Source organism: Lytechinus pictus, chromosome 9 (genome assembly GCF_037042905.1).
Source record: "Lytechinus pictus isolate F3 Inbred chromosome 9, Lp3.0, whole genome shotgun sequence".
Lineage (NCBI taxonomy): Eukaryota > Metazoa > Echinodermata > Echinoidea > Temnopleuroida > Toxopneustidae > Lytechinus > Lytechinus pictus.
In genome coordinates, this window is record NC_087253.1 from 2,181,481 (window position 1) to 2,253,569 (window position 72,089).

General features: G+C 36.2%; 3 protein-coding genes across 3 annotated transcripts in view; 1 reads left to right on the forward strand and 2 right to left on the reverse strand.

The window, feature by feature from the left end:
* Window positions 1-20,200: 20,200 nt before the first annotated feature.
* LOC129268021 (toll-like receptor 7) lies at window positions 20,201-21,388 on the forward strand. The gene has a single exon (XM_054905613.2). It carries the CDS (start codon window positions 20,201-20,203, stop codon window positions 21,386-21,388), a length of 1,188 nt encoding a protein of 395 aa, XP_054761588.2.
* Window positions 21,389-42,302: 20,914 nt separating this feature from the next.
* On the reverse strand, window positions 42,303-59,555 carry LOC129268910 (uncharacterized). The gene is made up of 9 exons (XM_064104464.1): window positions 59,457-59,555; window positions 58,632-58,824; window positions 54,157-54,220; window positions 49,985-50,037; window positions 49,505-49,633; window positions 48,849-49,039; window positions 48,113-48,190; window positions 45,469-45,688; window positions 42,303-44,707 (listed from the first exon to the last, which is right to left on the reverse strand). Exons 2-9 carry the CDS (start codon window positions 58,804-58,806, stop codon window positions 44,661-44,663), a joined length of 957 nt encoding a protein of 318 aa, XP_063960534.1. The 5' UTR covers window positions 58,807-58,824; window positions 59,457-59,555; the 3' UTR covers window positions 42,303-44,660.
* Window positions 59,556-66,119: 6,564 nt separating this feature from the next.
* Window positions 66,120-72,089, reverse strand: part of LOC129268911 (uncharacterized) — a 19,893-nt gene continuing 13,923 nt past the window's right edge. Inside the window, exons 7-8 of the mRNA XM_064104465.1 lie at window positions 70,311-70,527; window positions 66,120-69,612 (exon numbers count right to left, since the gene is read on the reverse strand). Coding sequence (XP_063960535.1) covers window positions 69,566-69,612; window positions 70,311-70,527 — 264 coding nt within the window. The 3' untranslated portion in view covers window positions 66,120-69,565. The remainder of the gene's footprint in view (window positions 69,613-70,310; window positions 70,528-72,089) is intronic.

Below are 72,089 nucleotides of genomic sequence, written 5' to 3' on the forward strand. Positions count from 1 at the left end.
TTTTATTACATTAGATTTGATAAAATTAAGAGCGGTATGCGTGTTTGATTTTTCTGTATTGATTTTTTTTCTTTTCAAATTGTCCTTCAAAGCTACAGTCACACCCACCATCATCTCAACAGACTCCGAATCGACCGATCCTTTGTCATGCCATTAGAAATAACGTAATAGCTTTGATCGGTCTGGAGTCGGTTTTGTTGGTGGGACTGTGGAATAACTATTGAGACCGGTTGTAATCCTAACTTCAAACAAAACACCTTTTCAGAGTATAGTTTGAATGTCACACCTTTTCCCTTTCTTCTACCGGGATTCGATTGTGACGTCACGCCCCTGACTTATCAAAGTTGTTTGATATAAAGATTTTAAACTGTTTCTTCTTTAGTCCGCCGCGGCTATGTTTTGAGATTTAAAAGTGAAGCCCAAAATGGCAAGTGAACGTGGATTGATTCGAGTCCCGTTCCACTCTAAAAACACTGCATGAATAACATTTTTACCCATTATTGGGTAGAAAGGAAACATGCATGTTTTCTGGGTATTTTTTGTTACCCCATTTGATATATTTGGCTAAATGCATGTTTTAAGGGTAAATTTCAACGCAACATTGCTTAATATTTACAAAATATTTGGTATCTTTGTACCAACCAACATGCATGTTCTCATTTTACCCAATATTGGGTAAACCCCCTTTTTTTAGAGCGTCTGTAGCGGTGTGAAGGTGTTTGATTCGAATCAAAACCAAATCGTTGGAAGCATCAAGAACTTTAGTGTAAATTGGTGCACAGGTAGAAGACCATGCCGATTTACTTTTCGTGTTAGTTCAACATGTTCAACACCTATGGGTGTTATGACAACATATTTGGTTTTTACTTTAATACTCCTCTTTGTTGTTATGTTTAATCTCTCGGGTGGAATTTTTACAGGTGCGGTCTTTTAGGGACACCAACTGATATCGGTTTTAAAATCCCAGTTTTTACATAGCAAGATATGCCCTAAGATAAGGAAAATGCATCACCCTGATTAGATATTCTTGCCTCCCCTCCCCGACCCCCCCCCCCCCCAAAAAAAAATCCACAAACGGGTCAAGGGCGACTTACCAAAATGATGGACAACTCGCCCCCTTATACAACCACATCACACGATAAAACCTATTGAATGGCGAGAATTTGGGTCATTTCATAATTGAATCGTGTCGATTATTACTGCTGATACCTTGGAACAGATAACATATTATTAGGTCAGCATCAAATGGCTAAAAAGTGGCTTAAAATGGCTCAACTGGTAACTAGCGTATAACTAGCAAATTTCTATTTTTTTTAAAGTATATGTCCTGACAATATTCCATATGAAAGTTACCCAGAAAATATCAACGGTAACATTCTCAAATGACGTGCTCAATATGTATGCCACTAAAGTAGACAAATTTTATCTGATAAATCAGGCGTAGATCTCGTGAGCATGGTGAGGTGAGCTTGTGTTAGCTTTCTTTATTTTGGGGGTGAAAAGACTTGGACCCTCTGGTATAACTAGTCCAGGATACGCCCCTGCTTGAATGTAAATCTTACCCGAACGTTTTGGTAAAACTTTAAGAATAAACGATTTAGAAAAAATGGTTACAGACGAAATGGAATGGGGCAAAATGGGCATCCATCAGCAGATCAGACAAGTTTAACGCGGAACAGCATACGTATACATGGTAAAGCTGGAAATGGAATTTGTCAGTGATCTTTTCGACAAATAATGATCATCAACCTATCTACTCAGACAAAGTTCGCCCACTGTGGGCTGAAACAGAAGCAATGTTATAGACCCCAGGGTGTGAAATAGCTCGTTGACTCGAAATTGAAAGTGATCCTCATCTCGAGTCAATTCGTCATGTTTGCTCATTGATCAGCGTTGACCAAGCCCATTGAATGAATCACATTTTTCGCGCTCTGCAAATTACCTACACTGGTGAATAAATCGTTCGAATGAGTGTGACGAGGAACACCTCAAATTTATATCGTGAACAAAGCTGCTTTACTGTACATACATCAGTTTAATAATTCGTGCATAATACATAATTAATATAAAAAAAACATGTGTAATGGTGTGATCAAGTGCCCTGTTTATGTAAGAACAGTGTTCCGAAGAACAATTTTCCAAGATGAAATGAATAATCATCACAAAGTATCAACGCTGTTTAAAAAAATTATATAACGATATTTACTTTAAGAACTTTACAGTAGTTTAACAGTTTAAATACCAATGCTTAAATTGTTAAGAATTAAATAGTAAAAGTAAAACTTTGTTGTTTAAGATTTAAACACTTGTTTAAACCATTTAAACAACTTCTGAAAGGTTCATGGTAAACAGCGTTGCATAAAAAATGTTAAACAGCGTTTTTACTGTGCAAGGATGAGGTGCTAACTTGTATCTGAAAAATGTTGGATAAGAATCAATTGAAGGAAAGGGATTAACTGGGCGTTGTGGCGTGCGCCTGTAATCCAAGCTATGCGGGGAAGTTACAAATTGATGCAGAGGTTCGAGGTTCGAGCCCTGGTCACGTCTTTCGGATGGTGACGTTAAAGGTCGGTCCCAGACGTAAATAATCATATCTGATTGATACACGTCTGACAAAACTCAAATACACACACCCGTCACTAAATTTTCGTTACAATGTAATACTAGATTATTATCATCATTATTATTATTGAACCACTTATACCGAAGCCGGTTTTAAACAAGTGCCCGGTTTAAAATGAATGATGATGGTAATTCCGCCACATTTATACGATCGATTTGTGCGTGTTTGTTTACATAATTGGCCTTCATGTTCGTTTTTCTCTTTCAGATTTTAGACTTTACTTTCAATTTCTTGCACTTTTTTGTCGCTCGCGAACTCAACTAATCCGATGCATCATTCAATACACCTGTCCTTCCATTGACGCAATCGACCATCAAATATCCCCTCAATTAGCCCCTCCCCTATTCTTCTGCACCCGACCCCTACTGGGGAAGAGGATTTAACTAATCCCTCTAAAACCCTTGACCACTTAACTGAAACTGATAGGGGATAATACCCGATAGACATAACCCATTTTAAAATGGAGCTAATACCCCCATCTCACTAGATGGCGATTCCACTGCGATCGTCAAAAATCGACAAACCGTGGTATAACGTAGCTTGATCGTGCCTTGATCTTTTCAATCTTCTCCGTCGTACCTTGATCTTTTCTGAAGCGGCAAGGATCGCCACCATCTTCCTGGTCGCCACAAAATTTTGAACATGTTCAAAACTTACGTAGCAAGATCGCGGAGGTGCTAAAGGGCACGTTGCTAAAGCCCCTTTCACAATTGACGTACGACCACTTGCGACCTTTTGGTCGTGCGACAGGCTGCAACAGGCATCAATCGCCAGTCATCTCATAATATCGCACATAGGCTTTCACAGTTGCAACAGCTGTCGTACAACAAAAACAACCAGTAAAACCCGTTGCACGAGTAAGTCGATTATGATCCTATTGTGCTCGTGCGATCACATGCGAGTGTTGCACGAGGGATTGCGAGGGGAACGGTCGCACACAACGGTAGTGCAATGTTGTAAGCCGTTGCGATCGGTCTTGCAACAGTCTTATGGCACATCATATTATCGCACCCAGTCGCAAGACAGGTCTCTGTACATGTAGGTCGCTAGCACATGTGCAAGTGTTGTACGACCTCCAGTCGAGTAAATGCGACTACTTAGTTGTGCCACCTCTCGCACCAAGTCGTGCAACGTTGAACAACACTCCCACGATGATCGCCCGACCGATGGTACGGCCCCGGATACGAGCTGATGCGAGTGAATCGGTCGTATTTGATCGCGTTCGGATTTTGAACATGTTCAAAGTTCAGATGTGACCAGTCACGACCACCTCGAGTTCGTGCGACCGTCTACAACGACTGCGAGTGCTCGCAAGTCACCAAGAGATCGATCGTGCAACAGCAGAAAAAAAACTGTTGCAGGCGGTCGTAAACTGGTCGGATGTCAATTGTGAAAGGGGCTGTACGGTCGCATACATGCGAATGCAACGGTAGTGGAATGTTGTAAGCCGTAATTTCGATCGGTCTTGCAACAGTCTTATATTATCGCAACCAGTCGCAAGACTGGTCTCTGTAGGTATCTAGCGCATGTGCAAGTGTTGTACGACCTCCAGTCGACTAAATGCGACTATACGTAGTTGTGTCACCTCTCGCACCAAGTCGTACAACGTTGAACAACACTCACACGATGATCGCCCGACCGATGGTACGACCTGATGCGAGTAAACCAATCGTATTTGATCGCGTTTGGATTTTGAACATGTTCAGATTCAGATGCGACCAGTCACGACCACCTCCGACCACCTCAAATTCGTGCGTTCGTCTACAACCACTGCGAGTGCTCGCAAGACACCAAGAGATCGATCGTGCAACAACAAGAAAAATCTGTTGCAGGCGGTCGTAAACAGGTCGTACGTCAATTGTGAAAGGGGCTTAAAGTATATATTTTTGCATCACAGGTTCAAAGGAATTTTTTGTCACTTGTGGGTATGATTCGAGGCGGAAGGGGTTTAGTTTCTAAATGGGTACGCGTGAGGTTAGGTAATGCATGGTTGAAGGTGTTTTCACGGCTTTTTAGGATCAATGATATAGTCTGAGTCTCTTCAAAATAAGTTTGTGTAGATCAGTTAGGTACTACCGTATGAAGATACAGAATCCACATTGAGCATGTTGAAGGCCGGGACTGAATTCTTCAGTGCCGTCCAGGGGGCCCATTTTCATAAAGAGTTACAACTATAGTAAATAGGAAGTTATGGCAACTAACATTAAAACCTTGATCAAATCAAATCAAAACAGGGGTGTCGCCCCGGACTCTGGAAAAACGACATTAATAATATTTGCAATTTTTCGTCAGCTCCGAATCTTAGGACGATCTGCTGTCCCGGTTCACCAATTTCCGACAATGACCTTCAAGCTGTTTATAATGATCAGAGGAGCATTGAAATAGAGTATCAACGGCCCGGACAGCGCCTGCGTATAGTGGTTGCAAAACTCGCTTACTTTAAGCCCCTTTCACAATTGACGTACGACCTGTTTACGACCGCCTGCAACAGTTTTTTCTTGTTGTTGCACGATCGATCTCTTGGTGTCTTGCGAGCACTCGCAGTGGTTGTAGACGAACGCACGAATTTGAGGTGGTCGGAGGTGGTCGTGACTGGTCGCATCTGAATTTGAACATGTTCAAAATCCAAACGCGATCAAATACGATTGATTTACTCGCATCAGGTCGTACCATCGGTCGGGCGATCATCGTGTGAGTGTTGTTCAACGTTGTACGACTTGGTGCGAGAGGTGACACAACTACGTATAGTCGCATTTAGTCGACTGGAGGTCGTACAACACTTGCACGTGCGCTAGATACCTACAGAGACCAGTCTTGCGACTGGTTGCGATAATATAAGACTGTTGCAAGACCGATCGAAATTACGGCTTACAACATTCCACTACCATTGCATTCGCATGTATGCGACCGTACAGCCCCTTTCACAATTAACATCCGACCAGTTTACGACCGCCTGCAACAGTTTTTTCCTGCTGTTGCACGATCGATCTCTTGGTGACTTGCGAGCACTCGCAGTCGTTGTAGACGGTCGCACGAACTCGAGGTGGTCGTGACTGGTCACATCTGAACTTTGAACATGTTCAAAATCCGAACGCGATCAAATACGACCGATTCACTCGCATCAGCTCGTATCCGGGGTCGTACCATCGGTCGGGCGATCATGGTGGGAGTGTTGTTCAACGTTGCACGACTTGGTGCGAGAGGTGGCACAACTAAGTAGTCGCATTTACTCGACTGGAGGTCGTACAACACTTGCACATGTGCTAGCGACCTACATGTACAGAGACCTGTCTTGCGACTGGGTGCGATAATATGATGGGCCATAAGACTGTTGCAAGACCGATCGCAACGGCTTACAACATTGCACTACCGTTGTGTGCGACCGTTCCCCTCGCAATCTTTCGTGCAACACTCGCATGTGATCGCACGAGCACAATAGGATCATAAGCGACTTACTCGTGCAACGGGTTTTACTGGTTGTTTTTGTTGTACGACAGCTGTTGCAACTGTGAAAGCCTCTGTGCGATATTATGAGATGACTGGCGATTGATGCCTGTTGCAGCCTGTTGCACGACCAAAAGGTCTCAAGTGGTCGTACGTCAATTGTGAAAGGGGCTTTATGTTTGAATGCGAAATCATGAGTGAATGTTATTCATTGGTAGGCATGAACATAAATAATGCCAAGTTACACAAGTTACACCAGCGAAACAAACTAAGGCCGACGTATTACAATCTGCTATCGGTCGGATCATGGACCTATTACGAATGAAGTCGCCTTTATTGGTGTGACTGACTAAACCATAACCATGATAATTATATATTGCTGTTTGCGGTTATTCAATCCACTGTGGTAGTGGGGGATTGATGAGTAATTGATCACTGTCACTTTATATTTGTATGATGGGAAAACACCTATATTGGTCACCAATGATCGGATAAGATCATATTCCCTTATCAGATGCAAGTCACACCAACGCCTCCCAGTCACACCAACATATACGATCCAAATCGGTCGATTGAACGTCATTGGTTACAACGTACTATCTTTTGTCAGTCTGGAGACAATGTTCAGGGCCCCGTCTTTATAACAAAGAGTTACAATTGATCCAATCAATCATAACTCTATGGAAATCCATCAGTGTCATAGTTTATTCTACAGGAAATTTGTAAAACGTCCTTTGTAAACAAAGGAGAACACACCAATTTGTCAAGAAATCAATGAATTTATGGTTATGCATTCATATCTAGATTTTTTTTTTGGAACAAACATGCATTTTATATGTTGACTTTGCTGGCTTACCATAGTTGCAATTGATTGGATCAATCGCAACTCTTTGTAAGACGGGGCCCTGGTGTGACTGTAGCATATCCCTACTGGGAAGAACACAGTTTCCCATAGCGTGTTCCACAGTGTGTGCACAGTGTGGAACGTAATATAAAATCAATTTCACACTGTTAAATTTGAGTATTCCAACAGCATGAATCAAATATTCAAAAAGTCGAGCATCTGAACACGCTGTGAACAGTCACACTGTCGTGGTGTCCACAGTATGAACATATCTTCACACTGTTGAATTTCAGCATTTTAGCAGTGTGACTAATATTTTCACCTAGTCCACTATGTGAACACACTGTGATCACACTGTGTGACTCTGTGTTATTTCCAGCAAAGGGACAAGGACAATACAGAACAAATGCTTGAATACATAATTCATAGGTTATTGGGCAAAAGAGTGTTTAGATTACTAGGCCTGTACTTTTCAGGTAAAAATGTCTTTACTCTTGACTCCGAGGGTTAAATATCGTCAAAGGGAACGAAAAACCAATCAATCTTAATTGTTTGCAGGAAAACTCAGAATTCACAAAACGACCGCTTGAAATATATCAATGGAAGCAATCAATCAACACGATTTTAAGAAGAGAGATAGAGGAAGAGAGACAAGCAGAAAGAGAAAAGGACGGGGGGGGGGGAGAATGGGGGGGGGTCTGGAGGGGTGGAAGAATGTGAATGGATTAGGTTTTTGATCAAAAAAATAATTTTGTTTTAAAATAAAATAGGTTAATCAACTTTTTCAAACTAAGTATATTTTTTTAAGCAAGATATATTCACCTGTTCACGAACTCATATCCATATGCCCATGGTCATAAAGTGGTCGAATCGTTTCATATTTATGGACGTATCCAAATTAATGACATCCGTGAAATAATTTCATCATAAACGAAATAGTTGTCCTACTTTTGCCAATTCCCTTTTTACAAATTTCCAATACTATTATTTGTACTCAACGAAATCGTAAATTTATCTAGTTCACCTGTCCAACCAACCATACAAAAAACAAATGTATATATTTTATTTCGTGCCTAGCTATCCATTCACAGTCGATTCGAAATGTTAAATAAATAGGAGAGTGACAAACTTTCCACATTGTAAATACTCCCCAGACTTGAGATGCGACAAGGTCACCGACTAAAGGTCAAGTTTCAAAATACTTAAAAAATAAACAATTCGTGTCATTTTATGATGCAAAACCGGGAGTGACAAACGGATTAGGAATGTTAATGCGATACAAAAATGTTCACTTAAGTTTCTAGTTCTGATCGAATATTCTTGCTTCATTTCCATTCCCGAAATAATTGAAGGTCTATATCATCTTATTCAAGAACTCTCTAAATGCAAAAGAGCTAATCTAGTCCCTAAACACACTGCTCGTGGAGTGATACCCTGAGTGATACTAGGGACCAATCATTTTAGAGTAAACTGTATATCCTTACTTTAGAGTGTATTATGACTCCTTTTGGAGTGACAAACTGCAAGAAGAGGCACATGCTTTTTTGCACAATAGAGAGAAGAAAATACTGTATATAAATCAGTTACACTGAAAATGGGTGGACCTACGATTTCAACCAGGTATACAAGATCATGAAGATGCGACTCTGAAATTTCAGAATCTCGCAAGGGGGGGGGTAAAATACGTAATATTGAGGCGAAAGAGGGAGGAGACATGCGAATGCACAAAACATGATAAGAATGGGCCTGTATTTTCATGACGAATAGATTTCCAAAAGGTACCCACTCAAGTTCAGTAACTTTATAACTTTGATAACAATCATATTATAAACTTGGTAAATGTGTATAATGCTAAAATACAGACATGACTGAGAGATTATAATGTAGTGAATAGTTGAAATGCAGATATTCTCTCACAAATGTTTTTGACCACCATATAGGGTTGGTTAACACAATTATGGACATAATCTTACCAACTGTTGTTTAAAGAATATCTCCATTCATTTAACAAGCAAATTTCTTTTAACCAACTGTTGGTAGGTTCATATTAATCAACTTGATATTCATTTTCTGGGGTTGTTTACATGATTCTCTTCTTAATCTGTATTTTTTCACGTCATAATTAGAGCCAATAGTTTGTAAAATAACCACAAACGAAGGCCGTAATGCTGCCATTATCATGAATATATTCATACCATCCATGCATGCAAACGTGTAAAATCATGATGCTGTCCTACGCAATGTGTAAATATTGATATATTGCTCCATGACTAGCGTTATTGCTTAAACATTTTGTCTGGGGATTGCCATTGTTTTTCTCCCAAAGTTACTTAAAATCACGGCCTAGGGAATTGGAAGATATGATTGACGGATGACCCGCTGTATATATGAATTTATTTGCAAATACAAGGGTGTTATCACACACAAAAGGAGTTATTGTAATGTATTTGACGGGATTTAAACTTAGCTGAAAAGCTCGGACCCGTGATATTTACCGATCTATATACCCAGCATGCCCAGTCATGCCAGTAGCGTATTCAACCCACTTTAAGGAGAGACGGGGAAAGCATGGGCGGGACGAGGGGGGGGGGGGGGTAACATGGGGTAACAGGTCCATGGTAAACGTAAGAGAGAAGATGAAAAAGGAATAACAGCAAAACAAATCAAAGTTTAATGTGATAGGTAACCAAAGACGCACACTCTTAAAATGTCGAGCAACATACTGTCCACTCAACATTATTGGTAAGAAAATGTATCAAATTCTGGGTACTTTTCAACCAATACTGTGTAGTTTTCACCCAAAGCACACATTATTGGTTTAAAACTACCCAGAATAAGATAACGTTTTAACCAATTGTTGTGTGGACAATATGTTGGCCAACATTTTTAGTAGTGAGATTTAATTCTTTCGTTTGATTATACTAAGAAAATATTTTTTTTTAATCTCAAGAATCCACCACTTATTCTCAAATAAACAATACTAGGCAACTATTAAACTAACGAGTGAAATAGCTTCACTATTGATTCGAGAGCTCTCGACATTCCTGTCGCAAGTAATGTCCATTTGCAGATTCTTATCTTTTTTCATATCTGACGCTTCATAAAATTGTGGAATATTCGACTGCCGCGACCCGCCGATGTCAAGTGGTTACCTAAAATCAACACTTTATCTTGACAACATAATTAACTGATATCACAGTCAATAAAACCCGGAAAACGGAGAAGCGATAACCTAAAAATGGAATATCGCGCTGGAGATAAGGATCAATGATCCCTAGTTGAGGGAAAAATTATGATAAAAATCAGCATTTATTTTTCTTCAGAGATACACAGGAGACTGAATTACAAACCAATACGTCAGTGATTTTACTGAATCGAGTTACAAGCTGCTGAAATCTTTGCAAGTGATTGGTGGAAAACAGATTTGTCAGTAAAAATCACAGACAAGACAGTTCATGAAACGATCCCCCACTCAAAACAGGATACTTGTTCAGCTTGGCGCGGAAATACACCCATGACGTCGCCATGGAAACCAGCAACGGGTAGCCTCGGATCCAGGCAAGGCCAGTTAAAATAATATAGACCAATATTTATGAATATAATTTTCAAACTTTAAATTCAATTTTATTTCAAACGAACAAGAAAAATTATACAAAATAATATTATTACAAAGGCCTAATAGTTAAATTCGATTAAACATGAATTAAAATAATCATCTAAATAATATTTGAAGAGACCTTTTTCTTTCAATCGTTAAGTTATTTTAAGACAGGTATACATGTCTTTCCTTCTTCCTTTCTTTTTCTTTCTTTCTTTCTTTCTTTCTTTCTTTATTTCTCCTCTCTCTCCCCCTCTCTGTTTTTCATTCTTTCTTTCTTTCTTTCTTTCTTTCTTTCTTTCTTTCTTTCTTTCTTTCTTTCTTTCTTTCTTTCTTTCTTTCTTTCTTTCTTTCTTTCTTTCTTTCTTTCTTTCTTTCTTTCTTTCTTTCTTTCTTTCTTTCTTTCTTTCTTTCTTTCTTTCTTTCTTTCTTTCTTTCTTTCTTTCTTTCTTTCTTTCTTACTTACTTACTTACTTCTTTTATGTTTTTGGAAATCCTCCCCTCCGTATCAAATCATGAACCCACAATCCTTGCTAATGCCGTAAGGAAGAAATAAACGTTTAAAGGTCAAGTCCATCTCAGAAAAATCTTGATTTGAATCAATATAGAAAAATCAGGCAAGCATAATGCTGAAAAATTCATCAAAATCGGATGTAAAATAAGAAAGTTATGACATTTAAAGGTTTCGCTCATTTTTCATATAGTTATCTGCACAATTTAGTCACATGCAAATGAGAGAATCGATGATGTCCCTAACTTACTATTTCTTTCGTTTTTTATTGTTTGAATTATACAATATTTCAATTTTTACAGATTTGACAATAAGGACCAATTTGACTGAACCATATTAATGTTAAACAATGGTAATTCCACATGTTAAGGGCGAAATAAAACTGTTTTACAGGACAATGAGGAGAAAATTATAATATTTCATATTTCATACAATAAAATACAAAAGAAATAGTGAGTGAGTGATGTCATCAGTTACTTCATTTGCACACCGACCGGGATGTGCATTGTGAAATTAAGCGAAACTTAAAAATGTTATAACTTTCTTATATTTTACATCCGATATTGATGAAATTAATGTTCAGTGTTGTGCTTGTTGGATTTTTCTCTTTTTATTCAAATCAACTTTTGTTGGGGTGGACTTGTCCTTTAAGTCTGCATCTAGATAAAAATGATCAACAGGTAGAAAATGATTGATGGGATAGATATATCAAATAAAATAACAATAACTGCAATGGCCTAAATTGTTGACTTCTCGCAAATAGAGCATTTTACAATTCTTTCGTGAACAGGGGCAACATCAAACATGCCAAAATGTTTATAGGTGGTCAGTTTACATTCACAGGCGGAAATATTGAGTGGTTGCTTTCCTTTTTTGAAGGGTTTCTGATATTTTTTTGTAACGTTTTGAACAAATTTTCTTCGATACTTCACCTGAGATGTTCACACCCGCCCCTTACGCAATATTAGTTGGTCGATTTTGCGTGTAAACTAGCCTATCGAAAGGAGGACGGGAGGGGGGGGGGTGTATTCGTCCACTATTGAAACATGGATGTACTTTATAGTATAATAAAAAAAAAAATGAAAATGGGTTTCTACACTGGGATCCGTGCTGATGGGCAATTTCCTCAGCCCCCACATTTATTTTCCATACAACGTGTACATTATACAATTACCTTTAAAGTGACCATCTGATTGTGATTTTTTGCATGGTCGGCCCCACCCATTTTGGACTTAGCCCCCTTCCCCTAAACCCCACACTTTTAAAACCGATTCGACTCCCCTCACCATTTACACTTCATACAATTTAATCCAACGGTCATGACGGTTTTTTTTCCTACTCAGCATTAAAATCCGTTCCATTATCTACTATGAATTATGATGATAATGACTTATCATAACGAGCTCCCAGAGAAGGCAGAACACACAATTACAGACTATTTATCAAGATTAATTTCAATAACATCAACAATGTAAACAACATGAAAACCAACATTTCTTAATCCTACCGTGTCTCTAACAATCCAACTTCGTTTCGTGACGAAATTGCCCCAAACCAAATATCTATCATCATTTTTATTCCTTCATATTATTTTTAGATTTTTAGAAGTCGAAAGTTCAAAAATATACATTCGTATAGGATTTTGATTTATTCCCTATGCAGCTTAATCACCTTGTATTGATGAGCGCAGAAAGAATACCCTTAACCATCTATCACAATTATCAGCATCCTCCCGTAAACAACATTTTCGTACATTCCATTGAGGAACATCATGATAATAATAAATCACATTCCGTAGAGTTTAAAAACTCCTGATATTGCGCCTCAAGGTAAAATACATTGATAAATATAGGGTGGATGGTATATGTATTTAGTGAAAAATCGGGTTAAACTTGACAGCCTCCATCCAGAGTCCCAGAAAAAAAAACCGTCTTGGCGGGATTGGCGGGAGTTTTAAGGAAATTGAATATGTAGGAGATTTGAAGGGCAAACCCCGAAGCTTTTGAAGAAAACACTTTGGATCCATGTCGGATTTCGGGTTCACATTCCGTCTAAAGCTAGATTGATTGGTAATGCTATTGCGACTGGTTATTTGCTTTGAAAGGCTCTGTAATTGTATGTGTCTTGTGGAAGCTATTCATACGATGACAAGAAGAAATAAAGAGGGGCGGGGGAGACAGCACTAGGATCTGGTGAGGGGTCGAGGTTGGTTGACGAATGGACAATTTTTATTTATTTCATTTATGAATTCGGTGAGAGAAAAAAACATATGAGTATACACAAGTAACGTGTCATAAAACATTGTCACAAGTTCAAATCAATATTTTGAAACTGCTATCGATTTCTGACACTAGTAATTCATTTTCAAATAAGTACCAAGTCGTCATTTAGACACTGTGAGAGGGTCAAGGAGAGAGAGCGCGAAGAAATGTAAGCCCCTTTCCACGACCAGTATTCCCGAGTGTTGCAAGGTGGTAGAAATTCGGAAGAAACAATTTGGAGAGAAAAGACAATGAAAACTAGACGAGAGAAACATGACGGATAGATAGATAATTAGATAGACAAATATATAGATGGATGGATAGATAGATAGATAGATATACAGGTAGGTATAGAACTAGAGAAAGAGATGGAGAATAATAGGAGGCTAGAGAATAAAGGGAGAGGGAGGGGTGAGAGAGAGGGGGAGAGGAGAAAAGTATGGGGGGGCGATGATCCTACATCTCTGATAAGGGATCGCTAAGCTAAAGCTGTAAAATATCCAAACGATAAAAATCGATATCGCCAACTTATTGTAAATGTGAAACACATAACACGTGTTACAGAGTAAATGAACAGGAATAATTAACATAAATATGCCTACTATGTACCCTACACAATTTTATAAAATTTATCTAAAAAACACCAGTAAGCATGTGATAATCATTTTAGGAGCATCATCATCTTGGATGTTCAACTTTGTACAGCATCAGTAACATGCTTTATGATGAAATCGTCAATCGCAAAATAATGACTATTTTCAAAGCTGGGTAGCCCTCAACCAGCGCTGAATATACCAGATAAATGAGACCTCGCGGGGGGGGGGGGGGGGAGGGGGACTCCCCATTATATTGAGATCTATGCATCCATTTCACTTACAACCACATGTCCAGAGCTGTATTATACATTATAGTTGGAAACAAAATCGAATTTGAAATTGGATATGTATCAAACTTTCGAAAGAGAATTTCAGCTTACCTCGTTCACCAGTGATATTTTGTACAGAATCAAGTCCGAGGAGAAATTCCTTCCGTTTGTAAACTCTCGAAATATTCCGTATATTACCAACACTACTCGTTATAAAGGTAGATTCCTTATGGGCAAAGATGGAAAGGTAAACACCTTCATTGTCTTGATAAATCCAAAAATATGATATATCACTATCAGCTCTAAAGAAATCAAAATGCAACGGCATGCGAGGCGAAAAACGAAGATGCAGCCGTCCTGAACCAAAATTTTGCTGAAATGGTATTCATGCCCGACTATTGCAATTGTGCGTAAGTGCTCAGCGCGCCAGGACATTTTTTTTTCAGTCGTTGCGCACGTCGAGCCTTTTAATTCTGGCGCGAGGCTAAGCGTAACGAATGTTCTGCTCCACTAATAAATGAATGCGGGGGCTCTATCAATATTATCAATTAGCAATGATTAGGATAACGGCAAATGATACGGATGATGAATTTACTTTTAGTTTGAGCGATGAAATGAGATTCCGCATATGAAAATAAACTCATAAAAATTACAGACCATGATAAAGATAAAATCTCCGATTTTTAACATATTATTCCAAATTTGCATTCGGTGCTTTATTTCATATCATGCATTAATGTCTGAAACAGTTTAATTCTTTATCTCTTATCATCTTATCTGTAATCATGTGGCGGAAATTGTGTGCAAAATGTAGGAGCATACTAATCCACTCACACTTTAAATGTTAAATATCTATGTTTATTTAAGATTTTACCATTCGGAAAGTGATTCCATAAAACGTAAAGAAATGGGTGATTTAAAGAAAAATGACCCTCCTCAAAAAAGAAAGAATATAATAAAAAGCAAATGAATAAATAAAATAAAAAATAGATAAAACATGGATAAAAAAAAAACTGGGAAGCTATCAGCCAATCAAACGTAGTATGACAATAATTACAATTTCTTGGACCAGATAAATTTCAAATGTTACAACTGCTTCTGTCGTCCTCCACAATTACGAAGATTGGAAAAGAAAGAACAAACAAACAAGCAAACAAAATAAGCAAATTTTCTATTAATAGCATTCACAAAGTAGTTAAAAAGTTGATTTGACGAAGATAATTCGAACTTTCAGAATAAGGGGGTTTAGATTCAGGTCCTCCAGATCCTTTCGTGGTCAGATATTCCTCTTCTCCCGATGTATTTACTTTTCACGAAAAGGCGGGATAATTTTCACCTTTCTTTTCTCCTCCGACTGGAAGCAAAGTTCGGCTTTGTGTTGACTTGAGGACAGACGTGTGAAAATGCTTTTAGCGAGTAAGATGGGGTGTCGAGACTGGCAAATAGCATGTATAATGGGGGCTAAACGGTCTCTAAGATGATGCGTATTAAGGGTCCACAAAAGCAAAATATGGCCTACCCCCCCCCCAAAAAAAAAAATAATAATAATAAAGGTACCCATGTGAAATAAGGAAAATTACGTATGTCTGTAATATTTGAAAGCGCTTGAAATAGTGTTCATAAATGGCACTGTGAGATGTATTTTGTCTATCCTTATATCACTTAGTTGATAGTTTCAAAGAAAGAGTGTGTGCGAGTTTGGGTGTGTTTGGGTGTGTGGGTGTGTGTGTGCGTTCTTCTATCAAATGACACCCAAACATATATCTATTCACGCTTGGCTGAACATTCATTTTGTTCACAGTGTCATAAATGGCTTTGCGAGTTAACGGTCTGAATTCTAACCCAATCAAAATACTGTTGTTGTTTGCATTCTGAATTATTCAAATAGTTATCATCATAAGAGTTTGTTTTTTCTCTTGACAAAGAATTATTGATGGAATTACACCTTCTCTCTTGTCCTTAACAAAAAATTCCGACAAGCAAATGTAAAGTATTAAAAACAAGAAGAAAAAAAACCCACATTCTCCTTTCCCCTCGATTTTTGATTATTTTCTAGATGAATAAATGAGGTAAAATGTAACAACATTTTCCTGTTTATCGTGGATATTTTTGTTTGGACACGCAAGCAAAAAATGAAGGTCATCACTACAATCATTCCTTTTTACACATTTCACATTTCCCCTGATTAACAAACATATACACGCTCAAACGCGCTATTTGGTCTGTCAACGCAGTAAGTGCATAATATGACACAATGACACGTTTTTATCTTTAATTCACTTCATCGTATTTTTGACATCACATACTTTTTTTTAACGTTGCATGCAAATCGTAGAAATATCCCCAACATAATATATTTTGAAGAAAAAAATACTGTGCAGTTAAATGTGCAGGGTTTGTAATGTTAAAATTATAATTTGTATTTTTTTTTTTTTTAAACAATATTATTCGGAAAGGGAAAACATGTATTGAATAAAATAAATCAAGAGTCACAAATTCTCTCTAAAATAGGAAATATGGATTTAGCATGCAGGTTAGTTGTCATGAGAGAAGAGTTAACTTTAAGTATTATTACGTGCTATGAAGTTAATAATTAACATATTACCCTAGCCCAACATGTCCAATGATTTCTCAAATTTGCTCGAATTTTCAACTTAGTAGTCCAGCTAGTAGTGAAAGAAAGACGACTGGAGATCCTTGGTCACAATCTTAGGATGCCATAAAGAAGACACCTTAATAGAGCTCTAGAGAGGACTCCCGATGAGGGAAGGAAAAGAAGAGGATGGCAACTCACTGCCTGGAGAAGAACGGTAGGTAACCAAAGACCTCCAGGAAATGAGGCTTACCCGCATGGCAAGAGGCGAAGGCTTCAGCAGAAGACCGCCAAAGTTGGAAATGTTCTGTGGCCCAATGCTCCACAATGAACATGAGGAGCTAAGTCTAAGTAAGTAAGTAAGTCCTGCTTAGGCTTATTGTTTTTAAATATACTTATCTTTTCATATCCCACAGAGATCGATCCTTTTAGAATCCAAACTACAGCATATCACATTTCTTGCCCTTTAATATTTCCGCGTACCTTTCCATTCTCGGTTCCACTGAATATAAAAGCTCCTTCAGGTTTAGCTTTTTATCAATAATACTCGCGACATAGTGAAATGCAAATCAGTTGTGACAAATACCAAGTTAGTTCTCATTCACGGGATGATACAGTACTTTCATCAGTTTACTGTCTGCTTTCAGGTTATTTTCACCAAAGTTGACCAATCTTCACCTACAGTTGAAGCAATTCAGGTGAGAGAGTTTTAATTAATTTCCCTCAATGTTTGTTTGTTGGCCTTTTTTCCCCTTAATTTCGAGGACTTTTTTCTTAGGTTAACCGATGCTAGTATTTTTTGTTTTTTCAGATATCAAGTGAAATCTATCGAGTAGGTCTATAGTTCCCTGAAGCCTACCCAGCCCCCCCCCCCCCGTTTCCGCGCCACTGAAATTCGTCATTACCGTGCTGAATCCTGCGTCAAAATTGAGGAGGCTGTTTCATTATCTTTGTTGCAATGGGCACTGCTTTGATATAGCTCAATTCTATATTCTAAAATATAATTTTGGCCGATTTTCCAAATTTCTTACGTTTTGTTATACGTATGAAGTAGCTCCATGAAGAAAACGAAATCGAGATACTTTATATATAATTTTCAAAAATATAGACATAGGCCCGTATTTTGAAGTCAGGTTTAACTTAGACCATGGTCTCGCTCTGTGCTAAAATTATGGGATGCCAAAAGTGTCAACATTTTTATTAAGTTGTATGTTTCTTATGTATGTGCTCTTTCCTGATTCATCGATGGTGAAGACATTTATCTATTTATACTTCCTAGACAATTATGAATGATTTGAGAGCCAAATGAGCTGAAATATGATATCTCTACCGTTAGTGACTTATGTGACAATTGGATATCCATACTTAAACCACAACTTTAAACCAGAGTTAAAGTTAAACCCGAGTTCAGACAACGGGCCATGGGGAATAAGGACTGAGGAAGAAAAGAAACATTGTAATTATGAGATTCACAGATATAATATATAAATGATGACAGTAATATTATTATATTATTTTCATTGTTGTTGTTATTATTAATATTAGTAAAATTTGTAATAGTAGTAGTGGTGTAACTGCAGGGATGATTGATGATGCCGGTAATATTACATAAAAGGGCCCCTGGCAAGCTTTCTGAATTTATGGTAATTGATGGGGCTACTCTTTTGAAATAAAACTAAATGAATAAAAAAATGATGATAATAAATGATTAAATCAATCAATCAATAAATGTATTAAAAAATCCTAGTTTAGCAACGTCAGTAATGAATCTGCTCTGCCAACGGGTTGTGCCCAACGTAGAATTATGACCGATGGCGCCGAGCACTAAGCCTATGCATGCTGCTAAAAAAAGTCGTGAAATTACATTTTTATATTACTTTGGTTGCTTGCTTACAAGCATTCATGCATTCTTAGCAATCACGTAAAATAATCACAACCATTTACCGTTTACCTTTATTTTACAGACGTTTTTCATGATGGCTTTGGACCGCCGAATGCTTCTCGTCGCCATTAACCAATTGATACTCCTGCTATTACAACAAGCACCGTATGCGGATGGCAATGCATTGCCTTACAAAGAGAAGGAGGGTTCTGCTCCCACATGTGATTTTGATGTTGTTTCAAAGACTGCAGATTGCGAAGGACTTAGGTTAACTACTGTCCCACAAAATCTCCCAGACGGAGTTGATTTCCTACTGCTTAGAAGGAATAGAATCACTGAGCTTTTCAATTGTTCCTTTGAAAGATACCTTCATATCACCAAACTAGACCTATCCTATAACGCAATACGCAAAGTGCATCCTTCCACTTTCCATCCCCTGAAATTATTAACTGAACTTATCATATCCTATAACAAAGGTCTACTACTTCCACATGAAGGTCTACTAAGATGGGCTACAGAACTAACTTTACTTCATATGTCTTATTTAGGATTGAAATCAGTCCCAGCTGACATTCTCAGGTGGAACTCAAAGCTAAAATATGTGCGGTTCTGCGACAATGAGTTGAGTATCATCAATATAAGCCTGTGTGGGAAAATTGACTTCTTTAATTTGTCAGGTAACAGAATGAACCACCTCAACCACGATACGTTCCGTCTTACTTGCAAAAATGAGACTGTGGAAATGAATTCACTTCAAATTGACAATCTGATTCTCTCTGAAAATCCCATCGTTTCTGTAGATCCTGATTTCATTGCGTCGCTTCATGTCCGATCATTAAATGTAGGGCAATCACGTATCCCAACACAAACGCTCAAAGATATTTTTCAAGGCGTCTCCCGTTCGAACATAAAAGAACTCATCGTTGTAAATGTACTCAATGGCTCGATTTCAAGTGAGTTATTCAATTCTCTGCGCAATTACACGATTACCAATCTTAATTTAGCTGATAATTCTATTGAACTATATTCTGATATCTTTTCGAGTTTAACAAATGTCACTCTTCTTGATCTCAAATGGAATCTGAATAACATGATTGAGCCAAACTTTTTTCACGGTATGGGCAAATTGCTAAATTTGTACTTGAGTCATAATGAAATAAAAACGATCAACTTTAATAGTGATATTTGGGAAAATGACCTGGTTGAATATTTAGACTTAAGCTACAATTCGCTGATAAAAATAAAAAATTCAACATTCCAGGGATTACGAAATTTAAGGTATTTAGGTTTGGATGCAAATTATGACCTCGTGTCTTTAGAACCTGCATCTTTCGTGGAAATGAAAAGACTTGAAACTTTAAAACTGACCGGTACTCATATAATGAAAGTGAAGTTGGTTACGCCCTTTCTCCTTAGTCTCTTAATGAACGACGTGCGATATTTTATGTTAAGGCCGGGATCATCATTTAACCAATCAAGGAATCTTATAAATTTGGAAATATCCAACTCAATTTTCTTGTCCGTTTTATGGGATCACACATTAAATGTGTCTTTATTTGATGGCTTGTTTAACCTCACAATGTTAAGACTAGATGGAAATCAAATGTTTCGTGACCAGCTACAAAATCCGATATTTCGATCTCTCTCAAGTCTGCAGATTTTGTCTCTTCGAAGTTCAAGTATCCCAAGTATTCCTTCTAAAGCCTTCTCAGAGTTAGAATCTCTCAAGGATCTAGACTTAAGTGGAAACTATATTAAGAAACTCCAACCTGATTCACTTAAGGGCTTATGGAAATTGAAAACCGTGGATCTATCTGCAAATAATTTAGTATATCTTGATAAAGATATGTTTTCAAATAACCCAAACTTATCTCGCCTTATCTTGTCACAAAATCAATTAACATTTTTTACTCAAAGTACATTTGACCCTATAAGATCTTCGCTTTTGTATATTGATATATCCCAAAACCAAATTACATGTAACTGTGATTTAAGTTGGCTTGTCCGTTGGGTTGTTGGTACGCCTACAATTACTCTTCTTCAAGAGAAGGCAACGTTTTGTGGTGTAGCATCGTTAGAACCATTCAGAGATAAACCTTTCCTGGACTTCGATCCGACTGAACGGTGTGGCTTCAATGTCGACATCATCTGTCTGCCTTCAATTGCTGTCATTTCCTTGGTGGCAACTGTTATGTTAGTATATCATTTTCGATGGCAGTTACGACGCTGGCTCTTTCTTCTTAAACTAGCTGTTCTAGGTTATATGGAGGTGCGAGACCCTCGGGACCATAACGATTACGAGTACGATTTGAATGTAATTTTCCACGAAGACGACGAAGAATGGGTCCAGGAACATCTTCGAGTAGCCATAGAGGAACGGCTTCCGCAGTTCCAGAGGAAGGTATACGGAGATGCCGATCTTGTCGCAGGTATGTATTACTTAGAGGCGGTCGACTATGTGGTTACCCGGAGTTTCAAGACGGTCGTAGTACTCAGTAGGGCCGCTATCAAGGATCGTTGGTTCATGCTCAAGTTCAGAACGGCTATTGACCACGTGACGGATACCCAGACTGAGTTTGTCCTGGTGTTATTCCTGGAAGACATCCCTGGCGAAGAGCTCCCTTTCCTAGTAAGGTTGTGCCTTAGTGATGGTAGACCATACCTACACTGGCCTGACGACATTAGAGGACGGGAATATTTCTTTGATGAATTGTTAGCAAAGTTGACTGTTAATCTGAAGACAAATGATTTGATACCCAATGAATGATATTGAAAGACCAACTTTAGTGTGGTGCTTCAAGAATTCCTGATAGAGGTTCCAATTTGAGCCCAAGAGCATGAAGGGGTTGGTACAACAGAAGCACCGCAAAGGGGTGTTAGTGAGAGGAATGGTGTACATTAATGCACCTTTATGGGTGCAATTAAGCACCCCCAAAGATGCAAAGTTGAACCAATGAAGGTTCAAAATAATATAAATCTTAAAAACGTTAACTATCTTGCACCCTAAAAGATGGGATGCTGTAACTTTCATGGTGCAAGCGAGCATTTCTGGGTGCAAGCGATAGCCAAAAAGTGCATTTGTGAACCCCTTTCCATATTAAGGTTAATGTATTCCACCACATGACCATAAAAGGCGATGTCAGTGTTTCTTCAAGGGTGTAAACTGTAAACTTCATTTCTTAGTACGTAAACCTCTTAAGCTTGTGCGCGCTCCCTTTTAAATTAATGTTCAATTACATACAACCATAATAATACATTTACTAAAAGGTCACCCCAGAAAAATGTTGATTCGAATAAGTAGATAAAAAAATCAAAACTAGCATAACGCTAAAAATGTCATAAAAATCGGATGTAAAATAAGAAAATTATGACATTTTAAAGTTTCGCTTATTTTCATAAAACATTGATATGCACAATTCAGTGACATGCAAATGAGACAGTCAATGATCTCCTTCAGTCACTATTTTTTTTTTTTAATGGTTTGAACTATACAATATATATATCTTTTTTTACATATTTGACAATAAGGTCAAACTTGACTGAACCATATAGTATTAATGCTAATTCCACAGGTTCGAGGAGGAGTTAATCTTTATTTCACTTGACAATGAAGACAAAACTAGAATATTTCGTATTTCATATAATAAGATACAAAAGAAATAGTGAGTGGATGTCGTCATCAGTCTCCTCACGTGCGTACCAAACAGGATGTGCATATAACTGTACAGTGCGTCCCACAAACACAAAAAAACGAAACCGAGGTTTAGCGATGATTTATCATAATTTAATCACAAAAAAAATAAACAAATGACCTATCACTGTAAAGCTTAGAATGTCTTCTTTTAGCTGGTACAAAAAACAAGATTTTTCATCCACGCATGAGTGAGTAAAAACAATTTGAAGAAATAATAGCAAAAGTCATATGGCGGGTGGTATCAAAACTTTAAAAGGAAAATCACATGCCCAAAAACTTCAATATCTGCTCTTTAAATTGATCGCTAAATCGCAGAAAATGGTCAAGAAATAACAAAGTTATGTTTCTTCAAAGCAATGCTTGTATTTCCATAATTTCATGAAACATACTAGTTTTCACCGGTTTCCCACCGACAAAAGATTTCCTGCATGGCTGATCGTCAACATGGTTAAAGGTCAAGTCCACCCCAGAAAAATGTTGATTTGAATAAATAGAGAAAAATCAAACTAGTACAACACTGAAAAATTTCATCAAAATCAGATGTAAAATAAGAAAGTTATGACATTTTAAAGTTTCGATTATTTTTCACAAAACAGTGATATGCACAACTGAGTGACATGCAAATGAGATAGTCGATGATGTCTCTCACTCACTATTTCTTTTGTTTTTTATTGTTTGAATTATACAATATTTCATTTTTTACAAATTTGACAATAAGGACCAACTTGACTGAACCATATAGTATTAAACAATACTAATTCCACATGTTCAGGGAGGAATGTATCGTTGTTTCACTTGGCAATGAGGAGAAAATTAGAATATTTCATATTTCATATAATAAAATACAAAAGAAATAGTGAGTGGATGACGTCATCAGTCTCCTCATTTGCATACAGACCAGGATGTGCATATAACTGTTTTGTAAAATTAAGCGAAACTTTAAAATGTCATAACTTTCTTATTTTACATCCGATTTTGATGAAATTTTCAGCGTTATGTTTGTTGGATTTTTATGTTTGTATTCAAATAAACTTTTTGTTGGAGTGGACTTGTCCTTAAAAAAGTGTCGAGTAAGTCTAACACATGTAAAAGCTATTCTGTAAAACCTCTTCATTTTATGAAACTATTGGAATTCAAGATTTATTTCAAATAAACAGAACTTTGTTATTTCTTGACCGTTTTCTGTAATTGAGGTATCAAATTAAAGAGCAGATATTGAACTTTTTAAAAATCTGATTTTCTCTTTGAAACTCAGATACCACCCGCCAAGTGACTCTTTGGTTTCCTTTCTTCAAATTGTTTTTGCTCACTCGTGCATGAATAAGGAATAATCTTAATTATTTCAAACGAAAGAGAAGACCCTAAGCTTTACAATGATAGGTCATTTGTCTATTGTATTTGCGATTAAGGAATGATAAATCATCAATAAATCTCGGTTTCGTTTTTTGTGGGACGCACTGTATTGTTAAATTAAGCAAGATTTTAACGTTTTGTTGGGGTGGACTTGTCCTTTAGATGTGCATATATATATTTCTTAATATGATGTGAGTGATTAGGTTTAACTTCATTATCATGCATAGTATTTTCTTTAAAGTGTCTTATTGCATTAAAATATTGGTTTCACTTCCTCATAGTTGCTGCATGATGAATGCGCATTAAGCAGGTGTTAAGAAGTGGTTTGCAACACTAACAAAATAACATTGTGAAGGTTAACCTGGTTATCGGTTGAACTGCTTGAGCATATGATTACATATTATCATTGTATAATAAATGAATATATATATATATATATAATATATATATATATATATATATAATATATATATATATATATATATAATATATATATATATATATACTTCGGGAATTATATCCTTGTATAGAGTGCTCGATGTCCTTCACATGAAGAGCTTTGAATAATAAACACAAGTTCACAAGGTTGACTGGAGTTTCATCAAATTTGATGAACCTCCAGTCAACCTTGTGAACTTGTGTTTATTATATATATATATATGTATATATATGTAATTTATGATATCCATGTATAGCCAGGCGCCTTAGACCACTCGGCCACGGCACCTCCACCACACACATCCACCCTCTCTCTCTCTCACACACACACACACGCAATTACACATCTTCATGTAAAAACACGGCTAATTAATGATATAAGATTTGTACAGTGCGTCCCTCAAAAACGAGATTTATCGATGATTTATCACAACTTAATCACAAGTACAATAGACAAGTGACCTACCATTTTAAAGCTTAGAATCTCCGCTTTCATCTGAAATTACTTAGATTTTTCTTCATTCACGCATGAGTGAGCAAAAACAATTTGTAGAAAGGATACCAAAAACTCATTTGGCGGGGGTATCTGAATTTCAAAAAGAAAATCACATTCCTAAAAAGTTCAATATCTGCTCTTTTATTTGAACCCTTAATCACAGAAAGTGATCAAGAAGTAAAAAAAGTTATGTTCCCTCGTAACAAGGCTTCTATTTCCATAATTTCATTAAATAAACGCGTTTTCACCGGTTTCCCCATAGAAGCTATCGCACGGTCAACAAAGCCTTAATGCATGGCTGATCGTCAACAAAACAGAGTGTCGAGTGACTAGGAACGCTAGCCTGTAAAACCTCTTCATTTTATGAAATTATTGAAATTCAAGCTTTATTTCAAATAAGCAGAACTTTGTTATTTCTTGACCATTTTCTGTAACTGAGGTATCAAATTAAAGAGCAGATATTTAATTTTGTAAATATGGGTTTCTTTTTTGAAACCCAGATACAGCCCGCCAAGTGACTTTTTGGTACCCCCTCTTCAAATCGTTTTTGCTCACTCATGCGTGAATGAGAAATAATCTATTGTATTTGTGATAAAGTTATGATAAATCATTGATAAATCTCGGTTTCGTTTTTTTCTGGGACGCACTGTATAGCGCACGTAATCACCTTGCTAGGTGCTCAAGGCGCTCCTATATTACCCTGGCTTAGCTAGTCTACTGATTCCGGTGCGCACAGCTTCTGAGGAATTACTTCCGGTACCCATTTACCTCACCTGGGTTGAGTGTTGCACGATGTGGGTGAATTTCTTGCTAAAGGAAAACACGCAATGGCTTTGAATCGAACCTACGTCCTTCAGATTGAAAGACGAGAGTCTTAACCACTAGACCACGACGCCCCCACGCATCCAATTGCAACTAATCATAATATGTGAATTCATTATGAAAATGCACTTTTATCTCTGTACGCTTCATGCTAGAAAAAATATTATAAATGTAGTCACGATAATACTGGCCATGACGTCAATGATGATGATAGTACCAAGTTGATATTTACAGTGATGATCATTATAAACATCATCAGCACTAATCGTTATCATGACAATTCTAACTTATCATTCATTTGATGAGATAGAGCCTTAGAGAAGTCTTGTCTAAACCATCAAAACTTGGGAAAATTTGCATACTATATCAGGAATCGATCGCAAGGCCAAGGGGCAAGGGAAAGAATAATTGACTTTATCGGCCTCTAAAGAAAGTGTGTAACAATCATTATAAAAAATAAAACAAAGCTATTCTTTATATCCCTGGCAAAATATTTATTTGTTAATGTAAAATCAAGAATAGGCTTTTGGTAACATGCTGTGTATTTTATCATGAAAGTCATCTGTTATTCTCGCTGCACACTACAACGATTCGACTACGATGCGATTTTGAAACAAATCGAATTTTGCAGTAAATATGAAAGTTCCAAGAAGATAAACTGTTATTTTTTTTAGTGGTGACGTCATTAAGATTTTGAATTGTTTTAAATCCTACATAGAGGCTCGAAATACATGTAGACTGGAATATTGATTTCATACCACTATTCGGAACTTTGCTCGTTTGTTGAAATCTTTGTATAAAATGATATTACAACATCTATGAAAATCGGATCGCAAAGGATTTTGTATGAGTGCGCCAGGCTTGTTTTACAATGGTTTTACAGTTCATTATGTGTCACTCTCCAAACAAAAGATTTTAAAGATATACATGTATATCATATTATGTCTTGTAGTAATTTCGACCTTGTTATGTTATGTTTATCATATTATGTACAATTGTGAAACGGAAATCAATAAATCAAATAAATCAAATTCATTTTATGCCATCAAGGTGGATTGCAAACTATATACGCTTGACAGACTTATTAGTCCAGGAAAGAAGAGGCATAACCTTGTTTTTTTTATATATATATATGTATATACAATATTTTTTGATGGTTTCTTGTCAATTCGAGGGTGCTGATTACGAATCTGAATGATGCCACTCGTGTAACCTTGAGCATTTTCCGCAAAGTGGCAAAATCCAATATGTCCGCCAAAATATGCAAATTACCCATAAAAATCATAAAATTATCCGCACATTGGCTATGAAATTCATGAAATTGTGTGGCAGGAGTGAAATACTCTGTCAAAAAATAATGTTTGACAAATTATTTATTTTCCTGATATTCAAAATGGCCGCCATAGGCCCCTGTATACTCTATTATGTACAATATGAATAGGGAAAACTAATTTTCACAAAAATGAGCACTAAACTGCAAAAAATCGCGATGTATGAACGAAGTAATATATGCAAATCATCATTACTAACGAGATATATAATTTATTATGTCATATATGGGATCATTGCTGTATTTTGATATCTACGCATTTGCGTAAAATGCTCAAGGTTACACGAGTGGCATCATCCAGATTCGTAATCAGCACCCTCGAATTGACAAGAAACCATCAAAACATATTGTATATATAAAAAAACAAGGTTTGGTCAAGTTTCTATGGGGCCTACAGGCGAATGTATGGATGAGGAGTCCACCAAGTATATTGGGTGCAAAATACGATTTGTATTTACACCCTTTCAATGAATAATATATGATTCAAGGAAATATACCAACCTATAGGGTTGCTTTTTGTATATCAGCTTTCATACATCAAGATGCGTGACATTCAAATTAGATTATTTGATTTTGTATTCAACAGTTTTGGTTTCAGTTACAGAGCGTCCCGGAAAGAACGAAGCCAAGAAGCTTTTTTTTTAAATGTCTTTTAAACATGTTCAAGTGCTTCTCCTGGATAAAAAGTAACATGACCTGTGTCTCATAACACAAAGGTTAGCGATTGATTGTACGCTTGATTTTACGATGAATCGTATAGTGTAGTCAATGCAATCAATCGTAAAGAAAAACGTTCTATGGTGATTGCTAAGGTTTGTGTCTTAATGGATATCTTGGCGTATCTAATGGTAAAATACATATCTTAATGAACATGATGAATTACCTGTTGGTAGATATCGAAGCTTATTTGCATATAAAATGCTGGTCTTGTTCCAGATTAGTGACCCTAGAAAAAATATTCGTAAAAAAAAAGAGGGGGAGGGGGTGTATAAGATAAATATATAGACATACCGATTCTCACGCATTACGCGTGAGATTCCCCATTAGGAACTCTTACTCATCCCCTCAAATCACTTTCACACGCATCATACAAGAATGTCTATGATCTCAATGGATAATGGAAATATTAGCATGGCTGATTTTTTTAACTTGTCATCTCTGAAGATAGGGAGAGGGTGGGAGAGAGACAGGGTGGAGTGGTTATAGAAATAGAAGTCGAGATAGAAATGGTCATCAAAATATTATCTAAATTCACCACGACCTGAGAACTTGGGTAACTTCTTATTTTAATGCCCTTTTTTGCAAGAGATGGTGGAGATAAACGCCCTCGCAGTCACAATAATCATTCACATGAAATCATAGTTCCAACCACGCAATCACCGAATAGGGAATTCAAAATCGAAGATGCCAGTTTTCGGTTACTCAATTCCGATTAATCTTTCTTTTGATAGTCACTTATGGTTATGTCACGTACTGATTTTGGGGGGGTCTACTATCATTATTGGGAGCAGAAAACCATATATTTTAAAACTGCTCTCTCTTTACAGGTAGGACCGGAATTTGATAATATAAACACCTCAGTATCTCATTAAGTGCGTTCAAAATACAATGCGTTCACATAAACCTGGATTCTTTTTTAAAGAAAGGGATTTGTGAATATTAACGGCGTCCTATAGTCCTTGAAAACATAATTTCCCACGAATGATTAATTGAACAAAATAACATAGTGTAAAAATTATCGACCGTGAGCAACTTGATGATGATATTTTGTTCTTCAATTAATAATTGAAATCGATACACGAAAGTGACCAATCCATGGTCCTTCTTAATCTTTGATAATTATTAGCAAATCGGTAGGATTGAAGAGAGTTGTGAGATCGAATAAAATATTCGGATAGATTTTGACATAACCTCCAGAGAATGACATCACATTTCAGGCTTTTCATTTCCTTTCCTTTTTCTCCTTCTTCGATATACCGTTAGGAGGGCCAATGGCATCTTGCCCCCCTCCCCCCCCCCCCCCCCCCCATCCGTACGCCAAATCAATCGTCAAACGATTTCTTTGATAATTTTTTTCGTCAGTCCACTGCATACCATACAGATCCACTGGTCAAGATTCTTTGAAACGATAATACAATATCAATAACAATGTGGTTTTTTTGCAATCTTCACAGTCTAGAAAGTGGTCACACATCCAAAATAGGAAATGCCCCTTAGGTGGACAAGAAATTCCATTTATATGACAAATTCACTTTCAAATTTAGACCATCATCAAACCAAAAGTGCTGATTGACATGTTGTCGTCCCTGCGACCGTCTATTTCAATTTTAGAGTGTTTGACCAGACGACCGAAAAGAAAGTATTTCAGTAAACGGTTGCATGGCCTCTTATATCATCTGCTAAGCATAATGGTAATGTCAAGATATTTTTTTAAACAATCATTACTAATTCTTTATAGTATAGTATAGACTTGAAATGAATTGAATTTATCTTCATATTTCACAAAATAAGTAAAAAAATAAATACTACATTTGAATATAAAGAATACTATAGATAATGCCAATGACAGTAAGTAAAAGTGAAATATGAAAGAACCTGCATAAAAAAGCAGAGCTTGTAATGTCTGCAGGTTCCTAAAAAATAATCATGAAATTTTAGCGATCAAGGAGATTGGACACTTACAAAAAAAAATCAGACTTCTGAAGTGGTAATGGTGGTAGAAAAATTGAGATTTATTTGTTATAATGATTACCTGAGTCGGGAAATCCTGAAAATGTTATTTTGTTTGTGATTTGTTTTCAATCGCACTGCAATTTGTTTTGTTGTATGTTATGCAGGACCCCTTATCTTTTGGGTATGAAATGACTTTCCCTACAAAAGGGGAGGGGTCCGTCGTAAAAGGGCGGGGCGGTTGAGGGCAATTTCCTTAACATGTTGGTAGGTACAAAAACAGATTAAAAAGGCGCTATATAAATGTTGCATATTATTATTATTATTAAATGAAATAGAAGGTGTTGTAGGCCTACCCCTATGCCTATCCGCGAACAGGTAGATTGATACTCAGAATAGTGAATAAATAATGAAATCTGTTTCATTTAAAAGAAATATAAATATGTTTTTCCATCTATCAGCATGTTCAGGAATATTACTCTCGACCGCCCTGCCATTTTACGACCGACCCCTCCCCCTTTTTTTAAGTGAAAGTCATTTCATACCGGGAAAGTTCAATGTTGTACAGTCAGGAAAACATGCCGGGGGCCAGGTAGTTCGGAATAGGACAAGGGTAAGTGGAAAGCCTGGATAATTCAGAAAACCATGGTTAAACCACAGCATTGTGGCCTACAAAGGAATCGAAATATTTTGTGACGTCACTGGAATGAATTTAAAAGGTAGTTCAGTATCCCCTTCCCTTTATAGTTTTACATATATGAGACGGAAAACTGTATTTTGTGCGCTTCAAAAGATAAACTTGTGTATTGAACTGCCCACATGCGGGGATGGGCGATGTTAAATGTTGCGCCCAAACATGCCAAATTTGATCATTGTATTTCTAACGAAAATAAATGGATGATAATATTTTTCGTGAGTGTACACTGAAGTAACCCCCTTCTACTCTCTTTTCTTTGGATTGTAGCGGATAGAGAGAGAGAGAGAGGGGGGGGGGGGGAGAGAGAATGGTGGAATGGAGAGAGAATTTCACAATAGACAAAGAAATGCGAGCAAATACAACTAAAAACGTCATACATTAATCTTTATGTACTCCAATATACCAATGTCTAAAATAGATTTAAGACCTTTTGAAAAAGGTAAGTCAATTTGCTTCTTAAAGCTCTCTGTAAATACACTCCAGAAGATCGGAATAGGATGATGTTTATTTCGTTGCTTGTACGAGCTATCGTAATCCTAGGGGTATACTCCGCCCTGATATTGCACTCCTTATTTATCGATTGCAATCGATAATAGTTGAGTTGGGAGGGTCGAATGCAAACTTTTTAACGGGACATTCGAATTCTACTACAATTTGTTTGTTTGTTTTTTAATTGAACTTATTCACTTCATTTCATATCTTCACTTTTTCAACATACAAATAAAAATACAAGATATAATTACAATAAAAATTACATGAATCAATATACAAATCAATCAAACTCACACTTTCAAATTAGAAGTAACAATACAAACAATATACAAACGTCCTTTGTAATAAATGATAATGATTGACTTGATTTTTTAAAATCTCATTTCATTTTATTCTGTGTCAGAATCCTCCTCCTAACTCTCTCTCCCTCTGTCTGTTGTCTTTCCTATTTCTAGTCCTTTCTTAGTCCCATCTCTCTTGCTTTCTTTGTTACATTTTTCTTTTTCCTCTTTTTTGTTTGCTTGTCTCTTTTTTTTTAATTTCGCTTTTTTCTTTGTGTATTTTTACTTTTTTTTCTTTCTTTCTTTCCTTCTTTCTTGTTCTTTCTTTCTTTCTTTCTTTCTTTTTTTTTTCTTTATTTCTTTCTTTCTTTCTTTCTTTATTTCTTTATTTCTTTATTTTTTTAATCTTTCTTTACTTCTTTTTTTTTTTTTTTTTTTTTTTTTCTTTCTTTTTTTCTTTCTGTCTTTTTTTTTTTTTTTTTTTTCTTTCTTTCTTTCTTTATTTCTTCTCTTTCTTTCTTTCTTTCTTTCTTTCTTTCTTTCTTTCTTTCTTTCTTTCTTTTTTTTCTTTCTTTCTCCTGTTCTCTCTTTCTTTTTTTTCTTTCTTTCTTTCACCACACTGGTATCCCTACACACGTCATATGTGCCGTTGAGCTCAGTACTACTTTCAGCTCATCCACCTTCCCGGCTTTACCACTACTCTATATGAAATACTCAATACACACCCAGGTTCGACAACGTAAAAAGCAAACTTTCATTGATAAAATTAACTGGACTCTCAATCTTGTCAAGTGTGTTCTTTATTTACATTTAGTTTACAATCCTTATTATAGTAATCCCAGCTTGAACACTCCTTCTCATGTTTGTATTGGACTAAGAAAAGTAAACTCGGAGGTTGCAAACTTTTGGAATACACACTGCCAAAAAAGCAGCCCATTCGTTTTTTTTCTTTATTTAATTTTGTTCATACTTGTACACATTCCCAGAACTTGCTTTGACTTTCTGTAGTCCCAAATCGGGGAACAGTTTGCCAGCTTATTTCACGATCTATGAATTATTCAAAAGATACCTAAAATACGTCTATTTTTGTTGTAGAGTAAACTTGGAGAGCACTTTAATTTAACCCTTACCCTATACAGCTACACATGAATGTAAATAAATATTATCATATCTGAATAGTAAAATTCAATGAGCTAAATGCTGAAAATTTCACCACAATCTAATAACAAATAACGAATGCATTGTAAAATTAAGCAATACTTTGTAAAACCAGTTAATGTATATGTACATAATATGCAATAGAGAGTTGATGACATAATACCCCCAATGTCCTTTTCTTATATCATTACATAAAATGATGGTTATTTCATATTGTCATACAAAGAATTGTGTGTATGATACATCTCCCTTGCCATAACGTAAAACCTGGCTATATGCGATTCATGGCGACCCGACTTTCAAAGAATTTGTAATAACATTCGATATGAACATTCCAACCAATAAAATCTTACCGGAACGAGTTCAGAATAGAAGGTGTGGAGGAGCCGTGGTGTAGTGGTTCTGACTCTCGCCTTGTAAACAGAGGGTCAGGTGTTCGAATCCCACCGCGGTCTGGCGTCCTTTGGCAAGGCGTACCCGGTAGGATGTGAAAGTCATTGTAGCTTGTCCAGTACTGTGTGCGCCTCATCGGTGACTGACTGGAATACTCCCCAGGGAGTGAAGGATGTGCACACATTGTGTGCGGGAATGACTGATTGAATCCGATGACCGGGGTAATAATATATATGTAAAGCGCTTAGACACGTCGTTCCGATGTATTAAGCGCTATATAAAAAACGGATTATTATTATTATAGAAGCAGGACTACTGCAATCGAAATTCAGTCAATTTCGTGCCTCTCTGAATGAATAAAAACCAATTAAATCCCAAATCGTAATGACGTCATCATCGGCTGCGACTTAAAGCCGATTTGGACTTTACTAGAGCTTGCCGCAAAAACATTATGTCACACTTTAATAACATAATTTTAATTTTTGGAACTTTCATATTTAATGCGAAGTGTAAATTCTTGTAAAATGGTTATATACATTAAATCGGAAGTCAATCCACTTTTTTCATTTTCTATCATTTAATACTGCCTGTGTCCCTGTTTCGATTAATTAAAGTAAACCAACTTGTTCTTTGAATACCTTGTACCCGCTGACCAAACTACTAATTCGGCTATACTTAGATTCTTAATTGTCCAATCGTAGTATTTATTAAGGGCGGTATTGACAATTGACCAGCCCTTATTTCATGACGTAGTTTTAGTTTAAACAGATCCAACTTCAATGATGTTAAATAGATTCAATAGTGGTCAAAAGAGAAAGATGTACTTTTTAAGGACCCGGTGTGTACATAAGCTGGTTTGACGTCATACAGTATCCCGATGATCTGAAAAAAGGTAGGATGAATTCCATCTTCAATGAAATTGAATGGTTAAAAGAGCAATCGACAATTTCTGCTAGATCATTAACAACGGTAACAAAACAACTAATTCAAATTAAAAACAGACACATAATTTACAATAATGCTTGTAGATAGATATGTAATACTTTATTTGGAAGTATAATTTAGGCGTGTAAGGAATAACTTTACACCCCCCCCCCACCTTCCCCCTCCGTTGAGTCAAAAGAAACCTTTGACTCTGGAATTCTACCTCTTTCACATAATGTTCAGTTCTTTTTTAAATTAAACAATAGTGATAGCTTAATAAATACTGAAAGCGCTTACTTGCAAAAGAGATGGCTGCATGTTTTTTTTTTTTTTTTCAATTACAGGTACGTAAAGGTTTCCTTTTTTCAAGTTTCTCAGCTACCAGTGCAAACATGATTAATTTTAGAGTAGGGTTTTGATTAGACTTATTGACAGAATTACCATGAGAACTGCAATAAAAAAATCAATAAAATGTTGAACAGGCATATTTACCCGATTCAGGGTGAGGCGGGGGGGGGGGGGTATCGTCATAACAAGATGGACACCATACTCATACACTGACTTTCAAAATGGACCCTAAACGAATAATGAACCTTGGATCTCGGAAGAGTACATTAGACAAGTATTTTATAATAATTACCCTAGCGTAAACAATGCCTCAACTATTCATTCTCATGATATGAACACTTATCTTTTAAAGTTTAGCAATATTTAGTGAAAATAGCTGTATGCAATTTCTCATGAATATTCATGAGGTGGGCTATTCCCCCACGCTATTACGTGAAATCATAATTACTTCATATTTTCATAAATGTGTGTTTGATATGCTTGAATAATAAGTAATAAAATAATTTGCAGCAATGAAATTTTAATGCAGTTCTTGGACTAGAGGACAATATTTGAATAAACAAAATCCCATGTAATAAAATGAAAAAAAGTGGGGATATGACATCATCAGTTTTCTCATGGAATATTCATGAAGACAGGCATCGAATTGTTTCACCGAAATAATCTTACAAATGTCTTAACTGTTATTATTTTCCTGATTTTTTAATGAAATGTTCAGGGTTTTATATGAGTGATTTTTCGTTATCTCTTCAAACCATATTATTTTCAGCCTGGTGTACGACCCCCCCCCTAAAAAAAAAAAAAAAAACCCACCGCAATATGCCAAATTAGTACCCTTCCCCTTTCAAATCACAGCGGAGAGGACTTGATCTAGATTACCCGAGTTCAGCGAACCTATGAAGACAGTCTGGTGCCTGAGATCACTTGCCTCAAATCATTATAGCAAACATTCATATCAAACCAACTCATTCTTCATACCTGTCAGATCATGAAGGTTTTTTTTAATCAAATAGTAGCGTCAGATGATCGATGTTGGGACTTAGATTAGTTCAACTCTTAGGGTCGATTTATTTTCTGATTTTGATTGTGACCGTTAAGTACCGATCCGCCCATTTCCCCCTTTTCTCAATTTTTAAAGATCATAATTCTATAGCCTCGCCTTTCTGGTCGGTGTTGGAAACCACCACCTAGTCTGCAAGCACAGACTCACATTTGACAATTTAACCAACCATACCATGTCTAGATTGAAGACTAGACCGCAAGATCTGGATTGTGTTGGTAGAGCCAGCCACAGTACATAGTGAATCTAGTCTCATATACTTCAGACTCTGCATTATGCTGCACTATGCGTATTGCTAAAACCAAGGGTCTGTGCCAGCAGACTAACCACGACCTCTCTTTATAATTCATATGAATAGGCATGACCCACTAAACCAAAAACATGATAGGCATATAACTTTATATTGCATGTGGTAATCATTACTAAGCCTAGGTGTATCTGAATTTTAAAAAGTATGTACTGATTTCATTATTTTAAGGCAAATTTATCCCATAACACACCACGCGAATATACACAGAGAATATTATACAGGAGTTGATAGTAGCTATTAACAGTACAAAAAAGATGAGAAACGAAGTAAATGATTGAATTTGATCTAATACTAATTTTTTTTTTTTTTAATTGATACTTATATGGTTGTTTGATATTTTTTTCTATAGCAAATCAACATGAAATCTGCTAAACAAAAAAAATCAACATAAATAAGTCAAAACATGCACAGTATTTCGGTATAATCTGTATTTCAATTCAAAAGAACATCAGGTTGGATACAATTTTCCTGAATTATTTTTCAAAGACCACACAAGTCAAAAAATACCTTCCACCATGCGTTTTCATTAACTCCTCTACTTTTGAAAATAAACAGGCACCCGAAGAAGTGTTCCTGTATAAGCTCACTTTGTGATTTAAAGGATTCAAATTCTACTTTATTTCTGGGATGAAGTAGTATTAGATAAATACCTACAGCGACAAAAGGTTTCCATTTTGTGGCACTTGAACAATTTTCTTTGTTCGTGGCTGGCATTTTGGGTTTTTGTAAGATTTGCATCTCCGGCGTACGATTACCAAAGATAAACGATTTCAAAAGTATAGGTTGCCCGGTGTGTGACCAGGCACATACACACATTAATATACACATATTGTAGAAAATTGAACAACAACAGAAAATGCCTATACAATCTTTTTACATCCATGGTACAATTTGGTACATGGCTCCCCTCCCACATTACAATTATTTTAATTAATAGAAACAGCCCATCTCGATATTTACTCTCCCAAAACTCGGGATTTCTTTTGGTCCCTAAATGTAATACTAAATGAGGGGGGGGGGAAGCTTTTGTTTATGTTGGGCCCTCACTCGTGAGTTCCCTCCTATAGAGAGATCCGTGGTGCCAACTCAGTTGAAGCATTTGAAGTAAAACTGACTTATTTGTATAACTCTGCATATGTATAATATACATATGAAGAGTTATACAAATAAGTCTTCAAATTATTAATTTACAACATCAAATTATTAATTTGATGTTGTTTCGTCGCTCCCTTTCCCCTGCGGGCCTCGAGCATTTACATCAAACTGGACTTTGCACCTTAGAAATCACATCTATTATCATTATTATTATCATTATCATTATCATTATCATCATCTTCATCATTATTATCATTACCATCATAAGTAGGAGATCGAAATTCGCCTCCTTGAAAAACAATGCAGAGTATTATACGTTTGTCAAAATCATATCCTTCGACATGCACGCTAAGCGCATGAAACAACATTAAATCAATGGAAAAAGCGAAATAGTATAGACTCCTTTGTGGTAAACTCATCTTGATATATAGGTTTTGATGATCCTTCTATTTTCCGCGCTTTTGTTCTCCTCATGTAGATCGGAGGGGAGGGGGGTATTCGCGCCCTTGCCCCACCCTTGCGGTGAAGATATTAGATTTGATGTTCTATAGAGCCCTTAATAAACTTTTCGTAAGAATATTCCAGGTCTACTCTTTTTTTGAACGAATACACGGAAATTAAAAAGAATAGTCGTATTTCATTCTAAACATTTTTTGACCCGTGTTTAAAAGGAGTCCATACATTTTGACATGGTCACTGTTTTAGCGTAGGCTATATTGATACGATTACATTACTGATTACACATGCATCATAAATATTTATCAAAATCGAAAAATATGTTATAAAAATGACGAAAAGATTTGGAACGTCACCATATGAATCTCACGACAAGGTTGCAGAGTTACCCAATGGCACACTTGGATGCCTATTTCTCAATCGACCTCCTTTAAACCAGCTCTAAAAAACCCGCAGATATTAAATACTATATTCTGGTTGATTAAAAATCAAATTGCGTATGATTTTTAAAATTTGTTTGATTACAATTCTTTGTGGAACAAGTCAAAAGAATTAGAATTATTGTATTTTACACCATTTTAGTGTGGCTATATAAACATAGGGCGTATCTAGTGTTCTAGATAAGATATCACAATGAACATAATAATAAGATCATACCACAATACAGTTAGTGATGGATCAGTGAGCTATCAGCATTAAAACAGAAGCTGGCGACTTTTTACTGTTTAATTCTCTGAAAATAAGAAGACCTAAGGAAACTACGACTTCATGAATGGTCGGGATTCTCTAATCGACAGTCGGTCTCTTTGAAGGGCGTTAAAGTCCCATGGTTTGCACTTATATGTTATTCTTATTGCAGAAGACAATACTCGTGTAATGTACGTTTTATTAACGCCCAGCGGCTATCTGTGACACACGGATGGGGCCAGGGTATTCTTGTAACGGGCAAAAAGGCTTAAAAATTATGTCCCTTTTTTTTTCTTAGTATTAATGTGGCAAACTGTGTTAACAATCATGTTAATATAGAGTAACACGATTTATACGGTTAACATGGTAAAGTAATATTTTGGAATTTATCCCATCCTCAAATTCCTTCTAAGTAACTATTGGTACTCATTAATGTATTGATGTCTTAATGGAAATACATTAAAAAATGAAATGAAATAATAGTCTTTTGAATAGTAAATGGCCAACCAATCGAATTAGAATGAAAGTTTTACGTTTGTGACGGCAAATAAGAGCAGCTGCCCCATATGTTATGTAATATAAAATACATGGATTTCATTTTTTTTAGTGATTCATGAGTGTCGGTTAATATACCGTTGGTACAATAAAATCAATTAACCTTTTTTTTTTGAAAATGACACTAATTGATATTTCTAACCTCCAATCTTATCCTCCAATCTTCACCAATATGTTTTTAATAGGTGTTTTTTCTGCTATTTTACAATAAACTTTCTGCCAGGGTGAACTCCCCCTTTAAGAAAATGCTTGTGTTGGAAATAAAAATGCAAATATTACGTTGCAATAAATGATATAAGTAGCCTTTCAACAAGCATATTTTGTAATAGGCACATAAGTATCAACCCTATCAAATATATTTATCAATTGCCGGCGCACTAGAGTTACATGTATTCATAAGTATTCCTGAAAGCTACATCAGGGATTTGGGAGGTTGCAACAGCCTATTCAGATAAAGAACGAGCCATTCGACTTTTACAATAACGATAGCAGATTAAATATGCAATGTCATTGTCATAAATATTCTACAACTTTTGTCCCAGTTTCGAGTCAATAGCCATGAGCAAATCCTAAATATTTTGATATTAACTGTGTCTTTGTTTTTTTTTAAACCAAAACACAGAAGGCCAGCTGCTAATAACGGAAGACAAGGCTATATCTCAAGCGATTAAATCATAATATACAATGATGGCTATAAACAACTTCTAGCCGGGCTTTTTTATTTGTTTTGCTTTATTTTGCTTTGTTTTTGTTTCGTTTTTTTATAAAGGGGAATGAAATGGAATTCAATTGTGATTTTAATTTTGTTCGAAAATAATGACCGTGTTGTCAGAGTGGTCCACTATTCGTGTAATGACATTCAATTCAAATAAATAATTATTTTTCTTCCGTTAATTTTACATTTCATCCGTTTTTCATACAAGTCAATGAATATGAAACAATGTTTAGATTATGTGTATGGAAAAAGGATTAACTCTCAGAAATTAATATATTCTAATGTTATGAAATACCGTTTGTTATTTTTCCTATTAATTTAGTTGTTCAAGTTCATTCATCTTTTCTCTTATCATTATTATTATCATAATTGTTATTAGTATTATTTAGTATTAGTATTAGTATAGTAGTAGTAGCAGTAGCAGTAGTAGTAGTAGTAGTAGTTGTGGTAGTAGTAGTAGTAGTAGAAGTAGTAGCAGCAGCAGCTGCAGCAGTAGAAGGAGTGCTACTACTAGTTATTGGCCACATTTAATATAATCATCATCATCACCAAGATTTTCATTATCATTATTTAGAGAAAGAAACAGGTGTCATACTTCCTTGTATTAAACTTGGGTTCTACCATTGCCATACCTCAATACAAAGGGGATTTCACAGTCTACTAATGAACCTTACCCGCAATGCTAAAGATATTACAACAATTTAAATTTTACAGCCTTGGGGGTTTATTGATTTAATTCTAATACAAAATACTAATACAATATTCTAAATACAAATGCTATTTCTGCCATTTTACCAAACATAAAGAAAACAATGACGGCTTTGCGGAACGGTATTTAGATCTGGTTTGAAAACGTGGCGCTTTTATTTCTTTTCAACTTTCAAAGTGGGGTATTTTTTTTAGAGACAGTGTCTGTGTATTTGCATTGATTATAAAATAATCGTCACACTTTGTGTACCGACCCGTAGGTAAAACGTCTGGAATGGCATGTGCCAAAACGAAAGAACTGGAATCAATTATAAGAACTAATTATAAAGTTGGTTCAGATAGTTTTCCTTTCAGGGCTTAAATAAATTTGGTGACTTTCATTTTCATTTTAGGGTTGCACTATTGAGAATGTCGTCTATATAATATAGTTAAGATTCATTGAACAATTAAAAATTGTATTGGAGGTTATTCAAGTTTCAAGCTAGATTGATGAATTCAATTTGAAAATTTGATTTTTTTTCGATAAGGAATCATGAGGGAATCATCATCATCATCATCATATCATGTTAATCGGTATTATAATGACCATCTTCAACATCTACATCATCTTCATACTTTTCATCACAGACTAATCACAACTAGACAATGAGGGATACCAAAAAATATAGGTGGTCACCGTTCTCGTCTCTTCTTCTTTCATGTTCACCATTATCTTCGTCATCATCATCATCATAATCATCATCATCATCATCATCATCATCATCATCACCATCATCATCATCATCATCATCATCATCATCATCATCACCATCATCATCACCACCATCATCATCATCACCACCACCATCATCATCATCATCATCATCATAATCATCATCATCACCATCATCATCGTCATTATTTTAACAATTTCATGCGTTCTAGTGAGTTCCCTTTTTTCATTTCTGTTATTTGCATTGTTCTTTTTTACATAATTTGTCAATTTGTTTGACTTTGAATGAAAAAAATAATAATATCAAATCAGTCTGTCAATCAATCTTTATCATTTATCATAACTGAAAAAAGAGATATAAAAAGATGCATAAGCTGATGTCGTATCTGCTTAAATTCGTGTCACCTTCTTTTCCCTGCTTGGTCATCTTTTGTCACCCTCAATCATGTCAACATGGGACTGACATGGCGGAGCTACTCAGTCTCTGCCATGTCTGTCATAATCATCACAACTATCATCATCATCATCATCATCATCGTTGTCGTCGTCGCCATCGCCATAAGCAACATGATCATAATCTAACAGATCGCCAAGATAATGATCACCATCATCATTAGCAGTCACTCCCTTTAACGCACGCCACACCAATTTAATGACACCGTTCACAGTTTTCGCACATTCATAATACATATTCATTAGTTTTCAAGCCATTGAAAAAAAATCAGCACGTTTTTGTCATTCAACGCATTACTCTATAGGTAAACATGTCGTGAATATTTGATCAATAATCATAAATTCCAGACATGATCTATGCTATTGTATACCTGCGTATGTCATGCTCAAATCATTATCATAGCGTGGGAAAATAAATTATCAAACTAGTCACTTTTAATGAATTTCATTGGTACCTGGTCTCATTGTTAATGCTGATGCAATGTTAAAATTAATTGATATTTATAAAATCAGTATAAATTATTGGATTATAGGCTCGACATTCTCTATATATGCTACCTACTTATTTCAAAAGTGTTTTGCGTTATTTTGAGTCAAGTTATTTCAGCACTCAAGGGATAAGGTTGAATAGAGATTGGTGTAATGAGGCCGTTTTTTTTTCTTCAAATCTGATGTACTCCTTCGGAAACTCATCGACCAAGAGAAGCAAGTGAGTCAAAAAAAAAAAGCATTTGATGTGATATTTTGTTCACTGTTCATGCAGATAGTAGCGTAAAAATGGGACATATAATCATGGAAACTGGATGGAGCTATGATGTTAAACAATAAGGCCTAGAATATAATAATTACACAATTAATTGTTTGGGGCGACAGATATCCGCGATTGAAAACCCCCTCCCCATATCACAGTTCGTGTGTGTGCGTGTGTGAGTGAGAGTAAGGATGTGAGGGTGTGGGTGTGTGCGGGGGTGTGCGTGTAGAGGTGCATCAAATGGCTGAATACAAATCTAAATTTACTAAATCCATAATGTGAGAAATGCGAGATGATTTCGTGAGAGATATGAGGAAAAAATCCATAAATGTAAGAAGATGTAAATTCTTTATGGAAAATTTGAGCTATCGCCATGCGACACCCTCTCCCCGTAATATAAATTTCATGTTAATTTCATGCTAAAACTATTTCCTGGTTATGATTGTCCTGACTAAACAATCACTATGATCATAGAATTATGAGAAGCCAGCCCCCCCCCCCCCCTCCGCGGAACCCTGGTTCGGAGTGTTTCTGTTTTAGAGTACAGATGGCGCTAGTACTAGCATCCATGTTTTCTGATATTGAGTTCAACCCATTGAACAAGAACTGTCATTCAGTGGTTCAATTGTTAACCTGCTAATATGATTATCTTGATTTAATTTACATTTAAATCTTCTTTGTCTTACTGCTTATATGTACATATATATAGTGAAACAAATGAAAATGAGAAAATGATAGATGCGTAGCTTCACACAAGGTCCCTCAGAGCTTTCTGAATCAAAGGTTGAACAAATGCCTCCGCCCGGAATCGAACCCGGGTCCCTGGCTCTGAACGCCATTGCCTCTCAATATACCAGTTTCGTTTTCGTCTAACACCAGATAGGTGTTTGTACAACACCAATTAGTATTAAAACAGCATCGGTTTGATTCCAAACTGGTGTTGTTTCAATACATCTCTGGTGTGGACATATAGAGATTCCAGGCTGGTGCTAAATCAACACCGGAGTTTTTGAAGTGTACGATTATTTTGTCAAGTGAGTGCTGAAGACTTGTTTGCGTACGTTTGTAGTTGTATGTGTTTTTAAAAGTGCACTTTACTTTAATCTCACAACTTTATATATGTGGTTATATAAGGATACAATCAAACTAAAAGACACATTCAAGTTATGATAAACATTTAAGGAAAAGAGCCGAGACATTTTTTTTTCATACAAATATGTTGCATCAATAAAACTATTTTCACTGTGGAAATGTTAAATTAGCTGATGTAATATAATCATTGAGGGTTTGAATTCCAAGATTTACATTTAATTTTTAAACTTATCGTTCTCATCGACCTACTTATCCTACAATGAACATAAATGACGCGTTTGAGTAGAGAACTTGATGATGAAGTACATGTAGTACAAGTTGTCGCACCCTGCCCTACCCCCCCCCCCCATTAGCGATGGCCTATCTCATGTCTATAATAGAAGACTTTCTTTTTCGAGATTTGGTGAAACAGGTGAACATATCACATTTACTAGCCATATTGGTGCTTCTGCCATTGACCTAGGTCCATATACCTTGCCTTGCCCAAATATAAACTGTAGGTTTGTTATATATATATATACCATCAATTCACCACCACGTGATAAGTATAAGCTCTGTGTTTTTTCCCCAATCAGCGTACGATTCGTACCAGAGAGACGATACGCAGAGTGACCATTGTAAACAAAGAGTACACATAGCATCAACATAGTACATAATAAGAATGAGGCCGAGTATGCCCCCGTGGTAATTTACATGTCATATAGGCATATAATCTGAAAGTATATTTTGCATAGAGTGAACGTGACAACGATTTGTTAAAGGTCAAGTCCACCCCAGAAAAATGTTGATTTGAATCAATAGAGAAAAATCAAATAAGCCTAATCATGATAATGCTTAAAATTTGATCAAAATTGGATGTAAAATAAGAAAGTTATGACATTTTAAAGTTTTATTTAATTTTCACAAAACAGTTATATGCACAACTTAGTGGCATGCAAATGAGAGAGTCGATGATGTCCCTCACTCACTATTTCTTTTGTATTTTATATTGTTTGAATTATACAATATTTCAATTTTTACGGATTTGACAAAAAGGACCAACTTGATTGAATCATAAATTGTTAAAACAATGGTAATATCACATGTTCAGGGAGGAATAAAACTTTGTTTCACATGACAATGAGGAGAAAATTAGAATATTTCATATTTAATGTAATAAAATACAAAAGAAATAGTGAGTGACTGATGTCATCAGTCCCCTGATTTGCATACCGACCTGGATGTGAATATAATTTTTTTGTGAAATTAAGCGAAACTTTAAAATATCAAAACTTTCTTATTTTACATCCGATTTTGATGAAATTTTCAGTGTTATTATTATTTTTTCACTCAAATTAATTTTCTGGTGGGGTCGACTTGCCCTTTAAGTAACACCTGAACCATTCCAAGGATGCTGAGTTCAAACCCATTGTTTCTTTACTTGTTAGTAGTATTTCACGTTTTACAGAATCACATCGGTTTGGGAGAAGTCAAGAAGAGCCATCCCAATTCTGAACAAATGTGGACTGACTTATGATCCCTGTGGTACCCCCATAGGCGAAGGAAGCGGGGGGGGGGGGGGGGACCTGTCCCCCCTAAATTGTTTGTTGGGAACCTTTTTTTTTTTTGCTTGTCAATTTTGTTTCCTGCGTCCCCCCTAAATTCAGTTGGACCCCCATAAAAGTTTTGTGGTCCCCCCTAAAATTTAGGTTGATAACCTATTTCTTTTTTTTGCTTGTCCAATTTTTTACCAGTGTCCCATCCAAAATTTCAGGTGGACCCCCCTACATTTTTTACCTTCCGCCGCCAATGGGTACCCCCATATATAATTGGACACATATGTATTTAATGCCTTGTATATGATTCGAAGGGTAAATCATGTAAATAGAGGAAAGATCCAGCGCATTAACAAGTCTGCAGTAAATCATTAACTTAAAAAAAGAGTATTTATCCCTGTTGCGAATGAGTCGTGCTCAAAAGACTAAATTTATTACTATTATTATTATATTTATTAATACATCATTATCGTCATCATCATTATTTATTTATTATCACTATTATCATTATTCTTATCTCAAAGCGATCCGTCGAGGTTGAGTGTGCACTATGGAAACCGTGCTAAGATCTAAATAAACACTTTTAATTTTTGAAACAATGAAAGGTCCTTTTATGAACCACCCTTTAACCCCTCCCCCTCACTCCCTCTTTCTATCATATAATGATAAAGAAAGTCATTATGAAGGTAACTGAATGATGAATCCTTTATGTCGATCATCATAATGATGTTGCTGGTTTTTCCTGAATAAGATAACTTTCACCCAAAGAGCCCGGGTCACGTGAGAGTGTGTCGACCAATCAGCATGAAACATTTCAATAGCCCAGACATATTTCTTCGTAAGTTTGACCGGGGATATGACCTGTTTACACAAAGAAAAGCAAATTTTGAGATTGTCATCTATATGCACATGCAAGTCCTGCATGCACATGATGGCACATGCACAACTGATGAAATTTCCGAACCAAATCGCTCGTATCATAGTATAAAAATTACAAAAATAAAATTATGATTAAGCTGACTTCTGACTTTCGGTTACCCTTTTTGAAACACCCTGTATTTCCCAAATGTTTGTTTGTCATTGACTGTCATTGCTAGGTATCCCGCAATTCAAATTCATAATTGCTTATGGAAGGTCCAATCTGTAAGATTATTTTAAGAATTTATTTAATTATTTGTCATTCCTAGTCAGACCAAATAAAAAAAAAAGAATAAATCGGAGGAATACATATCGGAGCAATACACTGATTTGACAATCTCTCTCTCTTAAAAAAAAAATACATTGCGATTAGGGACCGATCCAAAGTTGGATACAAGTTTTCGATCTAATAAATCTACAATTCAATCTTATTCGATTGAAACTTTGATCCAATTTTGGATTGGTCCCTGACCACATTTTATGAGATTGACTTTCACTCTATACGGAATAAGGCATATCTGGGTCCCGTTGCAGAAAGAGTTGCAATCAATCGCAACTCTAAACAATCGCAACTCTAAAAATCATGCGCAACTTGATTATCAACCAATCAACAGTGCGCATTTGGGACTTGCGATTGATTTTTTGACTTGCGTTTAAACGCAACTCTTTCTGCAACAGACCCCTGAGGATGAAAATCAACACACCGTGTCTCTCGTGAACCGCTTCGCAGATTTCATTGTAGCGCCCTCTGTCGACAAGCCGCTGGTAAGCATCGTTCCACCAATTCACCAGATCACGGCTGGTGTGTCTCGTCATCATGGATGAACCACCGGCCTCGCAGTTATTCTCGAAACCGGGATACGGTGATATGCGTTTCAACGAGGTGGTGAATTGAGCAAGGGCTGTGCCGAACGCAACGTCAATCTAAGACCAAAACAAGACACAGACACACTATTGACAGCAATGACGAATTTTTGAATGTGTAAAGGCCACCAAACATCTTACGATTGGTCCGCGTCTGCGACCCGATTTTGGAATAAAACGGAATGGAAATTTTGGTTAATATTGGTATATGGAATATCTTTCTTTTAACGTTCTAAATCATCATACGAATTCCTGTGTTCAAATTTGTGACTATGCAATATCATCCTTATAAGAATAAAAATGAACTTAATATCTATTCGTAATGACGTCATAGCAATCGAAGATTGGCTACGATTTGAAATCAATTTGGGCTTAACTACAAAATAAAGGCTTGTACTCATCCAAATTTGTTATATATCACTATTATTATCAATAATAAAAAATTGTTATATTAGTATTCTTACAGATGGATGTTCCGAGTGTTTTTTTTTTACTCTCTCCTATTTACTGTTATGTCCCCCCCCCCCCCCTCTTCTCTTTCTCCCTCACTCTCTATTTTTCTATTCCTCCACTCTGAACTTATGCAATGCAAAAACGAAAGCTATAGAAGAATTTGGAACATGTGTGCAATAAAATTAAATAGCTAAAATGTGCAATGCATGAGACACATTTATTGAAATGGTCTTAACTTCACGTGTAACTTGATTTAATTTCCACTTAGTTTACTGCTCATTTAAAATGTCTAGTAGGTCTAATTTTCACCTCGTTCGTCTACTTTTAATTAGGGACTTTTCACAATTGCCACGGGGACGGATTCTGCAACCTAGAAAATGTATTGAAAATGCAAGTCAAATTGACAATGGACAGCCATGACAGCTGGAGGGTTTGGGCCGGGACAGAAGATCTTCTTAAGATTCGGACCGGACGAAATATTGCAGATAAGTCGTTTGTCCATAGTCCAGGACCACACTGCTACTCTGATTCATCGATTTTCGACAAAGACTACTTTGTCATAATAAAAGTAAAAATTAGAAAAGATTGGTTATGCCTATCTGGCAATGGCTGTTTCACCAAATGGTTAGTAAAAAAACTGGTTGTAGACGAGAATAGAAATGATCAAATCAATATCAGCTCCTGGCACTTTGCATCGAAACTCTCTTATTCCTCGTGTTTTTCTTGCTGGTCGAAAAAGCATAGATTTCTATAATATAGACGGCGAAACAATGCATATTTGTTATTCGGGATGAGGCCAAACAGAAAACAGGCAAGTGTCGAGTAATCGGCAATATACAAGCCAGCGCTCCATCAGTGTTTTTGTATCATATGTGCCACACGAGTAAACATTTTCTTTTAGAGACGTGCGTCCAAGTTGGAGTTTGAAAAGGTTCATAATGATAAGGATGCAATGAGAGGGACTATAAATGTTTACTACCATTAGATATGCAATATATCTGACAAGAAAGCGGTATGTTGACCAGCTAATTTCGAAAAATGAATCGACAATATTGATCAAAAACATCTCAATGGAAGATGTTACATTGGCTTCCTGTTCATTCTCGTATTTCTTTCAAATTATTATTTTTTTGCATATGAATGATTCAATGAGATAGCTCCATCATATTTAACCGAACTATTAACTTTACATCAGACTACTCGTACTCTAAGATCAAGCACAAAGCAGCTGTTTGCTATTCCTCCCATTGTTACCAAAACATATGGTGAGCGCTCATTTGCACATGCCTATTCTGTCTAGTGCAATGCACTTCCTAATTATATGAGAAATATACATGATTTAGATACGTTTAAGACTTCCCTAAAAAAGTATCTGTTTAACTTGTAATGAATTCAGTGCCCAACACTCTTTACTTACTTTCTAATTTCTTTCCTTAATTTCATCCAAGTGCATATGGATATGCGTTGCTATGTGTTATGCGCTATAAAAGAACTGAATATTGTTATTATTATTTGTTTGTTTGTTTTATTTCCGAAATGATATCATAAAAAAAATACAATATAGCATACACAATAACTTACAAAACAATAATATGACGCGGTTGGATAGCCCATTTCATAATATTTATACATAAACAATTATACAACAAAAAGTTCAAAACATATTCATTACATAAAAAACAGTTTAAAACTCCAATCAATCATCTGAAAACATAATGATTACATGAAATACATTTTCAAACTTTAATTCATCATCTAAAACGGTAAAATAATCCTTATTCTTCCGCCATTCAAATAGTTCCAAAGACTAAATGATATTTTTTACCTATTTTGGACAGAGGAAGTTCAGTGATTGCCCTTCCGGGAATCAGTGTTAGATGGCGAATCATAATTATGCGTAAACTTTAATCAATCAGCTATATCATATTAAAGATTCTGGAAATTGGTTGGGTCGGAAGAATAACATTTTCCTCCCTGATGTACTTAGGCTCATTATACTACCAAATGTATAAACATGAATGTAATACGGACCTGGTCGTTGAGGATGGCGTCTATCATGTGATCTGCTGATTGGTAATGAAATATCTGGTTTGTGCCAAGCATTGAACCCTGTGCATAGTCAAACGATAGACAGTTCCAATGTGAATGAATATAGGCCGTACATTAGTCAATAAAAGCTCGAGGAGCGAGTCTGATTTGCATAAGGCATACAGATCAGTATTATGAAGAGTTTGTTTTAATGAATGATGAACCTTAAATAGTTTTGATAAAGCATAAACGACACTCCTTTGAATATGAGCCATCGGGGAATATTAGTCTAGAATTTTTTCTATGAATATCAATATTTGTGGTCAGTTACGGATTCAGTATTTGAAATGAAGGAGGTACACGTTCCTTTAAAGAAAGTCTCACCTTTAGGCTTTAAAGAGATGAAAGGTCTTCCTCGTTTACTACGAGCATGGGTGACATAATAGCTTTGTTGGCCGAGGTCTTTCTTCATAACAGCAACTTCTTTGCAAACTCACTGACAAAAGACCGTTATGGCAAGAGTTATCACTATTTATGCTTGACCTTTAATTCACAATTAATGTTGACTTATGTATATGTCTAATATATTGAATACACCGGATATTTCTTTCGTTTGTCATCTTTGTTATGTGACCTGGAAAATATTGTTTATTTGTTATATTTGCATAATGCGAATAAAGACGAAATTATATTGAATGAGTTTCTCTTAACAAAATGAAACACACAGATTCTGCATTACCGCGATGTTTGTGTAACGAGCGAGGCAAAACTCGTCTGCACTCCAACCGTCTAGAAATCCAACCTTCCGATTGGTCAAATCATTATACGTCACTGTGCTGTCAGTTTTGGCGAAGAGGGCGACTGTATTCCCTTTCTTGTAAGGCACTGTGAAGTAATACGTCAGAAGGCGATCGAAGGATTGCACCCATCCTGAGATCAGAATCAGATAAACAAATTAAAATAATCCTTTTTTGACCAGCGAGTATTGCCTAGCAAAGAACACAGGTTCCATTAATCATGTTAATTTCTGCTGGTTCCAAGCTCACTCCACAGTTGTGCTCATAAGTTTGTAAGCCCCGTCACAAAATGCACCCCTTCATGCCAGGCGTTGAATGGACACTATAATGTTCGGCGAGCCCAGGGAAATAAATTTTAGCACATGACTTCACACATTTAAAAATCTTAAACATGGCAGAACTTGATCACTTTCAACATATTCATTTTCTAGTTGGGTTCTCTAACTTTTGAACATCACTGTATATATATATATATATACATATATATGAATATATACATATACAACATTTTTATTTTTATGCTCTTAGTCAGTCAAATAGAATGAAATGGAAAGCATATTATTATTAATTTCTCAGAAAGAACGGAGATGGTAATCACCTGTGCACGCGTCGTACCATCCACCCATTAGCCCTTGACCTCCACGCGGGCGCTCACCGGCTTGGCTATCCCAACAATTCTCGTAGATGTCATTAACCAGTTTACAATTTTTGTTGGCTATCGAGCACACTGAAATATTAAAGAAAATGAAATAAAATACAGTTAATTGTATTTCAATTGTACTTAATCGGCATCAAGCCGTGTCGGCATTGTATAGATTTTACTTTTACTATCATTATTATATAGTTCTCGTTGTTTTTGATGTAGTAATTAATACGATGAATATCATCACTGCTCTTTACCATGTTTTCTAGCCCTCGCAGTTGTAATTACTATTATATTTCCTTCGTAGGCCAGATGTATTCTGTGTTAGTGAAAAAAAAATCGTAGTCAGTTTCTCTTGCAATTGAAAAATGTAATTGTGAGATTTATTGTCTAAGTCAATTTTTAAAGGTTTCAACTTTCAACCAAATATCTCACCTGCATCAATTATGTCTGGTCCGAATCCCTTGATGGTGTATGTTCTTTCATCTCTGTTACCATAGAAACAAAACACAGTGATTTGAATAGCAGCACAATAAAAAAGTATAAGACGTCGAAGAGTGCAGAGCGTAGATATGTAACTTTCTGCAATATAAATATTTTTTAAACAATGGATCATCATGCTCACCAATTTCATAAAACCTCCAGCCATAATCATTTTTATTGTCATCATTGTAGTCATCATCATCATCATCACCATCATAATCATCAACATCTTCATCATCATCATCATCGACACCATCGACACCACCGTCACTACCATAACCACCATCACCATCATCATCATCATCATCATCACCATCATCATCATCATCATCATCATCGTCATCTTCATCATCACCATCATCATCACCACCATCAACATCATCACCATATTCACCATTATCATCATCATCACAATTATAATCACCATCATCATCGTAATGGCGTCTCCCCTATCATCATCATTACCATCATCACTATCATAATCACCGTCATCGTCATCACCACCGCCGGCTCGGTGTAAAAATGGCAGAGGTAGAAATGGCAAAGGTAAAAATGGCAGAGGTAAAAATGGCAAAGGTAAAAATGGCAAAGGTAAAAATGGAAGAGGTAAAAATGGCAAAGGTAAAATGGCAGTGGTAAAAATGGCAAAGGTAAAAATGACAGAGGTAAAAATGGCAAAGGTAAAGATGGCACAGGAAAAAATGGCATAGGTAATAATGGCAAAGGTAAAAATGATAGAGGTATAAATGGTCAGTTTTAAACCCCCATGCCAAAAAACCCAAAAGCCCCTCCATGTACAGTAGATTAAATATGAAAGGTTCTGAGAAGAAATTTGGAATTATAATGTTTGACTAATGGAAAGGGTAACATTTTCAAATGATGCTGTAGATCTTCTGCACCAAATCGATAACACTTGAGTTGGTATTTCTTATTTTTTCCTGGACTTACATGCACGGTCTTCTCATGTCAAATCGCTCTTCTAATATTCAAATTTGAAGCACACTTTGGATCCCAAGTATTATACTTCATTCATTACAGGGGAAATTCACACTGACATAAAGATTATTGTAGAAATAGCAGAAAATAATTAAAATGATACTGGTGGGGGTTTTAGGGAATCCATCAAAGATTTAAAAAGCTGTTAGAATTTTACATTTTGACGGTGACGTCATTTGCGAGCAGTTTTTCCCGCATATGGTGTAATAAAAATATCAATGAAATGTCAATTTAAAAAAAAAATGAAAATGGCTTTTATTGTAACATACAAATCATTTCACATCCGCACCTGAAAGATTTTTTTTTAGCAATCATGAACCACTGATTAAAATATTGAAAAGTATACATTTTGGTGCATTAAATACGGGGCAGCTGCTAGTATATATGACGTCACAGATCATAAAAACTCAAACTTCTAATAACTATCTTAATCTTTGATGGGCTTGCCGCAAACTTTCACCAATATATTTTTCTGCTAGTTTTACAGTAAACCATTTGTCAGGGTGAATTTCCCCTTCAAAACAGGTCGATAGAATGGTACCTAAGAAACACCTAAAAATTAAAATCCCTGATTCGCTACACATTTCAAAATTAATGCGGTAACCGTTACCATAGAAACTAGGTTAGGAACCTGACATCCACTTGGACTAGGTGCAATGAGGTATTGCTCTGAAAAACTGAACACTAGTTGCTATTATTATATCATTTACATTAAACTATATACGTATCATATCAATTTCTAGTCGGATCCATTATGATGTTGAAATATGAAAAATTGCTTTTATTGCAGAACGTTTTGTTATGTTTATGTTATCCAAGTTATGCCAGTGGTTCAAAGAAATCCCGAAATTGTCTATTTCAGTGTGTTAATGGTGCAAACCAATAAAATTCATAATTAAACAAATAATTATCATCATCATCACCATCATCATCACAATTATAATCACCATTATCATCACCATCATCACTACCATAACCACCACCACCATCATCATCATCATCATCGTCGTAGTCATCAGCCTCATCACCATCAACACCATTATCAATATCATCACCATCATCATCATCACCATCATCATACATCATCATCATCATCATCATCATCAATTCAATTTTTTTCAATTCAATTATTTTTCTCAGTATAAAAACAATATAAATAGTAAAAACATGAAATAAATCAGACATCGACATAAATAAAGTATTATACTGAACGGGTAGCAGCCAAAAAGAAGTTAACCTTATGTACGGCCGACCCAAATAAAATAATACATTATTTGAACAATTAAAGTAGAAAAGGGGAAAGAATTACCTAACTAACCCAAACAAACAATCAGAATAATAATTACATAAAAAATGAATAAGTAGTGATGATTTGGTATTTACAATTTCTCCTAAAAACATTAAGAGAGCAACTATCCTTAAGTTCCTTTGATAAAGTATTCCAAATTAATGGTCCCCTATAAAAAATTGAGTTTTGAAATAATTTTGTTCTTACTTTAGGTATATGAAAATCATTATTGCCCCTGGTTGTATAATTATGTACATTACGATTTAAAACAAAATAATTACATATTGACTGAGGTAAAATATATTTATAACACTTATACATAAAAATTGCAGTCTCATAATTGTAAAAGTCATAAAATTTCAAAATCCTCTGAGACTTAAAATTTGGTTCTGTATGAGCATAAAAAGACGAATGGTTAACAATTCTTATCTCACGTTTTTGAAGTTTAAAAATTCTATCCAGGTGTGAATAAGAAGCACTGCCCCAGGCAAGAATACCGTAATTAAAAAAAGGTGCAACAAGTGCGTGATAAATATTTCGTAAAACAGTAATTGCAAAATTTCGTAATCTGTACAAAATGCCTATGATTTTGGAAATTCTATTACAAATCAAATCAATATGAGGAACCCATAGCAATTTACTATCAATTATAATACCAAGAAATTTGACTTGCGATGCCTTTGCTACATTAAAATTTGCTAATTGCACCTGCAGATTGTCAATGCATACTTTTTTATTTGTAAAAAACATATACTGTGTTTTAGAAATATTTACAGATAATTTATTAATGGTCAACCAAGAAATCACCTTTTTTAATTCATTATTAAATTGCACTTGCAGAACATCAATATTATCATGTGACATAAAAATATTTGTATCGTCGGCAAATAAAACATATTTCAATTTCGGAGATACATTGCACAGATCATTTATATACAAAGTAAATAAAAGGGGACCAAGGATAGAACATTGGGGTACTCCACACCTTAAGTCCTTATTATTAGATTGTTGACTATTTAAAGTTACGAATTGTTGTCTATGACTTAAATAATTGATTAAAAGATCCAAAATCTTTCCCCTTATTCCATATTTGAATAATTTTTTCATGAGTATTCTATGATCAAGTGTGTCAAACGCTTTCTGTAAATCCAAAAATAAGCCAATTGATACACCTTTCATTTCAATAACACTAGTAATACTTTGAATAAAATCAAGTAATGCTGATGATGTGGAATACCCCACCCGAAATCCATGTTGGTTCGGACTAATAATATTGCACTCATTGATAAAATTCAGTAATCTAACAAATATACATTTCTCAAAAATCTTTGAAAAAACAGGTAAAATGGAAATTGGGCGATAGTTTGTAAGAATTTCAGGACAACCACCTTTAAAAATGGGAATAACCCGACCAATTTTCATTTGTGTCGGAAAAATCCCTGACTCAAGGCAAGCATTAAATATTGCACACAAAGGTTGACACAAAAAATAAATACTTTTTTATCACTCTCATATCAATACCATCATGGCCTACATTTGACTTGTTTTTTATTTTTTTTTACAATTTCAATAATTTCACCTATGGTTATTGGATTACAATACATTGACTTGTCATTACCCTTAATATGAGTGGTGACATCTTGACTATGTGAGCTTGTAAAACTAGCTAACAACAACATCATCATCACCATCTAACAACTACATCATCATCACCATCATCATGTCCCTCGGCATCATATCGAGAGATAAAATTTGGACAATGTCCCGTATCTCTGCCAAGGGCAGCCGAACACCACCATTATCATCACATATAACATGTATACTGATTTTATACACTTACAAATATTCGAGAACATTATCGTAGTGGCCGATAGCAAACAACCAGACTCTATCGTCATTGATACCTGATGATGTGAAGAAAAGGCGAGACACATAGTTTTTACGCGAATTAAGTGAATGAAAGGAAAAAAGGTGTCTTTAAAGGAGAATAAAACCCTTGGAACCAGATATATCCTTTTCATTTCATTTTTCATATCGTATATTTCCATTTCCAGCATTTACAATTTGTTCCATTTTTATATACAGATATAAGCAATAAAACATATAGCAAAATTCGACGTACAAAAGATAAAGTTTATTCACGTTATAGTTTATTCACATAAAAGCGGAAAATAAAGAAAACGGATCAATGAAAGTTTGAGGACGATTGAACGAATAATAACAAAGTCATGAACATTTGAATATTTAATTCACTAATTTTGAGTCCTGGGTAATATACACGTTGGAGATTAAAGGAGAATGAAACCCTTGAAACCAGCTGAATCTATATCAAAGATAAAAATCAAAGAAACATATTGTTGAAAGTTTGAGGAAGATTGAATGAATAATAAGAAAGTTATGAGCATTTGAATATTGAGATCACTAATGCCATGTAGATCCTCCCATTGGCAATGCGACCAAGATCTGTGATGTCACACACGTACAACTCCCTCATTACTTTAGTACTTATTTCACTTATATTCTCACTTTTATAGAGTCTATCACAAGGTGAGGTGTTCTCTTTATGAGAGGACAAGTACAGAGGTTTCAAAACATTATATCATTGATGAATCGTTTGTCATATGATTAGAATGAGCAAAAAGAGATGTTTTGGGGTATATTTTTAGTGTCCAAAAGGGGAGAGTTGTTCATCTGTGACATCATAGATCTTGGTCGCATTGCCAATGGGAGGATCTCCATAGCATTAGTGATCTCAACATTCAAATGCTCATAACTCTTCTATTGCTAGTCATATTTTACTCAAACTTTTGTTGATCTTATTCTTTGATTTTTCTGCTTTCACTAAAGCTAACTTGCTCCAAGAGTTTAATTCTCCTTTAATTGTACGCTAACCTTGATTTTCATGATTAATTGAACATTGTAGTCAATGCAATCGATTGTAAAGACATTCTTCTACCATGATTGCTAAGCCTTGTGTAACTGGCAAAATGTGCCGCCACTACACACGCCCAATATAATGTTAATCCGCCATTTTGAATTTGTTTGTGAGCTGTTCAACTTGCCCTTCATCCTTTTCACATTTTGTCACGTGGAATAGACCTAGGACGTGCATGCTTCGCTTTTTACTTTTTTTATACAAAAAATGTTTCCTTATATGGCATGCTTACTTTTATGTACTGTTTACATTTCATTTTTAAAAGTATCTCTTGTGTTTACACAACTGCATTCTGCAGTTGGTTGAACATTACGAAATATATTTATTTTGAATTGTAGTTTTAGGTGCGGAGCAATTGGAGCACAAAACTTTGTCCCAGAAAGAAGTCGTGCGATCTGCGATGATTGTTTATTTTCTTCTCTTTTTTTTTCCTTTATCATTTTTTTCTTGATTTTCTTTTCTCATATTTTCCTCTTTTTTTGGTTTTTAGATAATTCCTATCTTCACAAACACGAGTCCGTATTGTTTCCATCAAACACGCAGGTGTAAGCAGAAAACAAACGCACTGCAAAAACTCTGGTGTTGATTTAACACCAGCCCGGAATCTATACATATATGTCCACACCAGAGAAGTGTTAAACAACACGAGTTTCGTTTTGGTCTAACACCAGATAGGTGTTTATACAACACCAATTAGTATTAAAACAGCATCGGTTTGATTCCAAACTGGTGTTGTTTCAATACATCTCTGGTGTGGACATAATATAGATTCCGGTCTGGTGTTAAATCAACACCGGAGTTTTTGCAGTGCGGGCTTCTTATTTGCAAATGTTAAAGAGAGGTATCCCATGCTGAAAAATTGTATCCCGACAAAATAATAGATGAAAGCACTGAGCACAGTGATGAAAAATTCATCAAAATGTGATAACAGATAACGGAATTATTGTATTTTAAAGTTAGGCAATACTGTATCTGCGTCTCAAGAATATTCAGTAGGTGGGCTGGGGATATTTTCCCCCACTTTCCTTTTTCTTATGTTATTACAAGAATTTTTTAATATGTTATATTCATATTGCATGTGTGTGTGGTATGTCTCCCTTGTAATAAATAATTTACAACAATGATAATGTTAAACATTAAATAAGTTGCCAATCTATCTTTTTTCATTCTTGGTGAAGAAATGGGTACCCAGAAGGGTGCCAATGTCTAGCACAAGAGTCTTAGAACTGTTGTTGGAATGCTTCTTAAGGATTGGAGAAAGACATAATATTGCGAGCGGGCATGCGAAGATCTGATGACCTGCATAATGATGTAATGTAAGGCGCCTAGAAAAAAAACGTATAAAGCGTTAAATGTATGTGTCATTATTGGTGAACAAAATTGTTAGTGTTTTGTTTGTCTCAGTTTACTTTATCTGTTCAAATAATATTATTTTCAACAAGGAGTACCCCTTTAGAAACACTTTATATGAGTAATTTGTGTTTATATAAACGCAACAATACGCAATAATGCGCACGACCATCGTATGTCCAGCAAGTGTCTTTAACGTCGAACGCACAAGGAAATTCAGGATTCTGCCTAATAATAATATGTACCAATGGCCTGCACCAAGCGGGACTCAAATACGAAATGTTCTATGGTAAATCCTGATGATAACTAGCAGTCATATAAAAGAAGTACTGCTTGATGTTGCCAGGAGAACGTGACGTTAGTGTCGCAGAAATTCGATTAGAGTTGATTGCAGACTACGATGTACTTGCGTGCAAAGACACGTACGAAGGGCTATATTACGTTCCCGCTATGGCCCCGTGCGGCTTGTCAAATGCATTTGTTTGTTATTTTTTTGTTATTCTTTTAATTATTTTTTGCTTTTATTATCATATTGTATTTTGTTTTATTTTACCAATATTGTATGTTTTTTTATGATTTATGTCATATGATTTTGTCATGACCATGTTTGATTCTATACTGTACTTGTGTGTGTGTGTGTGTGGACCTCTACGGAAAACAGCATTTGCTTATAGGTTGTTCCTTCCCACGAGTGGTAAATAAAAAAAAATACAAAAATGGTAAAAAAGGCTGTTTTCGGCACGCTATACGGACTCTGTACAGAGATATGACTGCGGCAAAAGTGACCAAGACGCCTCTTGTCGTTATACTTATTTAAAACAAGCTGCTATAACAAGTAACAAGTTGATAATTATCAAGGGCTGCATCATGCAGGACGGGATGATCGCCCCCTATTTGTATGTTGTGAAAGAGAATAATAAATTATGGAATTAACAGAGATAAAAATAAATAATAATAGTATCGAGAAAAGAGATTTTGGCAATTTATCTTTGAAGGAATTAACGCTACAAGGTTATCACGACTCTAAAGTATACACAGGTCAAAATGTAAAAAAAGGAATAAAATATATTTAAATTATTACGTTTCATCTTTTTTTAAATAAATAACAACTGACCATTTCAAGAGTGAAAATGCGTTTTATATAGGTTAAAAATATAGTAAAACTTGAATGCCAGTTTTCACATTGCGACATTAAATTCTCTTAATAAAACTTTTGTAAACTCCCATCTTTCGGGTTGAATATTTGAATTACCACGAAATCACCTCAAAATATTTATAAAAATAGTGCACAGATTTTAGAAAGAGGATGTGTTGGAAAGGAATGAACTGAAATATATTGATATACAAACACACCATCACCCCCCCCCCCACACACACACACACACACACCCCTATACACTTAGGCCTACTCCGAGTAAAACATCTGTACAGGGGGAATTGTTCTGGTGCGAGGCGTAATTACGTTCGTGGAATATGTTGCATGAATAGGGAACTTAGATCCGATGAAATGGGGGAAAGGGGACATGTTTTAGGAATAAAACCCTTAAAGTTTAACGGAGAGGGTAATGATTTGTTTTAGGATTCAATCTTCACATTTTAAGTAACGCTACATGTTAATATAAACGAAATTGATTTAATCGTGATAATACATAAGCTTATAAACGCAATAGCTTGAGATGTTTTGTTTTTCCAAAGAAATATTCTGAGGATATTCAACCCAGTAAATAAGATCGCACTGATCAATCTTGTAAGTCTGAAAAATGCTTGTAACCAGCAGGATTTGAACCTCTCATCTACTGATTACCGGTCAGCGACTCTACCACCTTGGCATCACTCGTTCATGACACAGTCACGATGAAATAAGAACAAAGCCCTCAGTCCCTCTCTTTTTCTGACTTGCAATATTATATTTCTTCGAGTAAAACATCGGCAAAATATATATTTTCAGGTAAAGAAGTAATTACGTCCGTGGAACATTTTGCATGATTAGGGCGTTTAGAACGGATGAAATGAGGTGAAATGGGACCCACCTGTATTTGACGGCTGAGTGTAGATGTTTATCGGCTGTTGGGCATCGGTCGTGTTGGTCCTCCCTCCTCCGCTTTGAGAGTTTAGGCTGACGATCCCGATAACCAAAGCGACAATGCTCACGACAAGCAAACAACAGACCAGAATCACAGTTAAAAGGTTCTTATCCTGGGCCATGATTGCCAACCTTAAAGACTTAATAGAAGACAGATTCTGGATTACAAGATTGGGGCGTATCGCGCCAGGTTGTTTTGAAAACCAGTAAACGCAGGTAGGTATTAAATGGAGGTGGGAGAGTGGCGGATCAAGCGTTATTCACAAATACAGGGGCATTCGAAGAGGCCTGGGAAGTTCCATGTCACGTGCTCCAACGCCAATTGCTCCGATGGAAAATCATCACGTTAAGCCAAACAGAAAATTTAATCCCCACAACTATATAAACCATAATCCTTAATCCTTACATTATTCTGAACCAATATGTTACAATCCTAACATTCCTAGCATGTCAATGATATACTTATTACATGACATTCAATAAAACTGACATGGCCGATTTCGAGTTAAGGTCGGAGCAAATGTCGCAGGGAAATATCGCGTGTCACCGCCTGTAAACCTGGTCTATTTTGCATTGCAAGGGGGAAAAATTGCAAGAACTGACGTAATTTAGGAAAACGGACAAGAACATTAAATTTAAAAAGGACAAAGAAAAATATGAGGGGCTATTACTACATAATCAAAATAATCACATTAATTGTGAAATACTGTATAGATTTTAAAAAGAGAAATAGTGCTAATACAAGCCAAAAAAAAAAGGTTTATCCCTTTACCTGAAACAGGGGCACGGTGCCCTTTTTCACGATAAACCAGAAGCGGATCACTTCAAAGAGGGGGTCCAAGCCCCAGCTCACCAACGCTGTGTCTGGAAGCTACCTGAACAAAAAAATATCTTTTCACGTTTATCATCTATTTTATTGTTAGAAATCATATTCATATATCTTTCTACTGTCAGGCATACAGCAATTCAAACTCCTATCATTGTATTGTCACCAACTTTCCAGGTCAGTAACTTCATATTTGTAGATGATATACAAATGCTCTGCATTCAAGTCTACCCTGTTTATTCCCCGGTGCTAAAGAACAAGAAATATTGATATTATGCGTATTGATCACATGCACTACCTGCTATTATAAGTTATATTCTACAGCACATTGTGAACGCTATTGACGCGTATGCGGTTTATCAAATAGATGGATAGAGTTTTTAATTGTTATACACCCCCCGATATCTAGAATCAAGAGGTAAGCTATTCCAGAGTTTGATTGATACACATGCAGCTGCGAGATCACTTCTAACTTTTGTTTTGAAGGATGGGATTTGGGAATGAAAGAATGACTTGAACTGCACAAAGTGCGACCAAGATTATTAGTTTATTCAGTAACGTAGCCAAAGCTTTAAAAAGTGGTTTGTGATTGCATGGAATGGGTCACCAGGAAGGTATGCATGAGTTGCAGTTGCTGTTCACAGTATAGTATGTATGAAAATAAAGGGAATCTGGATAGAGAGGGCTAATTTTCAAATATTTCATTGAAATGATATACTTGCATTACCAGAATATGAAAGAGCGACCCATCATTTTCTTGATACCCGAGCTTACCTGACCACATGAAATGAGGTCCGACGTCCGTCATGGACCTGTCCACGGAGGATTATCTATTGTTACTGGGGGTGCTGTGACAATGCTCTCTTTCTCTCTCTCTCTCTCTCTCTCTGAGTATTGTATACATTCATATGACAATTATTTTGATACTATATTTTACCGTTGTGTTACTCATTAAAGAGGTAATGGGAACAAAGACAGACCCCCCTCCTACTGATGATATGACTTTAAATGGTTCTAAAATTGACACTTCCCTTCATGCAAATTCATTTAATTCATTTTTCACAAATATCGGACCCGAACTTGCAAGCAAAATTAATAGCCCTAATGCGCGGTTCACCGACTATCTCCACGAATCAAATCCACACTCTATATTTCTTAACCCTACGGACCCCACTGAAATTATCAACATTACACGGTCTCTTAACAGTTCAAAATCACATGGACATGATATAATTAGTATGTCTCTTTTAAAAGAAATAATCCACCCACTTGCTAATCATCTTAGTAACATTTTTAATAAATCATTATCACAAGGAGTTTTTCCCGACTTATTCAAAATTGCCAAAGTCAATCCAATTTTCAAAAAAGACAATCCCCATGAAATTCGTAATTATCGCCCCATTTCTCTTCTCCCAACTATATCAAAAATCTTAGAAAAAATAGTATATAATAGACTTTATAAATTCATTATCAAACACAATCTGCTAAATTCTAATCAATATGGCTTTAGGAAGAATTACTCAACAAACTTGGCATTAATTCAAATCTATGACAAAATTACCAACGCCATTGCTAACAAAGAACATGTCATTGGGATATTTTGTGACCTTAGTAAGGCATTCGATACACTTAATCACGACATTCTACTCTCAAAACTCAACTATTATGGCGTACGGGGTCAATCCCTTCTTTGGTTTAAAGATTACTTAAGAAATCGAAAACAATACGTCTCATTTAATGGTCACGACTCTGATTCACTTTTAGTTCATTGTGGTGTCCCTCAAGGCTCCATCTTAGGCCCACTATTATTTTTAATATATGTAAATGACATTATTAATACATCATCCATTTTATCTTTTGTATTATTCGCTGACGACACAAATATTTTTTTTCTCATAAAAATCTCACTTCCTTATACAATATTTTAAATCATGAAATAAATAAAGTATCACAGTGGTTCAAAGCTAACAAATTATCTCTGAACACACAAAAAACTCATTACATATATTTTCAACATCATTCTCATAATTCTAACACTCAAATTCACTTACAGATTGACGGCAAGTCATTAGAACGTAAAACGCACTCTAGATTTTTAGGGGTCATCATAGATGAAGCTTTATCTTGGAATGGGCATCTGCACCATATTACAATGTGTATTTCAAGAAGCATTGGAATTATTTCTAAGTTAAAATTTATCTTGCCTCTTAAAACTTTATTCCTATTGTATAATTCCTTAGTACTCCCGTACATAACCTATTGTAACGTTGTTTGGGCTAATTGTGGCTCTACAAAGCTGACTTCTATTTTTAGATTACAAAAGAGAATTATTCGCATTTGTACAGGGTCGCATTACCTGGCTCACACTGACCCTTTATTTTTCAAACAGAAAACACTGAAAGTTGCCGACTTGTACACTCTTCAAGTAGCTATCATTATGTTTAAGTATATCAATAATCTACTCCCATCGTCTTTTAATGACATGTTTAAGTTCAATAGTTCTGTCCATACCTACCCAACTCGTACATCTGGAAACTTTCATCTCACAAACCCCAGACTGTTAATTACCTCTAAATCAATTCGACATCATGGTCCAGACATTTGGAATAATCTTGCAAACAATATTAAATCTTGTTCTACTTTATACTCATTAAAATCAACTCTTAAAAAAATATAATTCTATCTTATTCATCCGACACTTCAAATTGATTCTCATTAACAACCAAAAACTATGAATTAAAAATAATAACAATAATTATACTGCTATTTACAGCACCCGCACCTGCACCTGCATCGCACCCACTTGTTCAGCAATTACCGATCTTAGTCACGAACCCTTTTTATGAGGCCGCCATCAACTACAAGCTTAACCGCTCACGATGGCGGTCTCCTGCGTTCATTTGTTTATGCTGCTTTTTATTATCATCCTAATGTGAAGTATATGCCCAAATCATTTTTTTCTATTTTATGTAATGTGAAGTATATACCCAAACCATTTTTTTTTCTAATTATTATGTTTATGTTGTAAACATTATGGATTGTTTTATACATTGCAAACAATGTAAATAATTTTTGATAATGTATTGTGAACGCAGAAATAAAATAAAACAAACAAACAAACAAACAAACAAACAAACTTTGTAGCATGATCATTGTTGTCACGTTCGACTATATTGCTTATTCTCTGCTTATGTAACATTGAAGTTCTCACAATATATGCAACTCTACCTCCTCAGGCTTGACTATCTGATAATAAAATAACGTTGTTTATTTAAATACATTAACACTTCATATTGACTGGATATTATAATTGCACATAGAAACAAACACTCTTTATTATTAAGTTCTTTGTTTTAATAAGTAATGCATCTAAACATTTATTGCCATTTTATCTGATTTTATTTTTGTATAGTTTGTAAACCCCGACTAGTGAAGAGAGCTTCATAACAGAAACTAGTTTTTCTTTTAGTCATCCTCAGGCACTATAGTCGGTGGTAATTTATTCCTCTTGTATATATTCTTATTGTCTTTTGCCTGGAAATAAAATAAATAAAATAAATAAATAAAGACTCCACACCCCCAGTAACAATATAATAATCCTCCATGGACAGGTCCATGACATCCGTGACATCATGGGAGCGTTTCGTCACATGGCTTGTCGGATATTTTATCCGACAGTTACCATAGTGACAGTGCTTCTCAGCCAATCAAAGTCACTCACGTGAAGTTATCAGATCTGATAGCATGTCAGACTACAGATGTTGATGAAACGCACCCTAGAATGACTGAATTGAAATAATACATCTCGAAGACAAACAATACAGATAGGAGAAGCAAACTATATAGCATCTCTCAAAATCCCGGGAGCAACTGTCATTACCAAATGGACATCATGCTCGAACATGAATTTTCAAATAGACGCCAAATTTTGCTTCGATGTCAGAGTGACCTTAAGTATTTTTCGCATTAAGGTGAAATACAATCCGTTTACATGCGCAATAAGCTGGTGAAGATACAACTTTTCCTTATATGGCAATTGTGATACCATTTTCGCTGTACGCGCTTACATTTTGCCCAATTGGGAAAAGCAACCCTTTGTACCTGCTTTTGTAAAGTCCCAGTAACATATAAACACTGATCAATCAAGGATCTACACGGCAAATCCCGGATCATCATGGCATTATCTCAGGAGGTCTGGGTAGTTTAACCACCCGGATGGAGTGTCGATGAGTGTGGATATAACTGTACACGGCATCTTCACGGACAAATCCAGCAGTAAAAGGCGTCTACAAGGACAATTAGAACAGCAGTCCAAGGATGACGCCGGGTGTTTTTGACTCCCCCAAACCGGCGTTAGTCTCACCATAATAGGTCCATGGTCTCACGGACGTTCATGGACCACCAATGATGCCCGCGGCGTCTACACGGACCTCTCCGAGGATCACCCCGGATCTTTTCCAAGATAGTCAAGCGTATATACGTGGCAGGGGTTTAATTGTGCATGGTGTCTCCTAGTAAGGGCAGTACCCAAACAGGGAGAAAATCGTGGAATCGCCCAAAGGGGTCGGATCCACCATTGGATGGTGTGAGTTTCTGTTGATATGAACATTCAAACATGGGTGCATGTTTCAGTCAGACTTGAGTAGCAGGGGCGGATCCAGGATTTCCAAGGGCGGGGGAACATTTGACAAGCCCCCCCCCCCCAAAAAAAAAGGGGTCGTCACTTATGTATAAACGACATATTGCCATTAAAAATATATGCCTTGTATCTTTCAGGGGGGGGGGGCACACTTGTGCAAGAATGGCATATTTACATTATAACATTTGATTACTGCTCTCAAGGGGGGGGGGGGGGGCCAGATGTGCCACCCTCCCCGGATCCGCCACTGCATTAGTTCCAGATGTTATACAATAGGTGTATTATTTCAAGCATCGCGATTGGCCAATACGCGTCACATGACATTCAACTTTTCTTGTGCGTTGCACGGCAGTGCAAAAGTTGCGCAACGAAAATTGACATTGCACGCTCAAGCAGACCAGTGCGGTAGAAGTCCCGGGAGAATTCCAACAAACTGTATTATACAACTCCCAAGAATGTTCTGTAATCTGATTGGTCCAAATCGGATAACATGATATTCAGCGAATTGCACTTTTGCATCCAAAATGCACTATCCTGCACTCTGACGTCATACCAAAAGTACTATCCTGCACTCTGACGTCAGAGTGCAGGATAGTACGAGGTCTGGAATGATCTAGAATTATCTAAAATTTTAATCAAATATAAGCATTCGGGGCAACTCAGTAACATGGGAGAGGAGGGGGTTGTATAAAACAAACAATGCACGCATTCTTGTGCATAGAGGACCTAAATAATGAACTCTGTGCTCGACTCGCCAAATGGATGTACCGCACTCGGTCCTGCGGACCTCGGTGGGGTATATCCATTGGCGCTTCTCGCACATCGTTCATTATTTGGCCCTGCATGCACGCACTTACGTGCATTATTTGTATACTGTAACTTTTTATGAAATTTGTTTCTGTGTTGCTATTTTATAAAACAAATAATGCACTTGCTCTGTCGTGCGTAAAAGTAAATGCAGAGAAAGCTCGGTTTTTCAGATGGTACATTCTAGGCACTCGCCGCCAGCGGCTCGTGCACAGTGCAGCACCTATCTAAAGAAACCTCGCGTGCTCTGCATTTCCACTAACGCACTCGGCTGCATGCATTATTTGTACACGAAGGGAATAAGGCCCTGGAAGGACATAAGGCCCTTGAAGTAAAAAAATGTTGATTTTTTTTCAATTCTTAAGAGTAAACTAAAGGATATTGTGTTCATGAGAGTTGCCCTCTTGAGAAAGAGAAATTATTTAAAGATATTTAATCCACTCTCTACATGCAGACAAGCTTATCTGGCCCATAATCATACTCCTCTCTGAGTGAGATGAGGGACCCGTCCTGATGGAATGAGATTTTAATCCATCAAGATTTTGTAAACCTTTTTTGGAGTGAAGGTGTAACAAATGCACACTTTCACTCCAAAAAAGGTAAAACTTTACTCTTGAAAGATTGAATCTCATTCCATCAGGATTGGTCCCTCATCTCATTCACTCCGAGAGGAGTGTGATTAGGAACCAGATTAGCTCCTTTGCATGTAGAGAGTAATAATCATTAGGGACCAAAGAAAACAAAACTGAATTTGAATTTACGCTTAATCCAATACGTTTCATGTTGTCACTACTACATTAAGCTTTTATTTGATTCGTTTTCTTTAATTTTTTTTTATTTTAATGAGCTGCAAAGTCATGTTTAAAATGTAAAATAGTCCCTAAAATAAAATCTAGTATCTTTTACTTATGATGGTTTCTATGAGGAAGAAAAAATAGTAGTACAGATGTTTTGGGTATACCATGCATTCTTTTGTGGGCATTTGTGTGTAAGTTTTGGCAGTCCTTTCCAGGACGAACAATACATACAAGAAACAATACACCATGAACCATGAAACATCTATATACTAAGCTATCTGTGCGTCTGTATGTAACCTTCTTTATCTGATACGTGTGAGGAAATCATGGACATCTGAGACAGGAAAAAAGAAATGAAACAGACAATTATGAAAGAAAGAATGCAATATATTTCAGAAATACATTTATCCTACTATGGTAATCACGACTTAAATGAAAGTAAAGTATACTTCGGCAATAAACAGGATATACACACTTTTCATTGAATATATGAGAATGACAGATTGCTATTTCATCCGATCCAACGCGTGGTGGCGTCGCGGTCCAGTGGGTATGAGTCTCATTTTTTTGTCTGAGGGACGTGGGTTCGATTCCAAGCCATAGCGTGTGTTGCTTCAGCAAGAAATTTACCCACATTGTGTGGCATTCGACCAAGGTGAGGTGAATGGGTACTCGGTAAAAAGAAAATTCCTCGAATGTTCGAGCATCCGATCAAGAAAGCCGTGCTAAAGCCGGGCTGAGCCAGTTCGTAGTTCCACTCTGCGCATGATCAGACGAAGGTCATTGGTACTAAAGTGACACGGTGGTTTAAAATTTTATGAGATAAGCACCAACTTCGATGTCTGGATTATTCATATATTCTTTTGAATTATGTTTTCATTTACATCCACAAAAAACCAACAATGTGTCCACAACGACTTCAGTTTGCCAGGTACATTGTACAAAATGCTATAATATGCATTCTAAGTAGAAATGCAACAAATACCTTCATAGAGTGTCCATTGGTGTGCTATTCTAGTCACCTGGTCTATTCAATTTCTTCAACCTGCTATGTAAGGCATGCTTATGTAATATCTTGCTTTGAAATCTGCTTATCACAATGAAAGAAATGAAAGGTCATTGACCAAAATAAGCCAGTTCACGGTTAGCTCATGATCAACTTTTCTCAAATGACCTATGTGATTTTTCATTAGGATAAGCACTATCATTTTCAAATGTAGATGTTGCGTAAGCTTTACCGGTAGAGTATTCAAATTCTAAGAACAAAAGGCATTGTATAGACCAGGTGACTAGAATAGTACATCAGGGATAAAGTTTGGAAATCTGTTTTATTGTCTGCCTTTGGCACATTTGACTATTGTTTAGGCTACTGTCAAATACCAGTGATTATGAAGGCTCTATTTATTACTCTTCAGCTTGGATGTGATAAATATTTTGAAAGGAATACATGAATAATCATCAAATCACAAATGCCTATGTCAGTGAATTTGAAAGCCACCTTCATGGTTGTCTCCAATGACCTTTTTCTGCTCGTGCGCAGTTTACAACCGTGAACAGGCTTATTGTCCATGAAGTAACTACGAACTGGTCTATAACATTATCATGTCCAGCAAGACCCGCTAGGAGAAAAAAAATCTGAACTGAAAGGGAAAACCTGGGTAAATATGATGTAATTGTTGTTGTTATTACTATTACCCTAATAATTATGAAATGAGTTCCTACCACGACTAATACTTGTAGTTGAAGCCGAGGAAAAAAGGGCGAATGATAATCGAGAATGAACAATATTCCCGGGGGGGCCACTTCCATTGACGAGTGGATACCATGCGCGACCATGGGGTCTCGAAAAGCACCCTAAACACGTAATTTCCATATTCTGAAAATGCACCCCTTAACAAGTATTGGCGTGTGAAATCCTACCCTTAACAAGTATTGGAAACAAAACGATACTCTTGGCAAGTATTCCCTGAAATGAACCCCTAAACAAGTATATTTTATTGTTATGTCACGGGCCCTTCGGTCGTCGGTTTTACCTTTATACACATCATTTGGTTAAGTACGACCCCACCTTCTACACCTCGCGCAAATCGGACTCTAAACACGTAGTGTTGGGGCAAAAAGGACATCCTTTATAAAACATTTTAATTTTGTTTTATCATCCACGCAAATTTGACCCTAAACACGTAACTTTCCTAGCAAAATAGATACCCTTTTTTCATTATTTTTGTGTTTTTGACACCCTTATCACGTTACGTACGTAACGTGCCTTATCGTGAAAAAGACATCCTTTTTACGTGTTTTTTTGGTCGCGCATGGTATCCACTCGTCAATGTAAGTGGCCCCCCCGGGACAATATTCCTGTATGCATGTGCACGTGTGCATCGGGATCTCTTAGAAGGCTAGTCTCATATCACAATGAACACGCTATGTTTTGGGTGCCAGGAGGGGGGGGGGGGGGGGCACTTCCATTGACTAGTGGATACCAGGCGCGACCAGGGTGTTTCCATATTCTGAAAATACACCCCTAAACGAGTGATGGCGTGTGAAACGCTACCCTTAACACATATTGGAAACAGAACGGTACCCTTGGCAAGTATTCCCTGAATTGACTCCTAAACAAGTACATTATTTTTTTGTGCCAAGGACATGATCACGGACGTCGGCTTTACCTGTAATTACATTGGGTTTAGTACCGCCCCACCTCCCACACCTCGTTCAAATCAGACCCTAAACTCGTAATGTTGGGGCAAAAAGTACATCCTTTATAAAACATTTAAGTGTTTTGATACCATCGCAACTTCGACCGTAAACACGTAGCTTTCCTAGCAAAATATATACCCTTTTTCAGTATTTTAGTGTTTTGACACCCTTATTTCGTTACGTACGTAACGTGCCCAATCTTGAAAAAGAGATCCTTAATACGCGATTCTTTGGTCGCGCCTGGTATCCACTTGTCGATGGAAGCCCCCCCCCCCCCTCCCCCGCTCTGGGTCTGGGCGTCAATGTGTGTGTCCAGCAGTGTAGATGTGGGTATGCGTAACATCCCGTATGGTTTTTGTGTATGGGACCAGTGTCATTTATCATATTTGTGAATGGATGTAGTGTGTGTACGGTTGGGTGTTCGGTGTTTATGTGTGGGGGTGGGTGGAAACCAGTGTTATATACCACATTCACGACATAAATGACTGTAGACGGTTCTAGCTGTTAGGGTTTGTGGGTTGGTCTAGGTAATCTCAGTGGGGTAAGCGATGCGTGAGTGTGTGTGTGTGTGTGAGAGGGTGTGTGTGTATGTGTGGGGGGGGGTATAGTGGGTTGGCGATCTGGATGGGTAGGAATCAGTGTCATATATCAGTATATCGTATTTAAACTGAATGTACTTTTATACAATGATAAACCAGTGGAAACTAAATTTAATTAGAATACATACATGGAATCGAGACTTAGACTTACTGATAAAACAGGCATACCGGTCGTCTTATCATGCATCACATATTTGAGAAAAGAAACTCGTATATACATACATGCAGTTTTTATTACCATCATTATCATTATCACCTTTATTAGTAGTATAATTATTATTAGAAGTAGTAGTGCTGTATAGAAATGTAATATGGTGATAACGTTCTTTCCCCCAACACTCTAGCTTTCACTCGCTCTCTTTCTCCTCCTCTCTGTCTCGTTCTGTACCAAATGATGATTCATCAATATGTGTCGATCATCCTCAAAGTTGCTTGAATACATGAATATCGATGATTATTTCCGAAAGAGCCCGGATCACGTGAGACGGAGTAGACCAATCACCGTGCAGCGTGTTAGTACCCCAAACAGATCTCTGTGTAGTTTTGACCGGGGATATGACCTGTTTACATAAAAGGAAAACAAAAATCACATTGTCATCCACGTACGAACATAAAATCTATTTTATGCGAAATTGATTTAAGTTCCAAATTAAGTCGATTTTTCGATGCCACTTTTCTTTTGCAGCTTGTGAAATTCCTATTAATTGTTTTTGGTTATTTTTAATTTATTTCCCGTGGAAGCTTAATGGTAATCGTTAGTATTTAGCCAAACACACAAAAAATAGAATATTAAACAATATCATAGAATATTACAATCATGATAATAGGATCCAATGTATTCACTGGGGAATGCAAAGAGCGGATTTTAATTACGAACACTCTCAAGTTGGTCGCTTTTATTGTCCACCTTTCCTTAATATTTGCGTAAACAATTTTTGACACCCAGAATAAAAAAAAAAAATTTCATCTAATATACGAGACATTGCAGCATCTACTAATAAGAAAAATGCTTATTCAGAATCAGAATGTTGACAGCTTTTGCAATACTTTTTTGATACGCAATCTATATAGCAATATGTCGAAGGTATTGCGTCATTCATACATTATTGATGTTAGTGGGGTCCAAGCTGTAAATGATATTTAGCTCATTTAAGTAATTCATTTATCATGGTGGGACAAATGTATGAAACTAAGACACAGTTCAGACCAATGTCATGATTTAATAATGCAGATCTGTGGATGAATAATGACTTCGTACCGTGATTCTCGTGAAGAGATTCACATATTTCCTTGTAGCCCCCTCTATCGACCAGCCGCTTGAATGCGTCATTCCACCAATCCACCAGTTTGCGGTTTGTATGACGAGTCATGATCGAGGCATCACCGACTAAACAGTTGTTGATAAAACCAGTAGGTGATACGCGTTTTAACGTGGTTTCGAACTGAGCAAGGGCTGAGACGAACGCAACGTCAATCTGTGACGAAGGACATAATGGGCAATAAAACATTAGTTTGTTATCAAGTTTAAAAATCAATGCAAATATTTTGTTACGGTAGACACAATTTCTGTCGGGCAATGAGTAGATAAGGTTGCAGGTTCGATCTGAAAATAACTAAGCAAGAGGATTTGCATCAAGGGGTATTAACCTGTCATCTACTGCATTTCGGGCAAAGACTCTACCACCACGCCCTTACTGGTTCTTTACTTAGTCACAATGAAATAAGAACGATACCTTAAGCATACCTCTAATTCTTAATCCGACTTGCATTTGTTTATAGGTGACCAAGGAATAGTAAGGACTCGATAGGGAAGTTTGGACACGCAGAACAAGTTCTAGTACATAGTAAATGCAATGAAAATGCCTGCAAAATGAAAAAAACACCGCTGGAACGTCTTTGTCGAAATTGGTGAACCGGAAAAGCAGATCGTCCTATGTTTGGGAGCTGACGAACAATTGCAAATGATTATGTCGTTTGTCCAGAGTCCAGGACGAAACTGCTGTTTTGATTCACCAATTTTCTACAAAGACGTATTGGTTGTTTACTGTCATAATGAAGGGCATCTGACATTACATATTTCTGTGTTCTTGGAAAAGTTCTGCGTGACGGTGCGAAAACTCGTTATAACAAACTTGTCAACCAAGTCGATTTCACTCGTCCATGTCTGTACATGCAACGACAACGTAGACATTTTCCTCCGTCTTTTTTATTGGAATGGATATCGATGAAATAGTGTTGGATCGATGAAGAAAACAAGGTGTACACTACCCTGTTTGTGGAAAAATTCACAATATTCTCGTAAATTACCTATTTACGGTAGAATGATTTATATTGTAGTATTTAGCGTTATATGTAAACTTTCTCGTCCTGGAATGAATGTCCTTATTCTCTCCTAACATGTCTGATACCATGCGATAGTAGCTCCATAGTGAGGGTTCGAAGGGATTCTGTTCTTAAAAGTTTTAGTCCACCCCAGGAAAATATTGATTTGAATCAATATAGAAAAATGTAAGAATCCTAGCGCTGAAAATTTCATCAAAATCGGATATAAAACAAGAATGTTATGTCATTTTTAATTTTCGCTTATTTTTCTCAAAACAGTTATATGCACAACTCAGTGATTATGCAGGTGCGACACTATGATGTCAATCACTAACAATTTCTTTTGTTTTTGATTGCTTGAATTATACAATATTTCAATTTTACAGAATTGACAATAATGTAAACTTGACTACACCACATAATGTTCAACAATGTTAATGCCATATGTTCAGGGAGGAATGAAACTCGATTTCTCATGAAAAGAGGAAGAAAATCAGAATATTTCATATTTCATGTAATAGAATACAAAAAAAATAGTGAGTGGGTGACGTGATCAGTCCCCTCATTTGCATACCGACCAGGATGCACATATAACTGTTTTGTGAAATTAAGCAAAATTTTGAATTGTCATAACTTTTTTTTATTTTACATCAGATTTTGATGAAATTCTTAGTCACAGTGTAAGGCTTGTTGGATTTTTATCTTTTTATTCAAA

Bases quoted from the DNA above. Each gene is read 5' to 3' on its own strand.
- LOC129268021 (XM_054905613.2), top strand. From the start codon at position 20,201: ATGTTAAGACTAGATGGAAATCAAATGTTTCGTGACCAGCTACAAAAT.
- LOC129268910 (XM_064104464.1), bottom strand. From the start codon at position 58,806: ATGGCCCAGGATAAGAACCTTTTAACTGTGATTCTGGTCTGTTGTTTG. The intron at 49,040-49,504 runs GTGATTACCATC...TTCTGATCTCAG, and splicing joins ATGGTACGACGCGTGCACAG to GATGGGTGCAATCCTTCGAT. The intron at 48,191-48,848 runs GTAATGCAGAAT...GACTATGCACAG, and splicing joins CTCGTTACACAAACATCGCG to GGTTCAATGCTTGGCACAAA.